A 72089-nucleotide genomic window follows, 5' to 3' on the forward strand; every position below is an offset into this window, starting at 1 on the left:
GTTGCACGTGGCTCGCTGCCCAGCACCAAATATTACATCCAGGAGCAACCTTACTCGTGCCATTATTGATAGGGTGAATCCATGTAGTTAATTGCTCCTGAGGGTAACTCGCAGCTATAGCCTGGGGCAGACTGAGGCTCTTCTGGCTGTGGAAATCATGACCCAAAGCATGGTATGGGGTTTTTTTTTTCCAAGTCTAATCTCCTTCCAGGAACTCAGTAGGGGACTTTAAAGTTTCTTATTGCAGTGTTGACTTCTAGTTGATCCAGAATGATCTTTTTGCCGTGTTCATTCCTCTGGGGCCAAAGATGCTACTGATTTGACTCTTTGGGACGGTTATTCTTTCAGACTGTCTTGGAGAAACACTGAGGAAATTTTTCACTTTGTGAATTGGCACCCGTTTCGACAGGCAGGTTTTCAGAAAAAATGAAGAGAGCAGTTTTCTAGAATTCCTGGCTCCCTCTTTCCTCCCCTGACCTCTCTGTCAGCTTCCAAGAATACAAGCAGGGCTGTTCCCGGATGGTCCAAAAATCTGTCTAGGCCAGCATCGCGCCTCCAATAGTGGCTGAAAGCTGTTCCTTAAGAATAGGATGAAAATAGATAAAACATTTTTTGTTACTTCCCCAGATGACTTTCCAACTTTCTGACAATTTGTTAGGGAGTTCCTGACCTAGGAAAAATATTTTGTTTTTAACAGCACACAATGACTTTCTGTTTCACTAATTTGTCCAGTCGCTCCTTGAGACCATGTAAAATTTAAGCCTCTAATTTTCTGTGGTAAGGAGTTGCACAGCTTGAACACATCTTATGAAAAATACTTTCACATGTCTGTTTTGAATGTACTTACTACCAACCAGCTAGTCCCTGTAACGGATGAAACATTAAGCATTCTTTCCTTAGTCACTCTTCCCGTGCCACGTGTGACTGCACAGACCTCTGTGATATTTCCCCTCATTCAGCTCTTTCCCATGTTAAAGTGTCTTCTGCACCACAAACAGCAGCACCTAATAGGAAACAGGTTTCTGCTTATTCAAGCTCACTCAAGAAGATCAGAGTGTCTCTGCTTTCTGCTGGATGTTCTTTGAGGAAGAGCATGGACTAGAAGAGTCTTGTGAGAAAAGATGCAGTACAGGAGCCCTGCAGTGAGCTCCTGGTTTGCCACCAGCTCCCTGGGTGCCTGACCCGAACGCCCTTGGACATGTCTTAGCTTCTTGCCTGGGGAATGTTGGTGTAAATATTTCCCTGACCTCTCAAGCTCTTCAAAGGTTGGGATCACTAGTGTGCATAAGTCAACTGTGCTGACAGTATTGTAAAATCCCAGTCTTCGCCCAATACACAAAAAATCCTAAATAAAACTCAGCCATACACAAGACTCATAGTTGTTAACCTGTACCCTACAATTAAGATGGAAACGATAATTTGAATAATAGAACAGCCCAGGTTGGAAGACACCTCAAAAGACCATCTGGTCCATCCCCTCACGGGAAGGGCAGCCTAGATGAGATTATCTGTCACCTTGTCCAATTGCATCTTGAAAATCTCCAGCGATGGGGACTCCACCGTGTCCCTGGGGAGGATATTCCAGTGAATAATTGTTCTTACTGTAAAAAATTTCTTTCTTATGTCGGTATGAAACCTCTGCCAGTGCAAACTGTGCCTGTTGCCCCTTGTCCTCTTCATGTGGCTCCTTGTTGAGAGAGAGCCTCTAATCTCTTTGTAGCCACCCTTTAAGTACAGAAATACTGTGATGACGTCTCCCCTGAGCCTTCTCTTCTCCAGGGAGAAAAGACCTCACTCCTTTTGGGCCTTTCTTGTAGATGGGTATGACATTTGCCCTCTTCCAGTCATCAGGGACAGCCCCTGATCTCCACAACTTTTCAAATATTTGCAAGTGGCCTTGCAAAGAGAAATACCTGGTTTTCCTGCCCTGTTTAGCAATTGTCCTACATCTTCTATGTGCTCCTGCTTACTGCTCGTGTATCTGAAGAACCTTTTCTTGTTGTTCTTGACATTTTTGGCCAATTTCAGTTCTAGCCAAGCCTCAGCATTCCTGACTGCATCTCTGCATGCCCTAGCAAGATTCTTGTCATCCTCAACAGCTGTTTGGCTGCCTTTCCATAGCCAGAATCTTCTCTCAAGTCCTGTGACTGTATTTCTATTCCACTTTTAGACCTCACCTCTCAGTATCCACAATGAATTTTCAGAATGGAAGTTGCTTGTTTATATGAGTTTTTTTAACTAATTATTGGATATTAAATAATGATACGATGTATCTGCATCATCAGTAGAATGCGTACAGAATTGCAGTGTTTCCTTTTGTACTGTATAGAAAATAAGTCAAATTTATTGTTGCTTTAAACAAGAATATCCTTCATGTCCAACTTGAATCAGAGAGAAAAGTGAACAAAAAATCCAAAATGGGTCCTATCAAAACCCAGGCAGGACTGCCAAGCTTCTGAGCTGAAGATAGTAAAATTAATATGGGGATATGGCATTCATACAAATCACTGCTCTATGCCAATCAGTGGACTTTTTTACCATCTACCTGTTGGGGGTTTTTTTTGTGATGTCTGGGGGACATTATTTTGAGTCTGTATTATTTCTTAGTGCTGGTGAGAACAAGAACATTGTTATCACATATACTTGACCATATCAAAATGGCAGGCAATTAGCTTCAGTTGTGTAGAATATCTGAGGGATGTTTAATTTATTGAGTTTTTAATTGGTCTCTGTGTGTAATGTACTAGGAAAAAGTAAGAAATAGGTCTGTGTAATTCATTGGGAAAAAAGTCTTGTTTCCTCCCCTCATTCTTTCTTTCTCAACTATTAAGATTTTTTTTTTAATATTTTTTGGTTGTTATTTATAACTTATTTAATTATGTGCTTTGGAATAATTTTTGGTGGATACTTGCCAGTTTACTAATATTCACTGCCCACTACCTGATGGTGTCACAAACACGCCATCTGTTCACTTGTGCCTTCCAAAAGTCTCTGAAGTAGCTAGCTGACTCAAGCTGCAGGTGGTAGGATTGCTCGAAATACATAATCACCAAACTTCTAAATAACAAAACTTTTCTTTCATGCATGCTTTTTTAAAACTACATTTGATTAAGGCTTTCTCAGCTACCCTCCTGTTACACACACTTACCTCCACTACAAAAAAAATCCAGTGCTGTTATGCTGAAGAAGACCAATGCACTGCTTCAAATACTCATTTTTTTTTCTGAATGATTTCTTAGACTTTTTTTTTCCATTATTGGGCCAAAACTGTGTGTCCCAGTCTATGAATACATTTCTCTTGATATCCTACTCACCTTCTCACTGGTAAGCATCATTTGTTTGGTGTATTTAAGAATGTTATGAACACCACTTATCTTTGGCTGTACCCCTGCACCAGCATCTCTGCATCAAAGCCAGACCCCACTGGCCTTTGCATCTCCTTTCCTCTCTTCTCCTCTCACTCCTCCATCCCCTTCCAGGTTCCCTCCTCTATGAAACCATAGAAAATCCTGTGGCATTTGGGTGCGTCCACCTTCTGCATGGGCTTGTGAGGTGTATAGGCAGTGAACTCAACAGAGCTGATACTTAAAAGATGGAGAACAAGAGTTTGGGGAAGGCACTGGATTCATTTATATGTGTAGGTAATTTGGGCCCAGAAAAGAAAATCTAACCTAAAAAAGGAACTGATAACACTAATAATTACTAAGTTTAAGTAAGTATAAGTATACCTAAGTTTACTTTAAGTAAAAGCTTAAGACATTAATACTTCTGCAGGACTGGGTTTATGATCAGCATCTCCTGGTAGAATCACATGAGAGTTTCCCAGTTATCCCTGGGAAACAACAAGCTTCCCAACGGTGTCAGGCAACTAACTCACACTGCAGCACTAAGGCACATTTGTAAAACTCAGTCTTGGTTCATCCTTCTGCCAAATTATGGCTGGGAGAGTGGATCTCAAACCTGGGAACACTGGCTTAGCCTCCTGCGCGCCAGGACACTGATAGCGGCTGGGCTGTTTTGTGGTGGCTGTGCCCTTCCCTTCAGTTACTAATGAATTAATCCTTGTTAAAACATTTTTGAATAAGAAATCTCAGTAGGTTACAAGAATAATAATATAATTCTTTTGAAAGGGAAAATAAAGCAATATTTTTGGTGGGATATTGGATATCTCCACAGGCTTTTACTTAAACTCCGTGAAACAGCCAATGTTATTTCTGCGACTGAAGATTAATTTCTGTGCCATTATCAAATGTAGCCCTTGAGGAATTAATTGCATTTGTATCCCATATCGAAGTCCTATTTATATAATCAAGCAATCTGGAACAGATAAGCCCCTTCTTGGGAAACCTCTGCTGCTCGGCAATATTTGACTTTGCCTCAGACAGGTTGTGGCCCGCTGGGAACTGAGGAGCTCACTAAAACACCATTTGTAATGCAATGTGACAAATCCCGGAGCCAGGGCGATAATCTCTGCAAACGCTGTACAAACAGTCCCTCTGTCTCAGCAAAAGTGATTAATGGCCTCTGCAGAACCAGCGTACGGCCCTCTGTGTTAATTACTTTGGAGGGCCACTACATGGAAGCCCCAAAGCCCGCAAAGGCTCCGGGGGAAGGCTGGGGGATTCGAGGAGCCAGGCTGGAGGTGGGACGCCGTGCTTTGGCCGCCCGGTGGAAGGGTGTGAGGCAGTCTGAGCTCCTGGGGAGCCCCAGGGATGGATGGAGAGGTGGCGTGGGGTCCCCAAGGCGCAGCTCCCCGGGAGCCATGACTCGGCCTGTGCATGGAGCGGGGATTGTGCCGGCTCCTCCGGGCCGGGGACACAGGCACTGAGCTGCTCCTGGCTGCATCTCTGCTCCCTCGGGGACTTCTTGTCCCCAGGTGAGAACCGGGGTGTTGGTGGGTGAGAAAACCTCCGCCCAGCCTGGCTTTATATTGGAGACGGGGAGAGCAGTCAGGTGGGGACCAGGAGCTGGAGGGGATGTGGTCATGCAGAAGGGACCAGGGTTTGCAATATTCCCTCTGTCTCTGCCGTAACTGACATGATTTAAAATGCATAGGCTTTTCGTAAGTTATTGCAGCTCTACTGCAACGAGTGAAACCGTGCCAATTTATCTCCAGGGAAGATCTAAGCCTAAATGTTTTACAGAGAAAGAGAGAAGATGAGAAGTGTGCATTTATCTTTCCAGTATGTTCTCTGGGCCTCATCCAAGGGGAAAACGTCTACATCTTGTCTCAGGACCTTTAAATCCCAGCTGTGGGACTCTGGTTAGAGACCCCCACGGAAAAGTCTTAATGAATTTACCATGGATTTTTTCTAATTCATTAAAAATATGTCAAATCCAGTAAAGCACGCTACTCTGTCTGTATGTTTTTCACTTGTCCCGTAGAAGCCTGTGGCAGGGATATCATTACCTGCCCAGACCTCTAGAGTTACTTGGTGATGGCACAACCCCAACGGCTCTGCCAGACGTGATGTATTTATGCCCAACAGACTGAACTCCCCGTCGTTACACCACAAAAGCGATTTCAGCTGGAAGAAATCATTTAGCCATTCTGACTCTTCGGTGTGATCGGGTGACCACACAGGGCTTCCCTGCACCAGGACAGGAATTATATTGATTATTGATGATACCACATCAGGTGTGTGGCCACCTTGACCAAGGGAGATTTGACTCTCTCTGTCTTGTAATAGCCTCTGCCTGTGACAAAGGACCCAGCAGAGGAGGGGCATGGTTCCCTACCCTGTTATACACAAGGAAGCAAAGGCAGAAATAACTTTTCCAGTTTACACGTAAGGGGTAAAAAATTACAGCATTTTGGCTTCCTTGTCCTGTGCGTACCATAATGCCCTAATTAATTCTTAAAGACATTCATCTGATGGCCACCCCCTTAACTGAAGCAATACACCAGAATGGAAAAACATAGGAAAAGATAAAAGGTAACTACCAGGACACTTTACACAGTAGGGTGCTTAGTACCAGGGGTTTTTTTCAGCACAGGCAAATGAATAGGACAATTTTTCACTTGCTCAAAGCACCCACTCATTAGGCATTACATCTGGTTTCTAAAGGCACTGATCTGAGTGACAGAAACTCAAAAGCTTACAAATCAGCTGTAAAGGCAGTACTAAAAGTCCTACCAGTTGTCTGTCAGGATCTTCAAACATCTTTTAAAATGTGGCTCTCGAAACTTCACCAATGAAGCCTGAACTAAATCTTCACAGGTCACTGTTCCCCTTGCACTACCCTGTCTCGAGAAGAAAATGCATGAAAAGTTTGGAAAATAGCATGGCATTTAGATTTGCAGAGTATGTTCCCCTGAAATTCCCTGGATAAAGGCAGGGCAGCAAGAAAGCCACAGCAAGGAGGCTGAGGTCTCTCTTCTGAGAAGGAAGACAGCTTGAATTTTAAAGGGACTTTAGATAAAACAAGCAAGAAAACAAGATAATGATTCCAAGCTGTTCTGAAGTCTTGCCACTTCTCTGGCTGATGAGTGAGCAGGGAGGGGGTACTTAGTCCAGAAGGTCTGGAGGGAGGATGCCCCATGACATCCACACGAGGGGCTTTTTCTGTGCCACAAACAATTTGATGGAAGTTTTATATTGGAATAACAAATTCAAAGTTGTGGATATATTAAAAATCAACCCTATTCCTCTTAGTGGAACAGTGGAGTAGTCTCTCCCCAAGGCAGAGAGGTCAGAAGAGCAGTGCCTGGTGGTTTGCTGGTGGGAACAAGTGTTTGGGGAGGGGAAAGAGCAGTTGGAGGGGGGGGCAGTGGGCTCCTCTTTGTACCACTTCTTTTGTACCTCATGGAAGGAATCTTTATTCTTCTCTGGGAAGTTTTTAGCTTTTGTGGTATTTGGAGAGAACAGTTAACCCGTAACCGCTGGCAGCAACTGACCACGAAGGGGCTGTGCTAAAGAGGAACCGCTGAGAACTCTCTAAATTGCATTTCCTCCAAACGAAACAGGATGGGATTACAACATTCCCTTGGCGTGAGCCTAAAACCAAAATGATTCTTCACTGACTAAATAATTTAATGCGCTGGTTAGACTACAGCCTGCAGCCTGAGATGGAGAGGAAGCTGGCTTTTCTTTAAATTCTGTCCCTTGCTCTCACAAGAGCTTGAAACAGGGCTAACACAAAGTAATTCCTTCCATTGCCACCCTCGGACTCCAGTTTGATTACTTGCTGCATTAGTTCAGCAATTCTGTAATTTGAACCCATTGGTTTATTGATTTAGGCTTAATTGGAACCCAGATGCAATCACTGTATAGTTCCATTTTTAATTAACTTAGCAAAATTGTAGAAGAGTAACCCTTGCTGCCTTAAGAGTAAACTCTTTTGCTCCATTTTGATAAAATCCATCACACCAGGTTACTCTGTCAGGAGCCCAGGTGCACATATAATTTAGAATAAGGTATTTCCAGGCTACTTGATTCTTCCTTCGGGTTAGTATGAATCCCTCCTATAATACTTGGAGAGTGAGAGCAGCACAGAAGGGAGCATGGAAAACAAAGCCGAACAGAGGGAAAACACCTGTTTTCTCATAATACTTATTTTTCCAGAAAGACGGTATTGAATCACGTAATTATTTCTAACTTAACTACTGACAGGTACAAAAGGTTCAGAAATATGATTTAGGCATGGACAAAATAACTGTTCTTACTGGTAGATGGATTTTCAGGTGTCAGACTATTCACTAGGGTGATCATAGTTCATATTTGTACGGTACCTTACAGTCAGCTCTGCCTTCTGTCACGTTTGATAAGGAAATAGCCCACTTACTGTATTGAAATTTCAACTGCGAGCCTCTGTAGAGAGTAATCATACATTTTGAGGGCATTTTCCATTCTGGCTATCTGGTGCTAGTATTGAATGTTTCAACTAGTTGCCCATGCTTTTTGCAGCAGGATCATACCTTTTATTTCTTTCCCAGCAGGCTGTCCATTAGCTGTTGCTCAGAAATCTCCAACACTGGATGCCCAGGTACAAAATAAGGCTGCACAGTCCAGACCCGTGGACCTCTTTTCTTACTGTCCCCACATCTTCAACAGGGAGCCCGTATGCTGTGCCACAATCCTTCTGGCACTGTCTTTTCCTTCAGTTTCCCTGGCCCTACGAGTATCATATTTACATCTGGTACTCTTCTTTTTATGAACCAGAGCCAAAACAACTCACATACATTTGCAGGTGAAAAACTCTCTGAGTTGGTTCTCAAATTTTATTTCTGAATTGAACAATGCATAGAAAGAAGGAGGATAATGGGTGTATTGTTTGCCTAGAAACTGTAGGATGTCTATAAATGAAAAGATGGCTAAGAAACAACCAGAAATTACCAGAATGTTGATGCAGCTGTATGTCAGTCTCTGAAACTACAAGCAATAAAATGAACTACGTCTCAATGACTTGTAACAGAAACCGAGGGGGCATTGACTACAATGAGCTTGAAGCTGCTCTAATGAAATCATGCCATCAGATGTGTGCACACAGCTGGAAGAGGAAAATGGCTGGTGTAAAGACCCTGGGGTAAATTGCACACCAAAGTAACAGAAACTGCAGAAAAATGTTAAATCCTTTCAAGTTTCTGGGAGAAAAGACAGCTGCTGACCACAGTGGTGCAAAGGAAAAGTGGGCTGCCAAAAAAAATCAAAGATTGTGAGCCATGAAACGTCCACAACGTCAACAGAAGAGATCCTCTCTTCTCAGCGGCTCTCACCAGGACTTTTGCCACTCCCGTAGAATGGAGGAAAACCAGTGGCTGGAGGTTTCACCAAGCTGGTCCTGCACATTCACGCAGCAGGGAGCCTCCACTGATGACAAGCCTGCTCCAAGCAAGCTCCTGCTGGTCCTGTTGTTGCAGCTGGGATGCACTGGAGGCTCCTGTGACCCGCCCTGGGACCCTGCCAGGACAGAGGATGACAGGGAAGGAAGGTGGCTTTGATCAGCCCATGGCACAGTTTGCCAGAAGCTGGCACAGCAGCCCCAAGGCATTTATTTTCCTGTATTTGATGTGCTATTGTAATGCTGTCAATATTTGAGCTAATTTTTGATGCAGAACGAGTCCATCTGTTCACTGCTAATGGAAATATTTCATTTATCGTCATGCTTTTTCTAGTTTTCAAACTTGGGCTGCTGAGAGAGCTCAAAGGTAATCCCGTGCACCTTGTGAGTGGGATAGAGCAAACAGAAAGGGCACAGCACTGCCAGCTCACCCACTCATCCCTTCACAAATCCATGCTTTCCTGATAAAGTGCTTTACAAACTAATATTATACATCAAAAAGATTAAGCTTTTGAAATGAAGGAAGCAGCTGGGTCACAGCTCGGTGTGCAGTGGGTGAACAGTGACTGGAAAAAAGCCCGCTAAATATCAAATACAATGGGAACTTTACAGCATGTTGTAGGAGGCAATTGGTTATTTAAAATCTTATACAGTGGACCACCCTCACGCTATCCCTACACACACAAATTAGACAATACTTAATTTTCTGTATCTCCCGTGGAAGAGTAAGAGGCTGGGTCAACTCAGCCAGAAGAAATGTGATTCCAGAGAGTCCCCACAGCTTCAGTTCAAAGCTCAGATCAATAAGGTATTCCTGTGCCTTAGAATAAAGACTTGTAAATATGTACTCGCCACCTGATTCTCTTTGTAATATAACCAGGAGGTATGTCTCAACAAGTGATAATTGGAAAACAACCACATGTGAGAAATCACCTTCCTTCAGAAAGGAGACAGCCAAAAATAGAACTGAGCAGATCAGAGCCCAGGCCGCTCCAGGATCTTTCCACACGAATGAGAGCGAGTGGAAATGAAATGGCAAAATCAGAGCTGATGACAGCCAGCCTGCCTGCTAGATGTGACCTGCAAATGGATTTTAAACCATCTCCAACTACTATCACAATTCAGTCTGCAGATCCTCGTTACCTGCACACAGAGGGACATTTTAGAGGGAAACGGGGGGCTTTTTTTTTTTTTTTTTCCGGCTGTAGGTGGGGTATCCCCAGACATCTTGGCTTGGTCTGTGATATCTGCTATGCATCCTTCTGTGCCAAGCACTCCCATTTCAAGCTCAGCAAATCATTTTAGGAATAATGAAACTGCCATTCCCATCAGTGGTGAATGCTGTGCCAGCCCTGGCTTCATGCTAGGAGGCAGGGTCCAGCACGGGTGGAGGGTCAGGTGAGGAGGCTCCAGCTCCAATGCCTGCTAAAGCAAGAAAACAGCACGTAAGTCAACTGACCAAATGGGCTAATGGCCTCGTAATGATAACGTTTGAATATTAATTGCGTTCTCTCAGCAGAAGGGATTATTCACCACTTTCCTTAATCCTGACAAATCAGCTTTTCAGTTTCTGACAGTGTCATTTATTAGTCTTGCTTTAAACCATTAGGTTTAAAAATAGGCTTTGAAGGGGGAGCATTGGCTCTCACCTGGGAACGGGTGACAGGGTGAGATTATCAAACCTCCTCTGGCACCAGGAGGAATAAGGAGGGAGTGAGGGGGCAGCTGATGCCAGCCCAGTGCAGCCCCCTGGTGTGAGGGCAGCACATGGTCACACAGGGTCACATCTGCCTGCATCTTCTTCCCAGGGTGTGATGAAGACCATTGTTCTACAGCACCATTTCTGTTCATTACAGCACCTGGTGACAAGCAAGAGAGAGCAGTGACACAGCACTGGCTCCTGTGGGACAGGATCACCAAGGCTATGGTCCCAAACTCCAGGGCCAAAACTCTGACTTCACTGAAATCCATAGGGAAATTTCCACTCTCTTCGACAGCCCTGGCATTTCAGCCCATTTTTGCTTCATGTGACAAGATGCCACACTTTTCCAGAGTGACTGACTTTTGTCCATGTAGCAAAGTTTCCACTAGTATTGGATAAGCTTTCACCTGCCTTTGGCTAGAGCAGGTGAGATCTCCGTACCTGGATGAAGGGAATGAAACATTTATCCTGTAGTTTGAATTTAATAAAAGAAAAGAAAATGGAAAAGAAAATTAAATAAAGGAAGACAGAGCCACAGCTGAGGAGGGTAGGACACTTGAAATGAGAAAGTTCCAAGGAGATGAAGTATTACAAAGACAATAGGTCAAAGCAGCACAATGGATTTATCACCAGACTGTTATTTTTGACATAGCTGTGTCATCCATCACAGGGGAGTTTTTTGCTAAGTCAGTGCAGTACACAGCAAGCTGCCCTTACAGTTACGTGCATATACAAGAGTAAAATACCTTGTCCTAATGTTTGCCAGAAATTTCTGATTATGCTAAGAACACAAGGAGATTTTTTTTTTTCTGATTCCATTTACTGTAGGAACATTCTTTTCCCCTGTTTTATAATAATCCTGCTCCAAAGGTGGGACATCAGTTGGATTCATTGTACTTCATTTATCAAGTTTGCAAAGATACACAGAAGATATCCCTCGAGGGATGAGAAGTTCTGGTACTTAGAGAAATAAAATTTAATATCTACTTTGCTGGTGTAATGGAAAATTTTATTACTTTCAGAAATATATTTCAAGTTGGGAGACAAAGGTTTTAGGCAGATCATTCAGAGAAAATTGTGTTTCATTGAAAATGGATATAAAAGTAGATTAAGTCTCTTCCCAAACATTAATGCAACATATTTTAGTCTGCTTCAAGAAGTCTGACCAGCTTGTGAAAAATGTGGGCTTGAATAACTGATAGTCAGGTTTATCAGGGGACATCTTACAGATAAGCCCAGTGTTTACATGAAGGCATCCTGAGCAGTGGGAAGTGTCTGTAAAACCAGACAAAAGAAAACAGAACTAGACAATTAGAAAATCCATTGTAATTGAAAAAACACATACGACAAACACCTGGGCAAAAATCTCAAAAGCTGTAAAATACTGTAGTAGCAGTAAGTCCAGCAAACAAACTGGAACGGGTGTTTTAGAAACATAAGCACAATTTTGTCTTCTGCTCTTCCGTCAGTGCCTGTATAATCAGCTAAGATTTGACACCGTTGCCAGAAAGTCAGTTCATGTCTCAGAGAAAAACCCCGTTCTCTGGTGTGAACGCCCTTCATACTTGCCAGTAGACTGCCACAGCAGAGAGGACAGGACATGACCACGACCCAACACTCAACTGTGGTGAGTCTCTTACTTAGATGGGACTCTCAGCACCAGGAGAGTCTGAGGTGTCCATCTCAGTGCCACAAAGGGATGTGAAGGTAGGTCCAGTGCAACCCTGTGGTGGGCTACAATTGCCACCATGGCTGAGGAGGCTGGCTGTCCTGGATGCTGCTCTGGGGTGGCAACAAAGTGTATTAGACCTGCCTGAGTCTCCAGTAACAAACTGGTTGAGAAATGACAGCCCCAGAAAAAGAAAATAGTCTCTTTCTGAAGGGCATCAGAGAGCACCACTGTTGTTAAACTGGTCCCTTAAAAAAAAAAAAGTCCTTGACTACAGGAAAATTGTTGTTCTTCCCAAAAATTCTTCTGAACAAATCTGTTTTGCCACGCATTTCCAGTGCTCACCAATACAATCTCCTCCGCACAATTGCCCCCCAGTCCCAGTGTACATCAATGCCATTGTCTTTGTTTCCATCTTTCAGAAGGATAAACATCTTCCTATACTTCATAGCTGGGCAGTGCATGAATGGCTCCTTGCCCAAGAGGTTTCCCAACAGAGCTGTATCCGAGTGAGCCGTCTTCCATCCTGCTTTTTCTCTTAGGACCAAAAGCACCAAGTTCTTCCACGTCCCTACGTTCCAGCCAACCAATAGCGTTTTGTAGCAGGGAACAGGCCACACATGGACCTAGATTCACTGACAACACCCCTGTACACTTTCAACTTGATGGACAATCTGAAAAACTGGCATGTCATTTGAACACTGCTTCCATTGCATCTGCAAGAGAGAACAAGAAATAAAGTGATTCATATGGGGAAAATGCAGGAGGGAACTCTTTTATGCTACTGGAGCTGGATTTGTGAGGCTTCACTAAACTAAGCGTTGATAGCAGATCTGTGCCAGGAATGCCCTGGAATGGGAATTTGTGGGAGAGAAGAGACAGCAAGTGCCAGAAAGGGTGGGAATAATAGTCCTTTAAGGACTTTCTTGTGAAAAACATTCCCTGCTGGGCTGTTTCCTAACTGGATAATTTAAAATGAGCTTCTATATTCTCTGTCCAGGATGTTTAGCTCCTACAGGTTGTTTTTATCAGTAATTTGGGTAATTTCCTTTGCTACCTGTGATTATCTCCAGGGTGGCTGGCTTGTCCTTTCCTGGGATGTTTGTGCTCCAGTGCTGATGTTACAGAATCATCATGGAATCATAGAATAGTTTGAGTTAGAAGCAATCTTAAAGATCACCTAGTTCCAGCCCCCAGTGCCATAGGCAAGGACACCTTCCACTAGATCAGGGTGCTCAAAGCCTCATTCAACCTGGCCTTGAACAATTCCAGGGAGGTAAGTGGTAGTTTTAGCTACCTCAAGCCTCCTAAAACCTTCTCAGACCTCCTCTTGCTCAGGAGGTCTTCCCTGTCTGACCTGGTGGTAAGTACCACCCTGAGAAGCGCAGCTCCTTAAATAGTTGCCACCACTTTCTGAGCACGTGGATGACCTTGGCCTCTGGGATTTCAAATGAAGGCTCCAAAAAAGCTAGTTGACCTAAATCCAAATTAAGTAGGAAGTGGATAATTCCTTTTAAGTTTTGCCACATATCTAAATTACGTGGGAGCAACGTTAAGAAGCGATCTGGTTCTAACTAGCAGGGTGAAATGACCCTAGAAGCCTCTTCTGCCTAGAAGACCATTCAGATTTGAGGAGAGAAGAGGAAGGGGATAGAAAGAGTCCCAAAATCTGTTTTCTATACAACTAGACTTCTCCATAGCAAAGAAAGCATATGGTATGAATGCAGAAACTCATTAGTGCAGACCTTTGGGAGACACCACGATTAAGCAAAACAGAGCCAGATGAACATTTGAGAGAAACAACAAATTGCCAGTGCTGGAGAAAAATAACTGAGAGCCAAGTGACTGTAGTTGCAGATTCATGAAAAGAATATTCAGGAATGTGATTTCTGAGAATGTCTTTTTCCGAGAAAGGTTTATGGCTCTGTGAGACTAATCTGGGCATGGAGGGAGTAGATTAGCTCAGTCCTCAGTGGCTGTGTGGACAGATATTTAGGTTGGTAGGAGATAGGTGATGACATTTTTCTGTGGACTGTTTCCACCTCACAATACTTCAATATTTCAAGAATTTAAGATCCTTACCTGGACTGCTTAGATTCTTGGCCCTTTTTTTACAATGAGGTCCTGTAAAATTAAAATATCAGTGCAGAAATGCCATGAAGACAAGTTTTCTTCCCCTTCTAGAAGGAAATAAGGAGTCACAACAGAAGATAAATAAGTGTGACCTCACACACATCCTTCAGTCAGCAGGAAATTAACTCCTTTAAATCTTCTTTTCTTGGCCTTTTGCCCACTGTTACATGACTTTCATCAAGAACTCATTGTGCTTCTAAACCCTAAGCTTGAAAAAGAAGATCTAATTTAGCTGACTGGAGGAAAAAAATATGGAGAAACTATAGCTTGTAAGAGATTATTTTAAATGCTGGCTACTTCTACTACATTTAATTGGGATAAAATCATAGAATCGTCTAGGTTGGAAGGGGCCTCTCAGATCATCAAGTCCGATCATCATCCTAAAACTGCCAAAACCGCCACTAAACCATGTCCCTCAGCACCACGTCTACCCATCTTTTAAATACTTCCAGGAGTGGCAATTCCACCACTTCCCTGGGTCTCAGGGGCCACAGCAATGGAGAGGGGTTTTGAAGAAAGACCACAGGGACAACATGTTCACGTTTGTACCCGGGGATCTTTTGAGCAGGCGGGTAACTTTGTCATATCCTTGTCCCAGCAGCTGAACTGCAGGCCCTGGCTCTCATCCCTCCACAGCTGGCAGACCTTGTGCCTCCACCTCCTGCGTGATGGAAACCCACAGTTCTCTTGTGTTCCATTCAGCCTGGGGACCTCAGAGCCCCGTGGCTGTGCTGTGTGTATGCCCAGCACATCTGGCTGGATTCGATGCCCGCTGTATCTCCCTTGGGGTGTGCACAATCCGCACATCACACCGAGCCAGAAGGGCCCTTTCCTAATGGAAACGGCGGTGCTGAGTCCTAAGAGCAAAGTCTGCCATAAATGCAGACTAATTAGAGGTAAGGCTATGTGTGTACCTATCTAGCTAAAAGTAACACTGCTCTCTGAGGCAGGCTCAGCCTCCTCCTCCGTGTTGGGAGCGACTGCATCTGCCCCCCAGGGGCCAGGGAACTCCCAGACCAGGATGGGGAGAGTCCGAGCTGCATCGCAGACCCCCCCCCCCCCCGCCGGGCCAGGCCCGGGCCCCTCACTCCGGGGTGCCCCTTGGGAGCGACTGCATCTGCCCCCCAGGGGCCAGGGAACTCCCAGACCAGGATGGGGAGAGTCCGGGCTGCATCGCAGACCCCCCCCCCCCGCAGCTGCCAGAGCCTGAGCCTCTCACTCGGTTGTGCCTCATCCAAAGCAGCCCATTGGGAATCAGCAAAAGCCATGGAACATCTGCAGCGCCCCGATGGTCACGTCACCCCTGCCAAGGGAACAGCACGGGCGAGACAGGGGAATGGTGGTGGCTTTGCTGCTGACGTGAGGGATGGTGTCAGTATTCCTGACACATTCCTCTCACACGCGGCGGGTCTCATCTGCCTGGGCTTGGCTTTCAACCTTTTTTAGTATAGGGGTATCTGCTCGGCTCCAAACAGAGCCTCCCTCTAATTCCACAGGCTCGGTGGCCAAGGCGACAGAGATCCCAGCCCCAATTCACACCGCAGGGAGCAGCCTGGCACAATTAACGAACTGGAACTACTTCTGACAGATGTGAAGATGAAACTTAGCACTGGAAGCACCCGGTGTCTTCCGCACTTATTTCAGTCTTGAGAAACGATCAAGGAAAAACCTGCAGCTTGTGTTGCTAAGTGCCTGCCACCATAACAAACCCTTTTCATGGCTTTCCTGGCTCATTGCTGCCTCCCTCAGCATCACCAAGACTAGCTACAAGTTTGCATTCATGTAATTACAAAACACAAAATGGTACATTTATTTTATTTTCAGCTATTCGACCAATCAGAGGAACATTCCTAAGTTAAGCATCAAATCTGGCTTTTGAATCCAAATGCTAAGCTGCTTCTCCTTCTATTTTTTCTCACAATATTGACTGCGGTTTCTTATTCCTTAAATGTCAGCATTTCTTTTGTTTTGGAGATTAGTCCCGTAGTCAAGGAATATGAGAAGCTGTTCAATTTGTACAGAAACAAATTTAGCTGAGCTTTTCTGCAAAAATGCTCAGTGGTGGACGGGTTTATGGTATCCCCATCCCTTCGTTTTGGAGTTAAAATCCACTGCACTGTGTGGTACACGCTGCCTGCGAAGCGCACGTTGACGCCAATTCTGGCTTGGTCTCAAGTAACACGAGGACTTGGAGATATTACCTTTCACAAAACGAGCAGAAAGCTAGTGCAGACACATCCACTGGCACGGGCTGGACTCCAGCTCTGACACAGAAATACCCCATTTGAAGGAGAACATTCTACCTTGGAAAAGCAGAATATCAACGCTGTTGGGCCAGTTGATGATAAACATGCCAACGCACCAGTTTTAGCCGATGCTGAGCTCAAACAGCATTATTGTGAATCATTTTCTTAGACTGATTTAACACACATGCAAAGCTGGCGCAGCCGTCCGAAAAAGCAATCCTCACCCTTTCCCTTCTCTCTTCTCCTGCCTGGTGCTTCTTGTGTTGTGCTGGCACAAGTTTCTGTACGGCTGCCCAGTGCGCAGGATACGGGAATCGATCCAGCAGGAGGGGAAAAAAAACCCAACCAAACCATATTTCTTTTGGTGGGTTTTACCTTGAATCAGTTCCCACCATCCCCAAACCTAGAGAACTAAATTGTACAGATAATTGGCAGTGCTGCCTGGGCACCGCGAGGCAGGGAAGGGGGACGTGTTCTAAGAGAGCAGCAGTTTAATTTAGAGAGGAGTCCTTGCATGGAGAGTGCTACTGGCTTTACACCCCCATCTGCTCTAGGAGGATGCTCAGTGTCAGGAGCAAACCTGTGTTTCTCATCACACATATTCCTGATCCATGTCAAATGGCATCTATAAACACCCAGGATTAAAGGTCAACCACGCAGTCCTCAATTATCTAGTGTTAGTTTCAGGCTATGTTATAATGTTTTTATTGAAAACAAAAGTTGGGCAAATGAGAAAAGCTGGGGGAATCGGGGAGGGGAGAACATGTAGAGGCCAAGCTCATGACAGCCAAACTACTTCTTGTATCCTTCCTGGCTGCTGGAGAATAGCTGGGGCCAAGTGGGACGGGAGGGTGTGTTCTCCCAGAAAGTTTCTGGCACTTTATTCTGCTTCTAACACAACATTAACATTAGTGTTTGGCCAATAGGAATAGTTTCTCCTAGCTGAGCTTTGGGATTTTTTTTGGACTCTGCATGGAAATGTTTTGAAATAAGACAAATGTAAAAACTGCTCCTATGCGAATAATGAGGGAAAAACTTTCCCTTTTCCTACCTCCTCCTTTGGTCTCTCCCGTGGCTTTACTGGACGTTCAGAGAGAAATGTCCTTTCTTCATTGTGTGTTGGGACAACCCATTTCCTGGTCCTTCAGCTTTTCTACATCTTGCAGAAGTTCCCAGTATAGAGCCAGCACATTCTTGTAGGTACAACAAAAGAAAAATGTTTGAAAAAGCACAAGCAGGAACATGACAACCACTTGAGGAATTATGTTCCACGAGTAGTGGACACTGGAGAGCTTTGGAAACAGAAAAATTTACCAGAACCCTACTCCTCTCCAAAAAGGTCATCTGTTACCTACATGTGTGGCCACGGCATGTAAACAGGGAGTGGAGAATAACCCTTTGAAGTTCGTCCTCCATTATTTGCAGGTGGAAAGACCAGTGCAGAAAAGGCAATCTACAAAAGCCCAGCTCACCATCCCTAACACCATCTACTTGACCCTCCAACAAAGCCCTTGTAGCAACGTTGCACAAGAGCTGCCAGTTAGGGTGTTGACCAAGCTGGTTTAAAATCCTCAAGTATGAGTTCCAGCGACAGCTAAAAGTATTGGCTGAAGATAAGTTAGAACCTGTCTTAGAAAACATCTTGTGAATTATGAAGAGTCCTCTATTCATACCCTTCCCAGAAGCAGAGCACCATTTTGCCTACAGACATAGATAACGTTACCCACCTGACTTCCTCCCTTCTGCCCCAGGTGCAATGAGAGCAGAGCTCTGTCAGGGAAGAATGGCAACCACGTGTCTTCAAGGTGGTCACACACGCAGGGCAGGTATTCATTCAACAACTGAATCTCCTTGCAGGAACATTTCCTCAGGTTCATGAACTGCCTTCCTCTTCATCCACCAGAAAGGAGTAATTTGGAAAGCAGTGATTGATGTAAGTATTTAAGATGTGCAAACCAGGAACAAACCTGCTGCCAGTAGGGAAGATGGAGCACAGAGACATTCGCAGCAGCTCCTCCCTCGCTGGTGCAGTGCAACGCCGCAGCCAAACAGGGGGTCCCAGCCTGCACCATAAAGCACCAAGGAACACATTTCACAGCAATGTTACCCATCACATCTAAATCCCTCACAAGAAGATTGGTTTCCAAAAAGTAAACTCAGTGTTACTCACTGAACTGCTAAGAAAATGGCTTCTTATCTAGTAAAAACTAACTGAATGTTTATGGTTAATTCCATTTAAACCGTTTAGACATTATTTGAAGAGAAATTATAATAAAATGCAGATGCTGTACTTTTTTTTTTTTAAGTACTCCAATATCTTTGTAAAGAACAGCAGTCATGGGGTAAACAGAATAAACGCTGTGAGACAGACAGCCTTTCTGCATCTCATCATCTGTCTGCACAGTAACACAGCAGGGAAATAGACACAGGAGATACAGGAGAAATACAGAGCAAATGGCTTTTTCGTCAACGTTCCTTGGCCCTTACTCAACAGCTGATGGGTGTGTGGCTGGGGAGCCTGCTTTCCAAGAAACCCAAGCCTGTTGGTAATACTCACAGGCCGCGTTACAAACGCCTGCACCTTATAATCAAAATCCTGCACATTATAAAGCAGAGCTTGCATTCATCAACTAGGGTTATATTTAGTATCATCACAAGAATACATTTGTGCAAAATCTTGTTGTGTATCCCAACCACAGCAGTGTAAGAGCAGAACTGATGAGAAAAGTGTCCTAGATGACTGATAGAAGAAAAAGGCAGAAGTGTTGTCTTCCATTCTAGCATGAGTACCTGAGTTCCCACACTGCTCTCCCTTACAGAGCTTTAACCAAGTGAAAGGAATGAAGAAATCCTCCTCCTAGCATACACAGACACCAGGTAGCCCAACACTGGCCACCCTGCCCGCCACCAGACTCACAGCACAAACAGAATCGGCCCGACTGCTTCTCCAGGTAGGTCAAGAGCAGTGCAGTCACTCGTGTGGAGCCCAGACAAAGGCAGCTTATTAGATCAGGCTGGTTCTTCAGCTTCCAGAGACAGCCCCATCACCCCCGTGCAGCTAACCCGAGTGACTCCACGGGAGACACAGCCCTTCCACAGGCTTGGATCCAAGTGTCTGCATCCACCAGGAGCATCACATCACTTCAGCAGCTCTGACGTACCCACAGGCAGAGGCAACCCTAGAAGCAAGGGAACAGCAGAGCTACAAGAACCCAAGCTGGACACGTTCTGGCGTTCAGAGGGACTGGCCTGGGGACAAATCACATTTTAGAGACTCTCTCCTGATTTTCCGCACAGACGTTCCTCGCAGAGAGTGTTTGAACAAAGCCACAGTAACACAATTCTTCCTTCCTAATGGCAAGAAATCTACATACATATTACAGCTTTAAATCTTGCACCTCCACTCCTAATACTGAAACAAGCAACCTGTAAATGCCATGCCCTGCTACAGAAACGAAAGGTGTTCAAACAAGATAGAGAGCTAATACGTAACAGCTTATAACACAACTTTTATTAGAAAAGTTATACATAACAGCATCAACTATTTTCAAGAATATTAACCTTGAAAAGCAACAAAAACAGACTAAAAATGTGTAACAAGAAACTAATGACCTTTTCTATAATTAAACATTCAAGTTATCTACAATGTCTCTTTTTACAAAGGGGAAAATCATGGTTTTACAGGCACATCATGTTGAAAATAAAGCTGCGGTAACTTTATACAATTAACTTTTTCAAGGATTATTAAAACATGGTCATCATGTAGTCTCAGATTTTTTTAAACATTCACATAATTTTACAGTTGAGTATACACTAAAATTTCGGAGTCCCAAAATTATTTCACAAAAGTGCCAACATTAAAACCAGAACCTTCAGTGTGAATAATTTTGCCCTAAAAAAAAGTTAAGACAGGTTTCCATAATCAACATATTCACATAATTTCTGGTGCTACCTGGTCTAACAGTAAAGCTTCATTCTTTATAAGTAAAATCAAATGGGACTTCTTTTGCAAAACTAGTAGAATTTTTTGAACACGGGAGTGTGCATTATTGGAAAAATTGATACTAAAACCATAAATATATCCAAAGAGCCATTAATACACTACACAATTAACTGGAACTGTGCCTGTTTGTACTGTATATTCAAGTTTGTTGCCCTTTCATTACAGGTGGTATCTAAATTTAGCATCTTTACAAAGGCAATCTGCTCAGCTTCTCTTATTCTTATCTTCATCTGCCTGCTTAATAAAAATCAGATAATTTACAATCTAGAAGTCTGCTTTAAAAAGTCTGGAGTTTATATACAGCTCTAACAAACCTAAAGCATTTTGATATCTTAAAAGATTTAAATGAAATGACTAGTTTTGATTTGACGCTTATTAACAGTAATTAGCCATTATCAGTAGTGGACCGTAATGAGGTGCTAAGTGAAAAGGAATGTTTCGTCTAAAATGCTTAACACGTGTTCTGTCCTTTCATGTAGGAATAGTATGACAGAGGAAGTGCTTTCCACAGACACCCGTTTCCCCTTAGCATCAAGGGCTACAAAAATCCGACTGCCAAAACGCAGTGACCAAACACGCTGACGGATCAGGCACCACCTTCCACATGGGCAGCTGTAAGAGACCCACAGTACGCACACACATCTAGGGAAGGGCAGAAAAACCACTACTATGAGAAGCAGACCAAACATTTTAGACGAGTTTGGCAAAAGTTTTTAATCAGACGATAGGTTGGCCATTCAGGTTTACTCGTAGAGGTTAAAAATGTCACTATTGAATCAACTAGTCAAATGATCGTAAGACATTTTCATCGATACTCAACATTACATGCACCAATATTGCACACATCTGCTCCGAGTTGTTAAAACAATCTTCATCTGGGTCCTTGAGCTGTCTGGTTTCTGCAGTTGGAACTCAAGCCACCCACCCCAGCAGTTTCGCTAAAAATTTAAGTGGTAAATTTAAAATACAAAAAACAAAATAACCCAAAAAGAAAAACCAAGGACTTTATACAGACAATAAAATCTAAGTTTTCTGCAATGGTCTCGTGGGCCCTACAGATGGGGCAATACGTGTACGCACTAGTGAAACCAACACTAGCTCTGTGTATCTAACCATTCAAATAATGTGAAATCTGGGACCAGGGGTTGCAATGATGTCGCTGTAAGGCTCCTCCTGTGTCAGCTCGATGGCTTGCTGCTTTTTAAGTACCAGGAAACTGTAGAATTTTGCGGCTGCTTGTTTTCTATTCGTATTTCTGCACAGCTCAAGCAAACTGATGGATTCCGCTCCAGTCTTAGCAAGAGCTCTCTGAAAAACACAAACATTGTTATCACAAATTAAATAGAGAACTACACACAAACAAGAAAGTCCTGTGGCAAAATTCTGTTTGTTGTCACATCTAGGACACTGTGAGGGATTGGGAAGGACTCGATGTTGGAGGGGGACATTACAACATTGCTACATGGATCTAATTTATATGAAACCAAGTAGGCTTCCCAGAGATGTGTGAAATAAAAAAAAAACCCCAGTCTTGAATCTGTGCAACTTAGAGTCACATATTCCAGAAACACTGTAGTGTACCACAACACTTTCTTTCCGCGCCAACAGTCTCTTTTGACTACAAGACAGATATTTTTAAATAGGAACAAAAAAACCTGATTTATTTCTCAAGATAAAAATAGCTCCAAAAAAAATAATCATAATTTATTGTTTAAAACAAATTTTCAAGAGCTAAGGTTCTTTAAAGACGCGTAATTTTTCCAGGGTGAAAACCTTTTTATTTCTAAAACTCCTCTTTTTGTCTGAAACCAAGTACCCACAATCGCTTATATTTTTTTCAAAGTCTTGGCCAGAATATAAAAAAATTCAGGAAAATACATCTGTTTGCTGGCTAGAATAACAACTGACGTCTTCAATTTAAAACAGAACCGTCTGCTCTGGAATATCTACTAGATGAAAAGATATTAAGCTGGCCAAACTGAATTACTTTATATTAAACAGATCTTAACTTTGAATCTCATTACAGACTTAATGTTTCAGCCATTCAGTGTGATGCTCTTCTGGCCACATGGAAGAAAGAATTGGGGGGTGTGGGGCAAGAGGTAGACACAGTCCAAAGAGAATTCTGAAACTATTCAGAAACTGTGATGAAACATTCAGAGCAAAAAAATATCACCAACTAAACATCAGTACACTTTAAAAATTATTTTTAAGCAGTTTTACTGGATTGGGCTGGGACAGAGTTAATTTTGCTTGCATAGAGTGCTATGGTTTGGATTGGAACAAATGTTTTCATTTTGGAGGAAGGAGGCTGGGGCTACACTAGAAGCTGGGAGGGGACACAGCCAGGACAGCTGACCTCAACTGACCAAAGGGATAGTCCACACCCCATACATCATGCTCCGTAATAAAAGCTGGGGGAAAGAAGAGGGATGTGTGTGCATTTGGGGTTACGGCACTTCTCTTCCCGAGTTACCATTGTGTATGATGATGCCCTACTTTCCTGGAAATGGCTAAATGCCTTCCTGGCAATGGGAAGTGGTGAATGAATTCCTTATGTTGCTTTGCTTGTTCACGCAGCTTTTGCTTCACCTAAAAGGTCATTATCTCAACCCAAAGGTTTCTTGCTTATACCCTTCCAATTTTCCTCCTCATCCTACCAGGGGTAGTGAGTGAGCAGCTGTGTGGGGTTTCACTAATTACCAGGGTTAAACCACAACAACAGTTTAAAACAATGTTACTAGTGGAATTCTTGCAGGTGTGCAAAGAAACCTTAAAACACATTAGTACACAATGCAATCTAAACTAAATTTAAGCATCATAAAGACTCTTTAGGAGTTTAAAATTAAGATTTAATTGTTTAGAGGCGTAAGCAGGAAATCCTTATAACTTGTAACATTTTCCAGAAATAAAGCTTTTGCTTGATTATATCATTTTTGAGAAATTTAATATAATACAAAATGCTACTAAAATTTCAGTTTACTGAAAACTCAACAGCATTACCCCTTCCTCCCAAAACCACTACATTGGAAGTTCAGATACAGTAATAACAATAAGCTTTTATCAGTAGAGATGGAACCCATGAATTTCACAAAAAAGTGAGGATGACTTTGGAAAACAAAAACAGCTTAGAGAGATGGCACTGACAGACTTCAGCAACAGAAGTATCTCAGCAGCTGGCAAAATGTTTAAGGGAACAAAGGGGTAGGAAAGGCAAACTAGACTGAAAGGTAAATCCAAGGATATATGAAGTAAACGTAGAGAGACCTATATGCAAACAGACAGCAGCTTGCACTTAAGTTCAAGCATGTACTAGGGGTGTTCAATTATCTTCTAAGAAAAAAGCCTTTGAGCTCTGGCAAGCAATAATCCATCCCACAAAGATTATCTGGCTGTGCAGACTGAAGCCACACGCTGAAGAGTAATGTTGCACCTCAGCCAAGGTCAGATTCCCACAGTTGTTGCAGATTTAGCTTATCAGAGCTTGGAAGTTTTCAAACTAGCCTAGCTGGGAGTAAGCACCCCGTAAAATGGTTTTATCCCTAGGCCTCAATTGGGTTTGCCTAGGGTCAGACAACATAAAATCAGAGATACTAAGGTTTCATTAAAGAGAAAAAAAACCAATCATACCCCATTATTTTTAAATTTTAATCGGAGTCTTACTTGCATACCAAAATGGGAACGTAAAGGTTGAAAAAGAGTTAAATGAAAAATTTAACATCAAATGTTCTTTTGAATAAAGTGTCAATTCTATTATAATTTTATCCATTACAAGCATTTTTCCCCCCCACTAATACAGAACTGGTATTTCAAGTCTGTAACATCTACTGCAAGGAAAGCTTTTAACTCAGGTTAAAAGTGTCAGTAGGCACACTCAAAAGCTACTTGAAGAGAAAGCAAATTATCACACGTACCTGAAGTCCATGAAGCATTTGTTGAGTCCTCTTGTTCCATCTTCTTTCTTCTTGATCCTGATCACCCCCTGTGCCGTCTTCCTCCTGCAAGCAGCCAAAATTCATGCATTTACAAAACAATCTTTTCATCCACTGAGTTATGAAATGAAAGAGATATTTCTAGGTATCACTGCAGCTTCTTCTTTCCATCAAGCCAGAAGGTTTAGACAACTTTAGTCACAGGATACATCTAGCAGAGGCAGGATGTGGGATGGAGGAAGGCACACAGATAAGCTGATGCACCAAAGTAAGGTTGCCTGACACTTTAATTATACCTCAAAATGTTACGCTGACAATTAGTAAAAATAAAGGTCAGCCACGACAGCTGAATGAGAAAAGACACTTCAATCTAACCTAGGAATGCTAGTACTGAACATGGTATTAACAATGCCTTTATTTTGTAAACATTAATTAACACAGACATGTTTTTATTTCACTGGGGAAACGGAACCACTGAAAAGGAAAACAGGTTGCTGCTAAAAGCTGCAAAGGCAGCTGTAAGAACCCCACTCCCCATGTCCTATGGAGCACTCACCTACACAGAACAGTACTTGTTTGTAGAAGACATATTATATATGGCTTTTTAAGTAACAGTAACAGTGATATCCCTGTCTTTATCTTGACCCACAAGCCTTTCATTATTATATTTTCTCTCCCCTGTCCAGCTGAGGAGGGGAGCGATAGAGCAGCTTTGGTGGGCATCTGGCTCGGTCAAACCACCACAACAGTTTTCTTACAAAAATCTACTTTCATCAAATGGCATGAACTGTATAAAATAGAATCATAAAATTAACTTCAAAACTTCTTGTATAAGGCATCATAAATACATAGATTGGTTTAATCCAACCATATGTGCGAACAGGAGGAGCATCCTCTCATTCAAAGCAGAATGTATGTACAATTTATAAAACGGTCATGGAATAGTTTTAAAACCTACATTTCCAAAGGTTATCATATTCCAAGTAAGGACCAAAGATTTTTTACACCATTTAACGAACCTAAAGTCAAGCAGTGTTTGGGAACATACAAATCCTTTCTTCACAGCTTACTTATAACAGCTTAGTTCTTACCTCCTCTTCTTCCTCCTCCTCTTTCTCCTTTTCCTTCTCCTTCTCTTTTTCTGGCAGAAGTTCTAGCTCTGGTATTAGCTGACAGATGTTTTGAGGCTCCTCTGGAGGCATCTCTACAGGTGGTATTTCCAGCTGTTGTGATGGCGGATGCTTTAAAAGTACACAAGACAGTTAAACAGGTAACATCATTTTATCAGTGCTTTCTACAATAGAATTCTGAAGCTACAAACCAGGTTGACAAATTCCAAGTCTCTAAATCTTAGCCATTTGTCAGAATTTTTTATTTTTGAAAAATGAAGAGCCTTCTTGTTTTGCTGTCCATACATGCATTTTTAATCCTTTAGAGTCTACTCAAACTAGAAATTATGATACCACTTATAAGGAAAAGGCTTTCCAATAACTTCACTTAGTCTACCATCCAAACAACTGACCTCATTTCTTGGATCAGAACATGCAACTTTAAAATCCCACATAACCAGATGCAGTGCTACATGAACACGCTTCAACTCACTGAACAAGACATCTTCAAAATATCAAAATGTTGTTCTTTGCAATATAAGCATGAAGGAATTACAACATAAGTACTTTGATACCTGAGTACCAAAGTCACCCATACATCTCAGATGTTTGTATCATGAGGAAAATCCAGAAAACCCTTTTAGGAAGATTTACGCAGCCACTTTTAATATAATTATTATACAGTATTGGCCCCCTGAATCTATACACAGTTAAGTGTCTGCCAATAAAGTTACCTTAACACCCAAAACTGTTTCTACACATACCCCAAAATAGCTCAAAATAACTTCTGTTTCAGTCATACAGCAGGTTATGGCTACAGGTGTGTTGCTAGATGCCTGATCTGGTTGCCACGATAGCATTGACTTCAGCACAAACAGTGGATGCCACTTTAACCCAATAACATGGCCAAGAGAAGCAGCAGCTGCCACCCTTCTTAATAAGATAACGTACCATCTAAACAGTCTCATCCTACAGCAAACAACCCATTATCTGAGAAACATGTGAAAAGTGGGGTTAAAAAATGCACAAATATGAGAAAGACAGCATAAACCAGGGCTGTTCTCACCAGGTAAGTGTTCAGAAAGAGAACACCCTTTTCATTTTGCCTGTTTCCTCTCCCCTTCACAAATACAGTTTCCTATCACACTGCATCACAGCTTTTACAAAAGAGGTAGATACCTCTATTTTCTAGCTTCCAAGTCTACTCATAACTAGGAAAGCTTTCCAGAAGATCAAAGTTTTTCTTTGAACTCTTAACTCTGGAACACAAGGACTATCTTAAACAGGAAGTTTGTGCAGCTAGCACAATCCTTTCCTCGTCAAAGCTGTTCATACACACTTGCCAAGCAAAGGAACTTGATAGCTTTGTAAGTAATACACTTCACTCCTCAAAGACTTTTTTCTGGAGGAAACAGTACCATTTCTTTATCCTACCTGCATTTTAAATGTTTCAGTAAGCTTCCCATTTAAGAAAAACACCGAAAAGACTACCCAGGGCCAAAGACTTTGATACCGCTCCAGCATCTCTCACACCATCACAGAAAGCTGGTGCCTCAAATCTGCTCAAAGACATCACCAACTTCTCATTCTCAAAAAAAAAAACCCAACACCCAAAAAAAGAAAATCTTACTCACGGGTAACACCGGCTCTGGTTCTACTTGCTGCAGTTTGCGTTTAACACCTGTCTGAGGTGGTGGGGGTGGCATAACAGATTCCTCTAAGTTGGTTCTGCTGCCTTCCATCATTGATTCTTGTACACGACTTTGTTCTTCTGGAATAGGTTCATCTAATTCCACAACAAATGCAGTTTTAGATACTGTGGTACTGTTTGAAATCACATTACTAAATCAAATCTGCTATTAATTTAGAATTGAGCACTCTTAACAGTCTGCATAGCCTTTGCTGTGACTTAAATAGAATGGTACATATGACTATAGAATCCAATCCAATACCCATTTAATCCAGTGGAGCAAACTGAATCTCTAAGTGTCTTCTATTTCTAGGAAAAAAAATGCTATTTTAAGTCACGGACTGTGTATCAAGCTAAACAACAATTACAAGCTGTTTGCTTCACTCACAATCTTTGGTGACTTAACATAAAGCACAAAGAAGAAAAATAAACTCCAAAGGAAAGCAGAGCATCTTAACAGAACACAAACCAATGACATCTCGTTGCTGCTGTTGCTGTTGTTGCTGCTCCTCTCTAGGAACCTCTGGGTTTTCAAAGTCTTTAAGGAACTCATCAAGGTTGTCAGCCTCTCCACCTTTCCTTCTCTTTCTAAGATCTTCTGGTACCAGGGGTGTAAGACAACGAGTAAAGAGCTACAGGGAGAAGGGTTACATTACCCATTATTGTAGTTCTCAACATCCTTAATTTCAGATTTCAGACCAAGTAATTATGGACCATCTTCCTTTCCCATTTTCAAGCTCCTCTCCAACAGTAGCAACATTTTAAGAAAATTTATTTCTGTAACTGATAAATAGTTTAAGCACTGGTGTTATTTTAGTTGTTTCAATGAGGGTTTTTTAAAAATGATGAATACTGCTATTGCTATACTGCTATTCATATGCTGATGTTTACCATATGAGGCACAATCCTGAATATAGTCCATTTAGAAATGAACTGGCACAAAAACATTACCTTCAGTAGCCTGTTATTCCACAAAGGCTGTGCAGGCAGAGAGAAAAGCTTTTCAACTCCACCAGTCTCCTTCCACATCATCAGTTTCTTAGTAGGAGGTGCCAAGTCCAAAGTAGTAACAATATCAGAGTAGTCACTTAATTGGGCTCGAATAGTCTTGCTATCCAGTTCTTTCACACTGTCCACAATCAGCTTTCTCTTCCTCTTTGCTTTGGTTTCCTTGACTGTTGAGATTTTTAGTAAATAATGAAGGTTAGCTTAAACAGATACCACACTGTAGAAGAATCTTGCAGATTCTCTATAGGTCTTATTTGCCCATGTATAAAGCTGCCTGAAGAATCTAAGGCAATATTAGCTTTGGGAGAAGGAATGAAAAGCTATAAGCACTATGAAAGGTCAGACACTGTGAATACTGTCCCATAACTTACAAATTCTTCTGCGTATACTCGCAGTTCTACTGAATCTACCGAAGCCTCAATGTCTTCAGCTGCACATGCCTCCCTCCCTCATGGCTTCCTTGTCAGGCTGGTGTTCTTCAGGAGCAAACCCCTGAGATGCAAGGTTCCTCTGACAAGGAGTCAAAATATCACACCAATTTTTTCCCTAAGCCCTATCTGAGCTTTGGTAGCGTTAATGTGGGTGATTATCTTACCTGTACCTCTCATCCTGCTCTAGAATGACTTTACTGTAAATTGCTTACAGCCTGGCACTCTGCAGCAGACCCTGAAGCTCTGGCAAACCCTGCCTTTGCTGGCCCCAGCTCAGCAGGTAGGACCTCTGTTGATAGCTTGCCACCAGAGGGCAGTGCTAGGGCTTTTTAATTGGCCAAGCAGCAAATCAGGGCCTGAAGTTCAGTCTGAAAGCACTACGTTTTCTCCAGATCTTAATTTTTTTAATAAAGCAGGGATCTGTTTATAATGAGCCAAATCCAGTACCAGTTAAAATAAAAAAGTGTCTTACATTAGAGAAAAAGACAAGGAGTTTCACTATTTAGAAGAACTTCAAATACAAAGATGCATCTCCTGAATTCAGCAATCCATTAAAGCTATGAATCACTAGAAGATGAGCCTCAGTGTAAACAGTCACTTCTGGCCATCAAACGTAGTATACTGAGAACTGTGCTACACTGCAGATGCTGTATTAAAGACATGATGAGGTCTACTCCAACTCACTGGATTTTAACTAGCATGTTTACAAAAGCTACAGTACCATGCTGCTATACATACTGACTGCAGAAACCACAAACTACTATCCTCCAACATCACCAGTCTAAGCTACCGACCTGGAACATACTCTTCCAACTGAGAAGCAGAGCCAGCAGCAGTGTCAGATGTTCATTTCCACTCCATCGAGCTAAGGTTGTCTCTGATGACCCAAGTAAAAATAGTCCCAAATAGCTCACTCACCAGTTATGTCAATAGGCTCCAAAGCAAAAGCTTCCTCTTCGTTGGGAACGAGTGTTGTCTGATCAGTCATGGTTGGTAACGGTTCAACTGGATCTACCGAGTCCGGGCTGTCTGGGCCACCCACTGCCGATTACAACAAGTATCTTACATTATGGCAAAACATTAAGAAACAGTGCTACCCTTCCCAACCCCTCCTCCACATCTTAAAGTGGCTTACCACATTTCATGCTTTTGAGCTCAACATACTTTTAAGGAATGAAAACTCCAATGAAATTAGTTGAAACTAACTAATTCTAGATCTAGCCCTAGATCATACTCACTTGATACATTATCATCATCATCCATATCATCGTGAGGAGGTTGCTCTGGTATCATTACTCCACTTTCTGAGAGTGCAGGTGGGTCATCAAAAATACCACCATCATTATTACTGAGAAGTTTGTCATCTGAAACAACCACATGAAAGAATCAGTTCTGCATCCACCCATTCTTGAAACAAGTACAGAAAAATTTATGACAATACAGATAAAAATAGTGCAAAGGTTAGAGAAACCTATACTTTCAATGCTGACACAAGAGCAATTAGTGCTTTTTCAAGGTGCATTTCAGATCAATTTTTGAGCCTAAGGATAACCTTTATTACAATACAATTGTCACATATTTACATTTTAGTAGGTTCCTTAGTACTTCACGGAGAAGCACTCAATCCAATTCTCAACATACTAAATAAACCCTTGGAAGGAGTCAATGAAGAGTTGCATATTGACTTTTCTCTAAAGAACATTACATATAGAATGGAAAAAACTCTGGATGATTTAATTTTACTTCATTTGAAATATACCAACACTTAACATGCTACATATACATCATCTATATTGCTGTAGCACTCACAAACTAGAATTCTACTGCTGAAGGCATAACTTAGAGAGGGACCTTGGCAACAAAGGAAACAACCTCCCCCCCATTCCTTCAAGAACTAATTATTGAGGCAGAAGGTAGGGCAGAGGAAAAACAAATTTCTCATACTTACCCAATATTCCACCATCATTTCCTTCTCCAAAATTATCATCTTTGTATTGGTCTTCATATTCCAGGTGATTGGATTTCTCATTGAGGTGACTGGTGCTCTGTTCAGGTTCCAGTAGCAGATTGGAAGCACTAGTGCTCACTAGCATGTCATCCTCAAACGCACTACCTTCTCTCATCATCTCACGATCATCCATCCCAAAGTCACCTGCAAGAATATGATTTCAGTGCTATAAATGCTAACTAACAAAGACACAAGACACCTACCTAATCAATCAGCAAAGGCCCAAGTGTAAGACCAAACTTCATTTTAAATTATCTTAATTGCAAAGTTAATGACAAGATGTATTTATGCCCAGCAATACCATGATGAAATACCGTTCCAACAATTATAAAAATAACCATTGCCTTTCCAAAGCATTTTATTATACTCAAATTGAATTTAGCAGGATTCTAATAAATTTTAGCTGCACTGAAACGGAAGAATTCCAAGGAATTAAAAAAAACTTGTATCTTATGCCTTGAGGCTGGGCTTCATGTACAGAGAGCAAACCAATACCAAATCAACACCACCGCTGATACCCAGATTATACTTTCAAAAAGATATTAAATTAGGATCACATTATTGTACTCTGGAAACTAGATACTCAAATACAACTGTCTTCAGGCTTTGATTCGTATCTTGGAACACTGTCCTTGAAAAGATACTGGAAGCAAAACTAGTCACCACTGAGTGCTTCAGCTTTGGAAATCTCGTGTAACAGTTTGACTGCAAATACGCCTGATTAAAATGACAGCTGACTTCATATTCACACCACATTTTGAAGACTATAATTGACATAGTACTTCACTAATTAACCTGACTGAATATTCTTCAGCTTTATATAGGCAGCTAGAAGCTTGCTGAATATTACAGAACAGGCTTTTTGGAAAAATGGACATGTACAAACTACAAACTAAGTGTATGGAAACACAGCATGTTTGATATAATTTGTTTTGTACTTAGTAGTGGGAATTGTGTAGTAATTGCAAAACCATAACTTTACAGTTACCAAAACTAGCTTAGTAACACATAATAATATATGAGATTTTTACCAAAGTCATTATCCTGGAGGATACTGATGTTGCCTACTTCTTCTCTCATTGTAATTTCTTCCACTCTACTCTGGTTCAAACTGAACTGCTGGGCCACATCAATATCACTTAAACAAACAGAAGGTAATTATTAAAAATCTCCATTAAAAAAAAAAATTAACAACAGATAAAGCCTGCTTAGATAAATGTGAAATTAGTTCCCCAAAAGTACACGATACACTTAAGTCAATTAAAGGAAAAGCTGATGGTAAATACAAAATAGAAAACACTACTTAAAACAGTAAGACCATTCACAGTTCAAACCCAAATTGCATTAGCTTCTGGGAGACATGTCAGCAGCGTTACTCCTTGCTATGTTGTAGTCACTGATTTTAAATGTCAAATTAGTAACTAAGAACAGATTTATAACCCCTTCAACTTCAAAAGCTATTAATATAATTTATCAGAAAGTCTATCTAGTAAAGGTACCAAGTCTACCAAGTCAACACTTTGTGGTGTGTTAAGGTATGTTTCTTAGAAGAACAGTTTTTTTATGCAGCTTCAAATTAGTATATACTCTAATTTGAATATAAACCAAATAGAACACTGAGTAAAGCAAACTGTGTCCCAAAAATTCCATTATGGATAATCTAAAAAGGCAACATCAATTTTTAAAAGGTCAAGAACTATGCAAGTTGTATACTTGTTACGTTTAAAAGTCACCCCATTAGTATAAAAAAGTTTTAATTCTTAAAAGTTCCACTATAGAAGGTCAACAAGGATATTTCTGTAAAACTCATCTTGTCTAACCTTAGAATGTGTGTGATGTAGAGAGCCTTGCATAGCACAAAAAAGAAAATGACAATACATATCTGGGTTTTTCAAAAGCTTCTGTAAGGACAGCTTTAACTTTGTTTAAAATTACATGCTACTATGAACTTAAAATCAATACAAAGATGATTGCATACTTGCTTTGCATAGTAAAAGTCTTAAGAATACAAATTACCTACAGGCTTTTATTTTAATTCTGCAATGTTTGCTGTTTAAAACCAGGTTCTCCTCAATTAAAACCAAATATAATTTGCATGGAAATAAAAAAAAACCAAACAAACAAACCAGGCTTACTCTAGATCAGGAAGTGGTTGGTCAAAATCATGAAATTCCTCAGGTAAGGTAATAGCATTGTAAGCAGCCTCTCTGTTTTCCTCAGGCAAATCGACAACCCCTGCAGAGAAGAACAGTCAGACACGAGCTCCCACTCCTTACAAGGACAGCATTTTTCCCTGTGCCTTCAGCATTGTTCTCTCTGCGTAACCTTCTTATCTTTAAATAGCTGAATTGAACCAATGCTAGACACCTATGAAGAAACCTTAAATAAGGTTGGTATCAAGATTCAGTCTAAATTCAAAACATACCCTCAAGCCCTTTTACTGTTTCTATAAACCTGGAAGCCTCATATCACTTGATGTTTGTATAGCACAACGCAGAGCTGTGCAGCTAACACAGGCTTTGTATGTCACTGTAACACTATGTGGGTACCTGCTAAAAATCATTTTATCACAATGCTCTAGATGAGCTAGTTAGTCCTATATTTTGGTTTGGGTAAAGCAGTGGCTATACAGTACGACTACTTTGCTACTGGTCATTTAGTCAGTCCAATTAGCTAAGTCTCAGTTCAGTACTGACTGTACTTGGGCCACACAAACTCAGGCTTCTGCATTTAGAAGAGCTGGATTACCTAAACCACATACAGATCTTCTCTTACCCTCGCGAGATGCTTCATCTGCCATGGCCAGAGCATGACTACCAGATTAGGCACCACACAAAACAGTGCCAGTAGTTTATTCAAAGGCCTCTCTTTATTCAAAGGCTTAGAGGTCAGGACACTTGAAAGTGCATGGGAAACACAGGTTCAATTCCTTCTGTAATTTGCAGAACATTTGAGCTCTATGCTTTGCCTTCTGACCCACACAACACAGGAAATTATGAGGTACAGATACTTCAAAAACACTCTGCCTGCTGTGTTCCCCTCTGCAATGAATGATCAAAGAACCAGAGAGACCAGGAACAAGCAGGAGTCTGCAGTTTACTGTACTTGGCTAGGAATGAAGAAACCTAGTCCATCCTTTCGGGACTATGATCAAGACATGATCAAGACACTGCCTATGCCACAAAGCTGATAAACCGAGAACAAAGACAAGTGCCACAACTTGTTTCAGGCCAAAGTTTTTTGTAAATCTTGTTATAAGGCACTTCACCTTCTACATAAGCTCTGTTGGGAATGGGAAAATTGGGAAAACAGTTTGCCTTGTAAAGTTATCATCACCTAGGGAAGTTAAATGCAATCAGTAAACAAAAGACTGGCAATAGTCAACAAACTGCCACTGAAAGCAACATGAAGTTCATTGCCTGATCTTCACATTGTGAAGGCACTGAACACAAAGGCATTATATACCCTAATTTTTCTCATACACTGCTGCACTGGCTTAAAAAAAAAAAAAGTTCTTCATTAAGTTCAGATTTTAAATCTACTATATTCACAAACTTAAAAAGGTAGAATATGATTCAGCATCTGAGTATCAAGCACCACCACTGCCACAGCTACACTCCAGCTGGAAAAAAGTTTCCCAGGCCAAAATTAATGAAAACTATCAACCATATGCAAGCCAATTAATTAATTGCTGGAAAGTCATTTCATGTATTAATGTTGCTCCCCGTCTTCATGGAAAATCTTACCGAGTAAGCAACAATAGTTGTATCACACATAAGGGAAACTATCTTTGTTGCACGCATTACAGTTCACATCATTTCCAGAAACTAAAATGTCAAAGTGGTAAAAAAACCAGCTCACGTCTATGTTTCTTTTGTAACTCGTAGCAATGCAATTTTTCAATGGAAACAAGCTCCCTTCTGTGCTTCTGTTTAGTACATGCAATTGGCCTTTTTCGTATTTCCATTTAACATAAAACACCAACAGCAGCCAAAATCATAATTGAGATTTTACTGAATCAACATTACTAGGAAATGTTTTTGTTCAAAATTCAGCTCTAAGATGTTTTCAGCACACAACTCAGTCACACAGCCAGCCTGAAGCTGCACTAAAGAAAATAACTTCTCCTATGATCCTGTATAACTTCATGTAATGATTCTACAGAGACAGGAAGGTAGAATTGCATATTTTCTAAATAAGTATCATTATATAAAACATAACTTTTCAGAGAACGCTTAGATAAAGAGAGATACCTGGACGAAAAGCCATCTTAATCTTAATGAAAGCCTCATTACAGTCTGCAAGAAGATATTTTGCTTTCCTGTGGTAGATTCTAACAACGCCTAGTAAAAGATGTCCTGAGGTCCGAAGTGCCATCTTCACCTGAAAACATATTGCACAATCAGTGAATTAGATGTAGCCTTACTTTTTTTCCTGTAATGAAATTTCATTCAGCTTTGCATGAGTTTTCCGATAACATCAAATATCCAAAACGTATAAAAATCAGCAGGAAAATAAATAAATAAATAGAGAATGCAAAGTCTACAGTTCAAGATCATACTCTACATATTACTTGTGGATGACCTGGCAATTATCAGTAACTAAACAGCAGCTCACTCCAGAAATTCTCAAACACTGCTCTGTTTAGTTAAAAAAGCATGTATATATGACAAGACAAAAACCCATTTACCATACCTTTTTTTTATGTCTTTCTTACTTTAATTGTGAAAAAGTGAAAAATACAGAAACTTGGACAGCCATAAATTATGATTAGGTTAAGTAAAGTTTGGTTAAAAACTGTTACTTTTTACCCCTCCATCTTCCATCCTGCAGTTGAAGATAAAATCAGAGAGGAATGGTGGAAGATACAAGGTGTCCATAAACAAGCACTGCCACTTAAAACAGGTTTAAATTTCTTTCCTCTTTAACCTCACTCCTTTACTATGTAACCAAGTATCTGCTGTGGGAACAGAAAACTGACAAAAAAATTTCACAAAGGGATTCTTCTGAAGTACTGTAGTCTGAAAGAGCATGAGACTTGTGTTGAAGGGTGCATGGAATAATTGTCTCCCAGAAAGATTAAGCCATACAGGGTTTAACCTCAACCTCTAAGAATTGAAAAGTTTTATTGCATACAATGCCTTTCAAACATTCCAGCTGATGGAAGCGTTACCCAAAGTTACATATATGAAAAAATGCCTATCAATTTCTTCCTTTTCTAAAAGAACACTGCAGCTCACTGTCCATGAACATTATCATCCTCTTTCTAAATCCTTCCAGAGCTGACAGTGAAGCAAACCGCTGAAAGAGGGTCATCATAAGGCCTTTAAAAGTTACTTCTTAGAAAGTCTGGGGGTTCCTCTCTTCCAAACATTTGCTTCGAAATGATATATGGCACATCAAGATGCAAGTCCTCCGTTTATGTAAAGCAAAACATTTTGTAACTAAATTGCACAATACTTTAGTATTAAAAAATTCACAAGAAAAGAGTCTTCAGAATCAGAGTCAATTGAGTATTTCACATCTGAAAAGACCTTTCCACCCTTTAAAATAGCAACATTAAAAATTTCATTTGTTTCAGTGACCCAAATAGTAACTACCACCTGTACACACCATTTCTTTTCATTACAAGATAACATTACATAAAATAAATAGATACCTTTGGTGAAATGATACTCTCCACGCTGCTCTCCAGATTACATTCAAAAACATGGGCTTTGGTTAGCTTCTTATCCCAGTGGGCCGCCAGCCAGATTTTGGCCAGCGGCCCACGTTTGCTCAGGACAAAGTGAGCATAGAACATGGTCCCAGATGTCTAAAACAAAGTGCAAACCTGTAAAGAGAAAGGCAAATTGTTCTGGTTTCTGGAAAATTTTTTATGAGGAATATCCTTGTAAACACACTCTTCATCTGCAGTGAGCAAAGCACATGTTTGCTTTTCAAACATTATGTCAGATTATTTGTATAAAATATTTAAGAAGGCAACACTTAGAAGTGTTGGCCATGTATATAGTATATGTATTTATTGCAGAGGAAAACAAAGCAGGAAGAACAGCAACCAATGACCATTTACATAATTTAAAAATGTTTACTATCCCGCGAGGAAAAAAAAGTCTTGAATATATTAAACTTTATGGTAATGATACCAAACTCATAGAAAGCAAACACACACCTCTCAGTTTTCAGTTCACAGTAGTTTTCCACCACATCCATTTCTTTCTGCTCTTAATTCAGTAGCTACCACTATACTATACCAGTTCTATTCTACATCATTTCAGTTAACCATTCAGCATTACAGAAATACACAGCCCTAGACTTTTGGGACTTCACCATGTTTTCTTAAAGAGAAAGTACAACTATGTCTTCATTTCTGAACACACTGCTCTCCATTTCATAATCCTCTTAGTAACGCTTCATATTTTTTATTCAAGCATTGATAAAAATGCATTATTCCAAATTTCCTGAACATATCATTTTCTTTCTCCTTCACCAGAAAAACTGATTTCCTTTTATCTGCTTATCTAGTAACTACTTTCCTACGCCTGATAAGATGCCAACATATCAAACCATGGGGAAGCAGAATAGCATGATGTCTTCTGATCTAAACATGCCAATTTCATGCATGAGGTAGGTAAGCATATGATTCAGTTCAGCTACAAATTGAGAAAGCAGTTTGAGAAAAGTTTGCTTCAAAGATGTAGAAGACTCTCCACAAACAGCTTTCTATCCAGCAATATCCATAACTAGGGAAACAGAAATGAAAAAGGAGAACAGGTGAGATGCATCAAGCGCATTTCAGATTTTACCTCCTCCATTCCTACAGAAAAACTGCCAGGGGAAAGACAGCAACCTAACAGTAAAAGCAGGGCAGTTTAATCGGGTCACACACAGCCAGTGTGAAGAGCATCCGTTTCTAGCCACAAAAAAGCCCCCGGTGTTTCCCAAATGAAGGCCAACACAACTTATAAGCAAATAGGTGCTAGGCTAGTTACTATCTTTGTTAAAAACTGGATTGTTAGTTTTGGTTTTGTAATTGTGTTATTTATATTGCCATGTTTTGTGTCTCTGCTGCAAAGGGCCCTGCAGCAGATGGCACAGGTAATTTTTGTAGCACAAATACAAAAAGGGGGAATTGTGGGAAACCTTGGCTCATCCGTGGGAGCCTTAGCATCAGCCTTGTGCAGACACCTGTGTATCCTCAAAGAGGCCTGAAAGTCCAGAGAAGAAGGGAGTAAATAAGATTAAGGACCTGTCAGATAGCCAGCAAAGTTACTGAAGTTACCACAGAGAACAAAGGAGGAGGAAGTTATCCAATCATGAACTGTTGGACTTTAAGTGAACCAATTATACATGGACACATGTTTGTAAGAAAGATATAAAAGAGTTTGTTAAAACAATAAAGTGGGCTTCAGCATGATCAAATTGGTCTGTGTCTGAGTCTCACCGCAAATAGGGAACATGGGGAAACACAAAGCATTGGTAAACATGACAGCCAAAGGTTCTCAGGAAGCCCATTCCTTAACCAATACCAATTAACTTGAAGGCAGAAGAAACAAGTTTCAAAGCAGCTAGGGCAGAGCTGTTGATATTTATAGAGCACACTTCACCAAAAAAACAGGGGGGGGGGGGTCGAAGGAGAGGAGGAGCACAATGGTAACTGCTAGAAAAATGAGTATAGGAGCAAGAAAAGCACTGGCACTACTGGGTCAGTGGAAACAAAGCCAACCGCTAGGTATCTGGGTAAAAATTGAAAAATTATAGAACCCTGAAAGTCAAGGAAAAAAAAAATACATTATTTGCCTTTTTTTTTTTTTGGGCATTTGGTGGTGGTGGGGAGGGTTGTTTTAATAAATGGGAGTTGAAGGATAGAGCAAGTTATCTTTGCAGTGGTATCACACTCTGTACTTGTACACACTTATAGGTGTTGTTCAACATGCAAGATGATGGAAGCTTTGCAGTTCAGCTGCATTAAACAGAACAGAGCTGTTTGGACAACTGAACAGATTAACAAGCTTATCCATGTTAATGGCAGACGGGCCACTGATTCTGTTCATAACCAAGAACGGACACAGTGGAGAGGATTTAAAGAAAATGAAGGCTATGTTCAGCTTCAGTTCAAGTTAACACAGTAGAGAGAAAGGATCAAAACTATTCTTGGGAGTGAAGTTAATAGCTTTGAGGCATGACAAAACTGCAGATTAATAAAAAGTCAAAATGTCATTTTTATTTGTTGAGATTGTGTGTGGGCTAAGGATAGCACTGTAAGAAGATGAACATGAGCAAGGTTTTCTAGGAAGCACAACTAAACAGTTCTGGAAATCTCCTTGATCAATAAAAGTTATCTGAAGGAAGGTATTCTACTTCCTCCCCTGCAGTGTTTTTTGAAAGACATCACATTGTCTCAAATGCCAGAAGACAATTCAATCCTTTGTGCATTTTCAAAGGCCTCATAGTATTTTTATATATGCAGAGACATAATTTTGCAGCACAACATTTTGATATCTTGAGTTGCTACTATAACCATGCACTGTTCTGGTAACAGCACACCTATAAATTACCCCTAAATATGAGGAACAGGGGAAAACACAAACATACAGTTAAAAAAAACACTTGTATTACTCTGTTATAAACTTCCAACAACAGTTGCAAGAGAATGTACTTTGAATCATGGAGTTTGGCACAACTATTCACCAATGTTTACAACCATTAAAATATGTAACATGGGCTTCACAAAACTTCAACATGCAGTTAACTGTAACCCTGAAGTATACTGAAGATTTCCAGGTAAATGTGAAATATACTATTTGGACAAGTCAGACAGAAAAAACTTACCACTTTAAATCCCAGACAGCAAGGGTAATGCAAGCATAAGACAAAAAAACCCCTAAGATATCTAAAAGAACACAAGGTTCCCCCCAAAAACCTGAAGTGTCCGGATCACACCAAGGCTAATGATTTCACCACTTTTTTAAAGACATATCGTTAACTTCTTTCTGTCTTTTAGAAGACCGACAATCCAAGTCAATGTACTCCCCATAGGGGGGCTTAAGATATGTGAATGGGTTTCAAAATATATGCTTCATTAGCAATTAAATCAAAGAATAGAGCCTGAAAACCACCGCACCAAGGGAAGGTGCAGAAACAGTAAGTGGTCACCTGTGTTTGTTGTGTTCCCTAGGTGTGACTACCACTCAGTACTGGAGTTATGGATCAAACCTAAAACTTGCTTATAAGACTAATGAGAAGATTACACTACGTGTACAGGGTACTTCAACTTTTGGTGTACATAAGAACCAAAAATAACTAGCTTCTGACAAAGGTCACCTGTTTCTCTTCAGCCATTAATGAAGCCTTGCCACAGCAAAACACATGAAGAGAAATAATGACAATCAGACTACAGAGAGTTTCACAGTCTGCAGCAATTCAGCTACTGTTGGCTAGAGCATCAGCACAACTGCCTAAAGCAGGCCCCGATGGTTGCTCCAATCTTCTCCAGATTTTTTTTTTTTTCTTTTCAGATAATCCTTTTCCTTATTTCAGGCTTTTTGTCTGATCTTTAATTCATAGGGCAGTATGCTGATGCAGTGGCATAAAAGAAGAACGAAGACATTCTGGCATAACTCAAGACTGGGATGAATGTTAACAAGAGTTTCCTGGAGTGGCAGAGTACTCACATAGACACATACAACATATGTCATTGGCTGCAAAAGCAATTTGTAAGAATCCTCAAAAGAAAAAAGGTAGCTGATGGTTCTCAAAAAACTTGAAAGGGAAAATATAGAATCATATTGTTTGGGTTGGAAGGGATCTTTAAAGGTCATCTCGTCCAACCCCCCTGCAATGAGCATGGACACCTTCAACTGCATCAGCACTGCTAATTAATGTAACTGTTAATTTTTGAAATTGGCTGGATATGAACCAGGATCTTAAAACTTGTTCTAAGAACTTACTCATTTTTTTCTGTCTTGCTTGCACTGCTCTGAGGCAAAAATAATAGGTTTTCACAAAAGACCAGGTGGGACCAAATCCCAATCCTGCCAAAATGAGCTTTTAAAAGACTTTAAACTGGATTTTAATTAACTTTGAATTTGCTTCAATGTGCCACCATTGTCTTCAGGTTCTCTGGCTAAATTGGTCCTCAACAATTGCATAATCTTATTAATATTTTTCTTTCTGTAGAAACATAAAATAAGGCTATAATTCTATACACTAAGTAATTGAACATGTGAAGTGAAACTAATACAATACAGATAGCGCACAGGGTCTGATCCAGAATCTGCCTGTTCCATTCCCCTATCTGAGTTTCTGGTAATTGACCTTCCCAAACAAGCAACAAGACAATTGGGTAGATGCTACCTATGAACTTAATCTTAACCACCAATTCACAAATATAAAGTCCTAAAATCCTTCCAGATGTTAGAATGGCTAAGTATTTAAATTCTGAAAAGCAGTCCTGCACAGCTTGAGTCCCATCCTTCAAGACATTCAGAGATAAAATTAATGAATTTAGAGTTTACAATATATTGCAGACCACAGATACAGTATTCACAATATTTTGACCATGGTTCACTCCATTCCATTAAATCCACTTCTCTGTTACTCTACTAGGTCACGTTACATATACACACACCAGTACATAAGTTAAGTTCAGTCTTCTATTTGTTTTATTGTCACCTACTTTTGTTCCTGTTGTAAGGCTACTCCAGAACCACATTCACCCCGTGATCAGCAGAAAACCTCCATACTACAGTTTAAAAAGCAGCCAGTCATTTTAATTCATTTGTTCTTATGCTACCCTTCAATCCCTCCGCTGGTTCCCCCTAACACACACACACACTTTCTTCCTATGCTGTCAGTTTTGCCAAGCCAGCCCTGGATGATCTGGGAATGAGTGAGCTCACCCTGTGCACCCGCAGCACTCCGAGTTGGTCCTGCCAGACTTCAGAAGTCTGCAAGGTTTAGCCTGACCCTGCAACTGTACTTTGAGTTCTTTAGTTTACCTCATAATCCTTCACCATACAGTCCTTCTTAAACATCTAAAACTTCCCTGCTACAGGCACTTGCTAATGTTGTCTCACTAGCAGGTTTCATTAGCACATTGAACACCTGGTCCCACTAAAAAAAAATAAAAATTCATCACAGTACCAGTCTATAAACTTCACTAATAACTCCTTACTCCAATGCTTTTTTTCACTTTCAATTTCAGCACTACCTTATTTAATCTCCTTTTTTCACCCACCTTCATAATTCTCTGGTTAATCCACATTTTTCAGAATCTTAATACATTTCTTTGTAACACCTGCTGCTTTACTGAAGTTCACTGACAAGTCATCTCAATCTCTTATGTCCACAAAATCCATTATTGAAAAGATGAAATTGAACTAGTCCCACTCGACATACCTTTGATAAATACATAGAGCATTTTCCATTTGTCTCCAGGTCTTGTTTTTTCCATCAACACTTTTTCTGAAATCCTATGGCTGAGGCTGCACTACCAGGTCTGTAATTCCTCAAAACACACCTCTCCTTTAAAGGAGCTGCATTCACTGTTCTCCAGTTACAATATACTATGCACCTACATAATCAAGTTGCTAGAACCAGCACCCTACTGAAGTTACTAATTCAAAAGGCAGATCACTCAAAACTGCTGTACAGAGTTTAACATTATTGAACCCTATGAACACTGCCCCTCCCAACTCTATTTTCACATCTAAACCTCAGCAGCTACAGCTATCCTGCCCTTGCCCCTATGTCCCATCACACAGTGGAAAAGAATCTTTTTAATTTTAGGCCCTACCTTGATTATCCCAACTTGCTTTGCACAATTCCAGTTTGAAGTCAAACTAATAAACTTGTAGAAACTATGCATTAACACACTCCTTAAACGTACATATGTTGGACAAGAGAACAGAATTCCTTATGCTACTGTTTTTTGCATCAGTTATTACTCTGCACTGTTCATCCAAAGAAAAAACATAACTTTCTAACATTTTGCCTCAAAGAAGATAAACTCATATTAACTGAGGCAACTATTCTCATTTCTGTAGAAAATCCCCTGACATCAGCAACCCTGAGAGCGAGACAAGACTAATTAAATTGTTTAGTAATTTAAGTTTATTGTAGGTCTCACTAACTTTTTGCTCTTCCTTTTAATCCCGATCACACTTACTTCCTCTCAAGTTAAAGTGTTAGATCAGCATGTCTTGTGTTTCCCAGTTTCACAAAAGTTAAAATATTTACAAATTAATCTTCCCAAAATAAAATGCAAGCCTGGCCCTACTAATGCTTTGATGTTTCTCCACTTTTCATGTATCGAGTTTTACTAAGGAAGAGATTAATGAAAGCACATGCTTATTGCACAAATACACACAATATACGCTTAAATGATAACTTCTCCAGATCTACAGTATTTTTTTCCATGTGCCTAAATTTAACAAAAAGCTATTTTCATTGAAACAGTGCCATGCCAACATGTCACAGGGACCCCAAACTTCCTTTGTTATTGATAAAAATACCAACACCTTGGTTTTTTTATTGAACAGAAGCCTTTCATTCAGGATCAGAAAGAAATCTTAAAAACTACAGGAAGATTTATGCTAGTGTCCACAGGAGCTGCTAGAGTAAGATATTAATTATTCAAGAGGTAGGTATTTTTAAAGGGGCCTTTTATTTGTAGATCAACAGTCACAGCGCCCACATGCTACTGGAGAGGCTTGTGAGAACATGCAATAGTCTGTTTTGTCCAAGTGAAACTTTAAATTACATTAGAAAATAACAGATGTGCAGATGAAACTTTGCTCCCCTCCCCAGACTGCAGCAGCCCCGCAGCTACCCCGGCCCTTTTTGCCAACCCCTGTTGGGGTCTGTTATATTATTCCGGCCACCAAACTCCCCCACATCGCTCTCTCGGCTCCCCCCTGGAAGCGGGGAGGTCACTGCCCTCCTGCTCCACACTTACAGACCATCTCCCCCACGGAGCGCACCCCCCTCCGCCCCGGGGTTCTGTCCGTGCCGCCACCAGGCCGCAGACGAGGCCCCGCCGCAGCTCACGCCAAGCCCCGGGACCCCGGCCCGGGCGGCAGGGCCCCAGGGCGGCCCCGCTGCCCTGCCCTTGCCCGCGCCGCGCACCGAGGCGCCAGGCGGGCCCTCTCCTCCCGCTGCCGCTCGCCCGCTCCCGTTGGCTCAGCCCAAGAGCCGGCGCGACCGTGCCCAGCCGCAGAGGGCCGTCAGCCGAGCCCGAGTAGGCCGGCAGCGCCCCGAGAGCAAGGCTGCGGCCGGGCCCACCCGCCATGCCCCTGCGGAGGGCGGCAATGAGCCGGGGTCACGGAGGGCGGTCGCAGCCGCTCCTTACCCTGGTCCGGTGCAGGGGGAGGCTGGCGCGGCGGCTGGTGAGGCCGGGCTCGGTAACCGCTCCGCTCCTCCTCCTCCGAGCCGAGCCGCTCACTCAAACAAACAAGATGGCGGCCGCGGCCCTTCCTGCCGCCCAAACCGGCCGTTCAAACCGGCCGGATGTTTACTGTTAAACTGCCTCCTCTTCCCCCGCCCCGCCCGCCGCCGCCGCCCACTGCGCCTGCGCAAGAGGCGGGGGCCCCGCGGGAGCCGGGAAACTGCGCGTGCGCCCGCCGCCGGCAGGCCAAGGGGCGGGGCGCCGGGAATGACGCCGGGTCGGGTGAGTGACGCCGAGACGCGCGCGTCACCGAGGGGCGGGGCCACGGCGGGGCGCGGGGGTAACTGCGCCTGCGCGGTTGGCAGGGCCTGGCGGCGCCGTTCCGGGGGAGCGGCGAGAGGCGGAAGTGGCCGTTGGGCGGGCGCGCGCGGTTGCTATGGTGGCGCGGTCGCCCTGAGGCGGCGGTGCGGCCTGTGACGGAGCCGTAGGGCACCGGAACGGGGCCTTGTCCGGGGCCCTGTCCGCCGTGGGGGCAGACTGTCGGCGGTGTGCCAGCGCGCCTGAGCGGGGCCCGGGGTGCGGGCGCCGTTCGGTCGGGGATCGGCAGCCTACCCTTAGAGTCCAGCCCGGGCTGCACCTGGGGAGCAGCCTGGTTGCGTGTTGGGGTTAGCTCTCTGCTTACCCAGCAGACAAAAAAGCACTGCCTTGAATGTGGCTGAATTTCTACTTCACGTGTTTTAAAACAAAAATAGCGCTCTCCTTTGAAACAAACACCCTTTTTTACAGCCTGCTTCCTTGAGGAGGTCACCACACCGGGTCTTTCTGAGCTTTGAGGCTTCCTCCTGCTATCTGGGACACTGCAGGTGTCTCTTTTATGCTGGGGGGGGTGTTTGCTTACTACGGTGGGAACAACTGCACGCACCGTGCGTTTTCTTTCTTTGGAGTAACTTGATTTCAACGGGACTTAAAAAGGTTTTCTTGTTTCTAATTTGCTAATCTATGATAGCCGCCTGTGCTGTAACATAGGAAAGACTGGCTACAACTGGACTTACACACAAGGAGTAAATGACTAGGTAAAAGGAAAGGAAAGGGAAAACGAGGCTAGTTTTGGGTATAGGATTTTTTTGGTTTTCTCTCTGAAGCATGAAGTCTGAAGCTACAAGTAAATAAAATAACATTCTGGATCAACAACAAGCAGTCGTTAGCCCAAAAAGACACAAAATACAAAAACCCTATTAACATAACCTCTCAGAAATAATATTTTTGTGTAATGGGGCATCAGTTTACAAAAATAATGTTAGAATAACAAGAAAATCTGCCTACCAAGGGTTTAAGAAGTATTACTGCTATTTGTCACACTCAGATAATATATCTTTATGGATGATAACATAAATAATACAGAAAAACATCTAGGCTCAGTCTTCCCATTCCTCAGATTCAGCTTTGCAGATCGCAGCATTCGTTTTTGTCCATAATGTCTCACTACAGCCTTTATTCAGAACAAGCATTGGTTCTCCAGATGCCCTACATGCAGTTCTGCTAGGTATAGTAACGTTTTCAGGGGTCGGGGTTTTTTTCTGCAAGAAAACATCTGCTGTATCACCACAATTTGTTCCCTGCTCGATGCCTGTACGAAATGAGTTAGTGGTCTGGGCGCTGAACCGGGGAGCGTGTAGGCTATGGGCCATTGGCCCACTCATTAGAAACTTCAATTAGTTTAACAGTGCTGGTACACTGGATTGCATCAAATCCACCAGAAGTGTGGACCAGCAAAGCCGCATCGTTTGGTGCTATAGGAAAACACAGGGGAAAAAAAAAAAAAGCCACACCAGTAAAGTAATAGCACAGCTGTGTGAGCCAAAAATCTAAACTTTTAATACCCTGACCCACATTATTACTGAAAAGTCTATAACATAGCGTTGCCTTGGTTCTCGCCAAAGTACTTATCTTAGTTGCATGCATTTTAATAAGAAATACTTCTTTCCCTATTTCAGCAGACAGAGTATTAGTAGCTTTTGGCCAAAATTGCTTTTCTAGCTAGTATTGGCCAGTGTCCGCTGGTTGTCTGTCTAGAATCGCTACATCAGATTGCCTTTGACTGATAGTAGAAATTAATGATGGGAGACAATTAAGATAATTTTTTTAATTGTCACTACCATTTCTTAATTATTGCCCCATTTTCACCAAATAATAAAAAATGGGTCTCTTTTTTTTTTTTCTTGTGCTCTATACTGATTGAGCAAGCAATTCTGTCTATAAAATACATCCTTTTTGAAACCAAAACTAGGGTGCTTAATGTTAAGTTTTTGGTAATACCTACCATCTAATTAAAAGCACAAAGCTAGTACGTAGGTTCAGTCCTTTCCAGATGACTCTCTGTAGTCAGATTTTGCAATTCTTCCAAAGTTTTGTTTCCAGTCTTTCCATACTTAGTTATTCTGGGGCTTTAAAAGTACATAATTCAAAGAAGCAAGTATATGCAAATCCCAGAGAGTTTATAGTCTAAATTTGGCTCAATTTAAATCTAAAGGATTTGAATTGTTATCACATCTGTTTCTCATGGCAGTGTGTGACTACTGTGAAGATCAGTCTGTAATCTTGTCCTCTAATTTATTCTAGAATGTATTCTAAAATGATGCCAGTCTAATTTAATATGGCTTATTTTTTCCAGGGTCTTTTAGTTTGATACTTTTCTGCTTCATCTAACAAGAATGCTTCCTTCCATCAAAATTAAAATCAGGACAGTTCTTTTGCATGGTCCAAAACTCAGGTTAATTGCCCGATATAAAAATGTTTAATTTTTACTGTGGAGATAAATGCACTTCCTGAGCAAGCTGATATTTAAACTTTGGCATAATTTTCACATATTCTGTTAAAAATTGAAACAATTATAGTACAGTAAACAAGACCAAAATACAGTGTATTTGAGCTCATGTCCATTGAGTTCCAACCATTGACCTATCAGTTTTAAAGAACATAAATGAGCTCTCTTCATTATTAATCATATATTAAATTGCCGCATGACTCCTTCAAATGTTTATGATTAAGTCAAATATTTGTCAACAGTAGCCTTTTGCACTTTGGTTCTCATGAAGATCAATTCTTTAAAAAAAAATATATTCTCTATTACTAATGTTTATTTGCAGTTTCTTTTTCACTAAGATGGGAAGGTGCCCTGAATGTCCTGGCGTGAGACAGACAGTGTAACTCATCTTCCTGCCCCAATTTTTCTTTTTTCTAAAGAACTACCACAAGAAAAGCAGCAAACTGTTTGATTTGTATGCGGCACTCAGTACTTTGCTGAATTTCTCCTCTGGCTCTGCTCAGACACATGCATTCCAGATGGTACTTAAAAAAGCAAGTTTGTGACTATTATGTACAGGCTTGCTGGCATATAGCAGATCACATTATGCAGTGACATTTAGAAAGTAAAGCAAAAAAGTGTATTTTCATTTCCAGCTTCGGTCAAGTGTATCTATCAGGCAGCACACCCATGATTTTCAAGTGCAGAACTTAGTTCATATATAAATAACTTCCTCTTAGAAGAAAGGACAATGTGTTGTAATTCGTTTTGAATAACTAATCATTTTTCCCAGCTAAACATTTTCCCTTGAAATTCGAGATCCAGATCCTCTCTTAAGTCACGCACCCATCTTCCAGTTCCTTCCAATCTAAGCTACTTTGCCCATTTGCTTCAAAGTACTAGCAACATGGTTTCCCGATAAGTTGCTTTTTTGAGCCATCAAAGAAGAAATTCGGGACAGTCAGAGTCATGCTTCTATCGTGTGAAGTAGAAGTGTACTCTAAAAACTTCAGCACTTCAAGGCAGATAATCCAAAGTTTGTCCAATATGTTGGACCTTCTCTGAGAAAGAATTTCAGGCTCTGTTTTACAGAAAGTCAGCTCTGCTGGGGCTTTATAGAAGAGCGGGAGGTGCTGGAAAGGGGCCTCCTCCTGCAAGTGCACATGGACAGAAGTTGGCAACTATAAGCCACCACTGCCTTTAGGTGGTCCATATGTGTGATGGTTTATGAACCGGGCATTCAGCTGCCGCCACCAGATCAGCACAGGGCCCTCTTCTAAGTGTTAGAAGACAAACATTTGGACTCTAGCTGGTACTTAGACTTCCTATTTTCAGTAAGGGCCACCTGGCACAGATCCCACATGAAGTACTTGAAAGATGGGAATAACTGAAAACATCACATTCCTGCCAGTTCAACTTCTTCACAATACATCCTTTTGCCAGTAGCTCCAGGCAGAAAGGTTTTATATTTGCTGGAAATTCTTTGCATGGCAAGTCAAAGACATTTCCTACCACTTTATTTAGTTTGAGGAACAAAAAGAGGTATAACTGAGGCAAAAAAAAAAAAGTCTAGATTTGTGAAACTGCAATGGAAATTGGGCTCTTGACATTTGCTAATACTGGGTAGGTGGAATGTTGTTAAGATCTGACACAGCAAATCATACACCACATAATCAGTACAAATAAACTTGTTTGTATTGAGGTTTTCAAGGTCTCCATAATTTTGTTTCTTAGAATGAAAAGGATTTTTTCCCAGCTCAGGAGAAATAGTATAAGAATTTCAAATTACTTATAGACTCAGCATTCTTGTACTCGCCTTTTTGAAGCCCACTTCTGCTGAACAATTTTTAAAAGACTTAAGTTTGTTATTATTCAAGAAGAAAACTTTGCAAGCATCCTCCCTTTCTCTTACTAACACATTTTGTTTCCAGTAAACTGAAATATGCATTTAGCCATTTATAAACTTAATTTTCTGGAGAGGATTTTTTTTAATTGCAGCTTATCAGGTGAAGTTTTTCTTGCATACTGGAGCTTAGCACATTTCAAATATTATCAATAAACAACAGTAATGCTTCCTTGGACCAGAAGGTTTCAACTTGCTGCTCGGTTGCAGTCTATTTTCTCTCCTGTCTTCTGTTACACTCTTCCCACGCTTTTCTGCGTTTTTCCTCCCAACCTGCTAGCTGCAATTTGTGGTCATTTTAACTGCTAAATTTGTTCGGAAGGGTGAAACTGTTGAGGAAGCTGGCTGGTAATGGATGGTCCAGGGAAAAGAACACAGGGATGGCTCTGCAGGGAAGGGAGAGGCTGAAGACAAGCATCAGAAATACAAAATAAACATTGATTTTTAAATGTATTTTCAGTCAAAACCACCAACTTATATATACCTTGAGTGCTGATGCTCTACAGCATTTTAAGTGAGAACAGTCTTACATTAATGTAAACTTTGTAGAAATGGAAGTACACATCGGGTCTCTATCAGGCTGGTCATATTCATGTAATACTTGCCCTGGGAGTAGTTCAATACTAAAATGCTGTTAGGATCATTTTATCTGATTCATAGAACCAGAAAGGTGTATAATGCTAATGTATATGAAAATTATCTGGTATTGATAATGTCTGAAAGCATTCCCAAAATACAATGCACAGGGAGTTACGTCATTTCTTACCCATTATAACCCACCACACATTTCCCTAAGTAGAGAACTTTAGAACTTTTTAAAAAGAGTACATAATTAAAATCACTAAGGAATCATGAAACCTTCTTTACCTGTGGCTCTGAGGCTAGTACATCTCTGAAAGATAAAGTACAGATTAACTAGATGTTGGCACACTGTAGTAATTAAATGGATTAAAAGAATTTAGAATTCATAATGAGAGTGTTAAGCATATCTTTTTGGTCCAGTTGTTGTTCAGCAATTTGATTTTACCTCCCTCCCTTTTATCTGACTTCTCAGGCTCCTGTGATGTCAATTGACGTAATTATTATTTTCCATGTGCTGATCTAAAAGGTGTGTTTATATCAAAACGATTATTTTACTTATCTACTCTACTTATAGCATAGTTGTACCATGTTGGTAGGCATAAGTCTTTTGAGTTAAAATTGTCAAAGAAGACAAATCTGATGCTTTGGCAAGTGTATCCCTGTAGTCTTTCCAAGTTATGCTTTCCTGCATTCCACCATTTGCTCAAACCGATAGCCATGGTGCAGGCAATGACCGTACAGTGACACCAAGATGCAGCAAAACCATTAACAGTCTTCTGGCAAGCCCTAAAACATGTGCGTATCTATTAAACAAGGGCACTTGTCTCCGTCACAAGATTTCTTGCTCTCTGTTCCTCATTGTAACTTCCCAGTAGCAATGCAGGGCGCTGAGCTGTCGGAGGAAAACAACCACACGTTTTACTGCTCCCGAGGCAGGCTCTGCAGAGATCACCAGGGAAGTACAGCAGCCATCCCCACTGTTGTCCATCTCTCTCACTGCGGGAATAAGATGTAGCTCCCGTTTTGAAAACTACAGTCAGTGGCTGTGCCTGGCCCCCAAAGGTACAGTCATCCAGTGATGACTTATCAAAGACAGAAGGTACAAGGTGTACCCTGCTCCCAAGCACCGTGCTTGCAGCACGGAAGACTCTTTAGAAGGAGTATGGAAAATTATATCAGGATTATACTTCATAAAATTATATTATCAGTGATGTCTGGGAACAAATCCTACCACTTTAAAAATTCGATTCCATACTCAGAATTACATTGTCTTCCAAACTAAGTGGCTTTTGTTAAGTATCCTCCAGGCCTTCATAGAAGCTGTCCTTCAAAGCACAGTGTTTGAAAGATGAATGAAGAGAGCAGCATGGTAAAGTAAATGTCAGAACCCTGAACATGGATGAAGCATCCCCATTAGTATGGCATGACTGTAATGAATTTTCTAACTCCAAGGTAACCTTCTTATAGGCAAGGCTGAAGTCTTGGGAAAAAAATGTGGAATAGAGATTTTGAGTCAAACTATGTAACATTCAGAGATGTTGAGCAAGGTTGCCTAGTAGCATAAATCAGTCTGCCATTAAGTACTGAAGTCAGTAAAAACACAGTATTTCATATAAGTATCAGGTCTTAAAATCTCTTACTTTTAGGAATGAAAAGGCATTTTTCTCACTGAATGAGGTTTTTCTTTAGTTATGCACTTTTCCTTTTTGAGTTCTTGTATTTCACAATTCCTGTTTGCGATTGCTTTGCACTTCAAAGCGGTCATTTAAATATTTTTCATTACAAACTGTCTTGGAATATCTGTCTGTTGGAATTTTCTTCTGGATATTTTACTGTTTTATATAGGTACAGCTATATTTGTTTCTTTGAGCAACTAGAACAATTAATTAAACCATTGAAGTGGACTACATGATCTATAGAGATTTATGATAGAAGTTAGAGCAACGTGATGGATCAAAATAGCTATTAAACAAAGAATGAAGCCAAATGCTGTTCAGCAATAAAAAAAATATATTATATATACAGTATAATAGATATGCTATCCAATTTCTAGTACTATTAAACATGTCAGTATAGTTGCTCTGTCTTTATAATCATGAATTATTTTTACAGGATACTGTAATTTCATTCCGTTAATAATAAAGATCTGTTTTATATAATATAACCCCCCAAACAATAAATTTATGTAGATGTATGAATCATACTTTATATGAAGGGTACGTTTATAAATACTTCATGTGGAATTAATAGATAATCAATAAATGTTACAAGTAAGTTACAGCTACATATAGATTAAGCTAAAGGTACTGGAAGCATGTAACCGGAAAACGTTAGAGATTTTCATATACCAAGGTCATAACCAAGCTATAGACATATTGGCTGTTACAGCGGTCTTGAAGAGTAACCAACATGTAGTTTGATGTACATTTGTAGACTGATGAACCAGAAAAGTCTCCTCTGGTTGTCACTCTTCTGTGGACAAATGACATGACCTAGAGCAGATGTGGGATGATTATGGCAAGGGAGTGATGCTCAGAAAGTGGAGCACCTCTTTCCATTTGTCCTCTGTGCATTTAGCCTTCATTTATCTTCTCCATTTACCTTCTGCTTAGCACTGGTGAGGTCGCATCTCAAACACTTTATACAGGCTGGGCCCTGCCCCATGCAAGGAGTTGTCAGCAGACTGCAACAAGGGAACATACTTTGGCAGGGGCAATGGACTAGATGATCTCCAAAGGCCCATTCCAGCCCCTACCATTCTGTGATTGCTAAACTGTTTCGTGAGGGAGTTGGAGTTTATGGTGTACAAGGATAGGCAAAGCAAAGTGGACTTCAGCCTACAGACGAGTGGGCTCTAAGAGCAGTCTTCCACTATGTAAAGGGGGCTTTGGAAAAGACAAGGCTAGCATAGTGAAAGAACAAGAACCAGCGGTTTCAGGCTACAGTGAGGGAAGTTATGATTTACACATAATAAAAAAAAGCTTTTCCATGAACATCGTTTAGCTGTGGAACAGGTTGCCCAAAGGTCTGTGAATCTTTGACCTTGAGATTTTTAAAAATCAACTGGATGAGTAGGAAATAATGTTGCAACATAGCTATCAAAACTGTGTGAAAGACCCTGTGGATGTCAGGGCCCTGAGCAGCCAATAAGCCTTAATTGTCCTGATGAGTCTCACTTGGGACCCCCACCCTCTTCCCAGGGGCCCAGATTCCCATTTCTGTTCAGTCCTGCCTGAGCTATGCTGTGAGTGTTTGCCCAGCCCTGTCCCTTGCTGACTTGCTAATGGGACTTCCTGGGCTGACCTTGGACATCTTGGACGTGACCCATCACTTTGCATTCATCTGATGGTCACTGGGCTGTCACCTGAACCTGTTCCTGTCAGCCTGGCCCTGCTCACCTTGCTCAGGGGCAGTGGGAGGGTGCCCAGTTGGTGAGGGCACTGCCTTCGCCTGTGCGTGAACAACCTCGGCTCCTAGCTCAGCTCCCTTCATGAAGCAACTGAGTTTTTGCTGTCCCCGTGAAGGGGGGGACTGGAAGATGATTTACTTTAAAAATACTGATTTCACTCATGCTCTTTCACAATTCTACAGACAAGCACCAGGACACGTGGTTCCAGGTAGTCTGTCCAGTATGCAGGCATCCGGATGCTTGAATCCAGGTGGCCTGTCCAGGAGTCCTGTTGAAGGACAAGGATGCTGGCTATTGAGACCTCATCTTGTCTCCTGATCTCTTCTTCGGTTGGGAGCTATGTGCTGATTTCTGCACGTGCTTTTTTGTACCCTTCAGGGCATCTCAGTGATGAGTTGTTCCATCCTATCTCACCTCTATGAGTTGTCAGCATTTACTTATTGTTCTTTGTCTCTGATCTGGGTGTCCTGAGAAGCTGATATCTATGTGCTAGGATCGTGATGAACTGTTAATCTCTAGGTGCCTTCAATAGGAAGCAATGCCAATTGCTCTTCTCCTGCCTTTGATCCTCCCTGCTGCTGCTTCCACACCCCATGATTTATCCCTGAAACTAGCCCTGTCTTGAGCAGCAAGGCTGGACTTGGTGATCTGCAGTGGCTCCTGCAGTTTGCCTTTCTTATAATTCTGTGATATAGTCATAATAATATAACGCAGCCAAGGTTTGTCTCTGTGAAAAAGAAAAATATTTTAGAATAACCAGCTCCTAGAAAACAGTTATGATAACAGTACTGAGCACCAGGGAGACTGCCTCTTGGGAGTCTGTTATGTGAGTGAAGAAGTGAGAGGAATTATGAAGAGTGGAAGAGACATCTGGTTTTAGCACAAAGAAAACAAGATCTGATTAAAAAGTACACAAACAAACAAAAAAAAGAATAGGTCAAAGAGCAGGAAAACACTGCTTGCTAGAAGAAAGTATTCATGTTAATGAAAAAAGATATAAAAAGGTCTGTGTCGCATCTATCTGGGAAATTGGATATAATCAGTAAAAAGCAGTTGAAGTATCTATACAGTAATTATAAGAGGCTTACGCAAAAGAAAGGAAATAAATTAGAACAACCAACACAGAATATGAAACTAGGTGTTATACAAACAACAGGGACATAGTGAATAGCAATCATCTTTGTAAAGCATAAAATGTTCAGAAATAAGTAATCGCATCTTCAGAAAAAATGTTAAAGGCAGTTTGGTGTGGAACAGATTGCTAAATGCTAGGGCCTGTAAATGAGTATCCTCTATAAAAGGGGATACAAAGAAAAAATATAGTTTTACTATCCCTTTTGATGATTGATTGTTAAAAAAAGAAAGACAGTTTCCTAAAGGGAGTGAATGAAGTTTGCCAGAGATTTCCCCTCAGGTTTCAGTTTAGACATAGATGCAATTCACTTAAGTGTTAGTCTGTCATTCTGGTATAGATTGGAGAACAAATGGTAAAATTGAGATATTTCTGAGTCTGGCTCCAAACAGCCACAGAACCAATCAGAAATGGTACTGTATTAGACTGGCTTTGTGATGTGATGTTATTGAAAAGGTTGTCATCAAAAAATACTTCAAAATGAGTGATCAGAGATCAGTTCAACTATAATTAAATGACAGTGTAAATAAAAGCAGCTTCTAAAGTCCTCAACTGCAAAAGGTCAGCTGATGTGATGTCATCCATCTAATGTCATGTCCATTAATTCTGCATCCATGAAAACAGAAAATGCAATCATCAACTGTATCAAAGTGTCTCCGGTGGAGGTACTGACAGCATGTAAATGAAGTGTCATTAATGTCTGAAATTCTGTGGCTGTATCTGTATTAGCAAATAAATAGCTCAGGACCTGAAATTGCATTCCTCCTTCCCAACTGCCAGGCATAAAAAAGAAATCCAGGATTCATCTCAAAGCTTCTACTGGGAATGGCCACGACTTGCTCTGTCCCTTGAACCATGCATTGTCCAGAGGGAGGCTGGACAGCGTGGGTTGTGCCAGGGAACAGGCTAGTGTTTTGATAGTATGGGTGATCCTGTACTTGTGTCCTCATGCCCTGGTATTTCATAAATTGTTATCGGTATAGATATTGTCTTTACAGTCTTCCATTCCTAGAAACACAGACTTGACTTGCAGCACTGGGAGGTGGGAGTACTGAGAAAATCAGGAGAACAAGGACCCTGTTTATGTCAAGAGAATAAAAAGGATTGGTGTATTTAAGTCAACAAAACAAAAGCAGAGAGGGATATGATGGGGTTTTTTGGCAAGAGAGGTAAATGCCAGAGAAGGTGAAGATTCAGTTCCGCCAATTGCAGTAATGTCTCAAGGACAAACATATATAACTTGTTCACAGGAAAACTGAGGCTAGAAATTAAAATTTCCAAACATCAGAAAACTATGGCTCTAAGATAGGAAATGCAGGACTCAAAAGAACTCCCCAACTGTTTTTAATAAAAGATTAGTTACTTTGCAAAGGGGGTAAAATAACATGACTGGCAGATTGTTTCCTATTCAACATTCCTAAAACCTATGATTTTATTTTCTAAATCTTTACAGATAATCTCTCTTCAAGAAGCGCATTTCTATTTCAAATAGAGATAGCTAAAATGTGTTTAAGCTATTTTGTTATCTTTTTAGTACAAAAAAAGCATTAGTAATTTTTCTGAGATGTAACCTTTTCTAAACTCTTATACTGTAGTGGGCCTGATTATATTTGTTCCTAAATTATGGAACTATGATGGGCTTGGTTCTGAACTGCTTTCTCAATCACAGCTCCCCCTAAGCTGTGGGAATCTAGTCAGCAAAGGAGCAAAGCAATCAAACTGAGATCAAAAGACAGGAGGGGCTGGGTCTGAGTGGGAGTTAGGCAAGGCATACTATAAGACAAGTGATAAAAGAGGAAAATACACACAATTAGCCTACTGGAGACCCAGGGTGCCAGGAAGCAGGTTTTTAATGCTTCCAGCCACTATCCAGAAAGATCAATGGAAAAAGTCTTATTTACATCTTTGGGATTTGAAGTTTCCAGTGGAGTTTATTTTGCTTAAGTTGTCCTTGTCTAAGTTAGTAGACTAGGCCTTCTAGCCTTAAAGAAGGTAAATAAATGGGCGAGACTGAGAAGGAGATGAGAATGTAGCCTGCTCCTAGTTTGTAATAGGCTGCAACGTTTAGCAACTAGCAGAAGCTTACAGTGGAACCCACAATGCAATTAGAAGGCAATATTTATAAAATTAATAAAAGAAAACATGAGGCATCTAATGTAAGACTGACCCATGGCACTCATGGTTCAGACTCAGGTCAAGGGCTTAAGAGAGGTACGTTAAAAACTTCATATTTATGTAGATAATATACTCACATTTAGACTAAATTATCTCCAGTAGTATAAACCCTGTATGTCATTGCATAAAACCTCTACAGTTGTGTTATGAAAACAAGGGAACATTTTTTCCTCTCTGCAGGTTATTTCCAAAATGTCTGCCCCGTAATTGTTAACTACAAGGCTTCTAGCGTTTTCTATTGACATCTATTACTGGTCAATGCTTTTTTTCAGTGATACTACAACACATTTTGATATAGAATATACATTGTCTAGTAAAAATAGTAAAGTAGTAGGAGAAATTAAGATACAGTTCGCAATAATAAAAGATGCAGTAACATAAATTGGCATTGTACTGGTTTTCCCTCTTTATAGGTCTGCAAACTTATCTGTTACTTTACAGAACATTTTTCAGGCTCACCTTCTATTGAGGTGGTGCAAAAGATAAAGGAATTATTGACTCTGATAATATTGTAGGTATTTTAGAATCAGTTTTAATTTGCTGGAAGAGCTTTCATGCTCACCATAATAGGTATATCAAAAAAGCCTGAAGTATTTCATATCTAAATAGTGCACACAAAAATTTCATCTTACAGTTAGGAAAGAAAAAGAGAATTTTAACTTTTTATTGTTGTTCTTCCCTTTACCTGAAGTGCCCTTCTTGTTGCCACTAGAAATATCTTTATGTACCTGAGGTTCAGATAAAGGGAGTTAATCAGATCTAAATACATAGATATGTATATGTATATATTCATATCACATTTTTTGTGACCTTCTTGGCAAAGGTCAGTTCAGCAAAAAGGCTTATGTGTGATACCACAATGATTATGTTTAATAAGCAGGAAGCCACTTGAGCAGCAGAACTATTTAAATCTCATTTCCTATCAATTTGTGTCTGTTACTACATATTCCCTCTACCCTCACCTGGGAGAGCAGTGGCCTCCCTCACAGCCCCTAACACTTTGCCTTTTTCCTCTTCGTGTCCCTTAAGTCTTTTTTTCCCCACTTTGTCCTCAGTTTCCTCCTGTGGGCAAGGCAAGAGAAAGCGTGTGCTGTGGCTGGTCCTGAACTCCTGGGATGCTAATTCCCTGGATGTTCCAGGATACTTATTCCCTGTCTGTACCACTGCTCAGGAGCTGCCTGGCAGACCAAGCACAACAGGTAACTTGAGCTCACTTGCCTTCTCCTCTGGGTATGCAATATTTGGTTCTTCCTTCTTTTTGTATTTGCTTCTTTTCTGAAAGCTTTCAGAAATTTCAGACTGCAGACACTTCAGTCCCCTTATTATTATTTTTTTCTTTTCAAACTGGCCATCTGGTTCAAAAGTTATTAGGGAAGGATTGACAGAGACCTTAATTGAATAAGCCTCATTTCCTTTCAAATTCAGGCTAACAGCTTGCTCTGCTGCAGGCAGCATTTCACAGAGAAAGCCAAAGACAGATCAGTAGGATCATGCTTGCATTATGCCAGGCTCCAAATTCGTACTTCAAGGCGTTGGAAACCTAAAGCTACTAAACCCATCTAAATTGTTTAACATGGAATAAATAACTGATTTTCCTATCTTGTTTCTCCCTCTGTTCCAAGAAAGAGATTAATTGCCCTTGGTTGAAATTTGGAAACAATACTAGTAGATAATCACGTATCCACTTACTTACCTATGTACGAGTTTCAATCTGACAAATCCTGCTGATCTCTAACTCCAATATATAACAATCTCCACATCAAGAGCTGTTTTTTCAGTTAGTAACTATATCTATTAGTGTGAACACTTAGCAGGCTAACTGGGGCACAACAATCCCAGTTTTTTGTTGCCTTTATCAGTATAGTGTTTTGAGGACGAAAGCCATATATGTACACACACCCCCTCACATCCTATTCTGAGGTCTTTATGTAGCTTCAGAATAAGGTTTTGCATAAACCTTATACAATCTTTCGGCACAGCAGAGAAGTTCACCCAGTCAGCACATTATTTTTTATAAAAATGAAGTTTTTCTCTTGTAGGAACAAGCCAGTACTATTTGCCTGCAGCATGATAATATTCATTTCAGGATAAAAGTGATATCACTGAAGCCAACCTGAGTTCTGATTCAAAATCTAAATATTCCCAGAGGTGTCATAACTAATATGCAGAAATCCCTTAGCTCTGAGCTTTCCAGTAAACTTCCTGGATATAATATCCTCAACTCCCAGCAGTTAAATACCGCATGCTGTTATAAATTTGGTTTTAATGCTCCTTCAAAGTAAGGTAAGTTTACATTCATATTGTTACCTTAGCACGGAAAAAAATAAGACTGTTGGAAAAACTGAAAATCACCGGTGATGGGAAAATGTCCACAGTAACCCAGGGAGAGCCCCAAAGTCAATTTATATGCATTTGTAAGGATATTATTTAGAAGCATAGAAATCTTGTTCCGTGTATAGGAAGAAAAGCAGCTTTTAGTCTGATTCATTTGTATGAATTATACTACTTCATAATTTTTATTTATGTATTATTTGCTTATGTTTTCCTCAGATGTCAGTGGAATCCTGTTTTTACCTTAGTGATGAAAGGGGACAAATGAACAGGAAGTACCTTGCAGTGAGCAAGGAGATACAGTCAAAGGAGAAGGAGGTATTTGATTTTAACTAATGAGGTTTGTAGAGTTAAGCTGGAGGACTGGACTAATCTGGCCTTGGGTCTTCGCATGGTGGAGACCAGCCTAGTTTAGCAGCAGCATCTGCTTTCCTGTGCCGTGATCCAACAGGACTGAGCTAACAGCAGTGAAACTAGCAATAGCAGAAATAACCAGGGAGCTGTACTTCAGAGTAGGACCTAAACTAGGGGAGATTGGTAAAAGAAAGGTATTTCTGCTGTCAGCTGAGTCTGCTTACCAATGAGAGTAGTGCTACTGTGGGGTGGACAGGAGCCGTAACATGAAGTGATGGGGTGAGCCAGACTCCTGGTGTGCTGATTTGGATGCTTCGCTTGGATGCTTGACTTTGATACTTTCCAGGACAAGTGTTGGGCCAGAAACACTTCAGCAGCTCTTGTCTGACCCACAAGCTCCGTGCACATCTCCACGCACCGCACTACTGCAGGCAGAAGCACTGGGCAATATGGTGCACAGACCTCTGAATGGCAAAAAACAAAGCTAAAATGGCTCTGCATTGAAATGAATAAACATAGCAGGGGACCACTTGGCTGCAATACTTCATGCTGGGTGATGTTTTTAAGCTGCCACTTAAAAATGAGCAGAAGTGTAGCCATTAAGGACAAGTTCTCTCCTTGGACATATATAGATTACTTAGCAGAATCTGTGCTAACAGCTGAAATCCTATCATACGCTTTTTAAAACAGTTTATCACATCCATAAAGTCAACATCTGGTTTGCTCTGCTATAAAAAACTGTCTAAGAGCTCCTATTTCTGACAACTATGGATTTGCCTTATTATTGGCTACTGTTTATCTTAGAGCAAAGTATGACATTGCAGTTAACTGCTTGTACAGTAAATGTTCACCCATGTTAACTGCTTGTCCAGGTTGCCTGAAATGGAAAATGCTCACTCTTGGCTCCTGCTAGAGTCTCTCTCAGATATTAGGTGGCCTGAATAGACTTTGAGAGTGCCTTTGTCATGCTCTTCTGTGCAGCTCACTCTTGGAATGTGCCTCTCATTCTCCAGTCTCTACAGAAGGTCCCTCAGGCAAGTGACTCCTCCCCTAGATGCTTTGGAAATGTATCTGAAGGAAGGTGGAGTGAATCTGAGCCTTACAGCAGCCCCACTGCAACAGTACCTTTGTGGTGAGCTTCCTCTCACTGATCTCCATTCATGTAACAAGTCAAGATTGTCTAAGTTACCTGTCTTCACATTTAGTGGGCTGACACGGGTATATCCAGAGGGCAGTTCCTCATATTGGTGGCAAACCAATGAGAGATTCTACCTCTCACAAAAAGAGATATACACAAAAAGAGACGTGTATCTTTGCCCATTTAAGATCTCCCTCCATTGACTGAAGAGGTTTCCTGGATAACTGGTTTGAACCTGAGGTCCAACTTTTCTAAAAGTTCTATAACAAGTGTGAAAATAAATGCAGCCCAGATGACCAGATAAAGGTACTTTTGGAATGTTTGGGGAGACATTACTACTGATAGCACTGGGTATAGACTTACAATTTAGGAAGAGATCTGCATGACAGACAGTCAAAATGTTGTAACTGCAAAAGATTGTCCAATGTTGAAAGGGACTTTTCTTATAGCAGCTTTATTTTCTTCAGCTCAATCTTGATTGGAACACTTACCATAAAAGGCATGTAAGTACAGAAGCAAACTTTCACATTTTGGGTCCTCTAACATATTTTTTAAGTATAGCTTTATGAAAAAGTATCTCTCTACAGTTTTTTTACTGTGGCTTTTTTTTTTTTTTGGTATCTTAAATTTTATTTTTTCCTAGTCTTCCTAGGACAATGTAACACAACTTTTAAGATCATCATTGAAAATAAACTAATAACTGACTCCAGATGATTCCTAAAACTTTACTGTGATAGTATGTCACATCATCTAAGAATTTCTCCCCGCCATGATATTATATAGCTAAGGCATATTTCACATATAGCAGAAACAGAGCACTGAAAAGACATGAGACAGAAAGGATTTAATGGAAGAAAATGCAGCAGAATCCTTTTACAGAAAATTTAAGGTTTTTGAAGGTGACTGGCAGAGAATTTTTTAAATATTGTTTGTATCCTGTTTGTGTTTCCTTACAATGTGCAAAGAAAACTTGAAATATGTTATTTTCCTCAAAGCCAGTAACAATTTCAAAAAGGAAGTGTCTTTTCAAAGAGTAAATTTTGTGCCTGCAACAGAAAACGTAACAGCTGTGAGAAACACATACCTGGCTCCAAAACCCTCTTTATACCAGCAGTATGTACTTCCAACTCACTCATCAGTTTAACCACAACCATTCAGGCATCAGTGTATGTTTGTTCAGAGAGAGGGGCCTTTATAGTTGTGTGTGTGTGTATAAAATAGGCTACTATTCTGCAGCATGAATAAGAATAAAGAGAAATAATGCTTTCACTAAGCATCTACCTGTTTTTCATAGAACTTAGCTTTAGGAAACAATTAATATCCAAGGTTATACCTGCATATCCTTTTAGAAACCAGGAGAAAATGGTAAAGTCTGGGGCTGGAGGGAGGCATGAAGGCAGTTTAAAAGGTCTGTTTTGTGCAAAGAGAAGCAGAGGATGGGAGAGAAGAGGGAAGAGCAACACATAATACACATCTTGGGTGTGCTGCTGAGGACAGCACATGTACAGTGGGCACATCACCTGCTCACTGGCCTTGCTTCCTGGGAATCGTGGACCACTGCTGTAGACTTATTGATAGGGCCTTTGCTAGTGATTGAGTTCAAGTCCTGACAGAGAGGTTCAATGCATTTTCTTCAGTAGTGCTGCTCCCAGTCACGAGTCAAATCACCTTAAGAATAAGATTACATCCAAATTAACCTCTCCATCATGTCCTATTTCTTTTCAAAGTCTTCACTGAGGAGGCTTTTCTTCACACAGCTAAAATTTTGGAGGGTAGTTTATTTGGAGTTCATTTTATTGTTGAGATTACTCTGTAATCTTCTGATCAAAGAAGCAACAAATATCACAAAAGATGAACACATACAGTCTTTTCTGCTCCCTAGGGCACCTATCCAAAATGAATTTGCCTCTGGAGATAAGAGAGACAAAAAATAAGTAACAGATTCACTGATTTATTTTCTTCTGTGCTAAAGCTAAGGTCTGGCGATTCAAACACAGAGGTTGGAGGCTTGGTTCTCTCTTGTATTAGTTTTACACTGGAGTAAAACTGATATAGTGGAGTAAAGGAGCAGGCCCAGTATATATCACACATGCCAGACTGGTGCCAAGGGTATCAAGAATGTTTATCCATTCCTGATGAAAGAAGTTCTAGGGCATCTCTGTAGAGTTGAAATGGAATGGTAACTATTTAATGTTGAAGATTATGAGATTAATGTCAGGGTTTATGCTTTAAATCCTTGCATAGTGGGACAAGGTTGTTTTTAAAACTTCTTTGGTCAGTGGGTGGCTGTACAGCACTACAGTGAGATGGCCTCCATCCACACAGTATCTTCACATTCCAACTCGCCGGGCTGCTGAAAGCTCAGCAAAGCTCACCCATCTCTGGTCATAATACCCTGTGCATGCACCCATGGAGTGCACATTGCATACTACTAGCTCTACCCTGTCTCTTCTTGGGAATAAGTGACCTTGGTCCCAGCTCTCTGATGCTGATACCCAAGTGCAGCTGTTCTTCGTGATGAACATCAGCTTCATGACCCTCCAGATCCCAAGTTTGGCTAGTCCATAGTGTTTCTGTGTTTGCTGTCCTGTACCAGCTAGGGATGGGAGAGAAAAAACCCCACATCACCTATGTCCACTGAGCAGTCACAACTCCGAAGGAGAGTTTTGTGTGAAACCATTTCAACTATCCTTGCAGAAGGTGTTTGTCTGGCATCTGCTGTCCTCCCGCTAGAGGCCTCTGTTAGCATAACTAAACCGACACAAGCCTTTCAGTTGTGACGGGCCACAAATGTGCAGTGGGAGGGGTCATTCTGAATTTTTCCACTAAGCAACAGCTTCAGGATTATTAGATATCTGTACTTGTATGCTGTCCTCACTCCTGCTTTTTTTGCCCAGCGCTGCACTGCTCTGCCTAGTCCTTCCTCCTGTCGTCAAGGCCTGCTAGGGGTATTGCAGTGTGTGTCTGAGGCTCTGGGGCTACCCTCTCCTTCTCCTCCCTCCTCAGTGAGGCTCTGGTGAGAATTGCTCTGGGGTAATGTCTCCAGTACTCAGGTGAAGTGGGGCAGGGCGAGGAAGGGGAGCTCCAGTGCCACCTTACAGGCTGAAATACCCCTGGGACAGCTCCTAAACCCATCCATGTCAGGACAGTTTGAAGAAAGGGTTAGTAACAGGAAAGAAATTATAAGCGTGAAGTACGAATTTGTAGATCCCACAAAAATTACGGTGCTAAAAATAAATATATCTTTTTTGTTGTTGTTGTTTAAATGTGTATAATTAGACTTAAATAGAATTCTAACAGTTTTAAAATAAATGAAATGTAAATCCCCAAATCCTGAGTTCCATTTGTTCTCCCTGGGTTTATTTCTTCTCATTTATAAAATTATCATTTGCATAGTTTTGTCACTTAGCTGCTACTTAAAGGTGCCAGCAGAAGAATGTTGAACAGTGAAATCCTATGGTGATTCACAGAACAAATACAATGAAAGTTTCAAAATTGCAAGTTACCATGCACCATCAGTGCAGGTGCCCTAGTAATAATTTAAGTAAGAAAATGTTTCAGCCCTGTAGCCGTGTGATTTTTAGCTCCTGAAGAGCCATCATCACACAACGTTGAGTACATGGTCAAATGTTGTGCTGGCTTTTTCAGGCAAGAATAAACACACAAGGACTTGCAACTGGACCACAGCTGATTTTCTACCAAACAACCAACCATTATTAATCAACACCAGTCACTAAAACACAACCTGGAGTTGTCCTGGACTTCTGGTGCCTAGAATATCTTTCAGCTGTGATGACTGGTTTCTGAATCATGGGAAAAACTACGAGTTTGTGAGCTGTTGCATGCAATGCACCTTCTCTCTACATTTCTGATATGTCTAAGGGTGCCATGTCTTTTCATCAATCATGTAAGTTTTGGGTTTTCAAGCATTTTGTGCCAAATCTCATCTGCCAGATTTTACCATCCTCTCATACTTCCTTTAACTTTTCTCAGAGTGAAGATTTCAAAAGCAAGTTAGAATCGTAGAATCATAGAATTGTTCAGGTTGGAAGAGACCCTTGGGATCAAGAGAAACAAAATTAGAGAAATTACATCTTTATTTCTCCCTAGGATCGACTAGTGAAAATTAGGTAAATATTTTGTGGAAAGAGATTCCAGATCTCTTTCTGACAAGAAGTTTTACCAGAATTCTTGCTTCTTATTGGATATAAGTGGATCTGAGTTGCGAGAAATTCACATGCTATTAATCATCAGATGTATTAAAATATAGATTTTCATAGATTCTCTGAAATTATTGTCAACCCAGCTTCCCAATAAGGCTAGGCAACCTCTGTACTTAAACCATAAAGATTACGTAATCTTTGAAAAAAAGACAACCCGAAAGCGTCCTCCTACCATGCCATTTTTAAATAGAAAGCTGACTACTGTGTTGCTGATTTTGTGTGACATAAAAAGTTCATTTTCAAAGCAGATGAAATTCAGTCTTTTTGTTTGTGTGATTTGAAGGGTGATCACTTTTAAAAATGTATTGCTTGTTTAACATCTTTACCAAGACCAGCCTGCAAGAGGTCCTGTAGAAGAGATAAATCATTGCCCTACTAAATGAACTTAATTATGCTAAGGCAGGCAATGGTAGGTGGCCTTCTTTAGGAACATTTTTATTCTTAAATAATTTATTATTTGGTACTCTTCTGCACAAGGAAGAGGGAACAATATATTTAGAAACCTCTTTTTACAATTTCTTTGTCTTATCCTGTTTCAGGAAAGTTAGGTGTCATCTGCAAGGATATATTTCATGTTGGTTGTAGGGACAGTGCTGTAGTGTTTTCAATGTCGGATACATAAAGTCACTTTTATATTTCAGATTAAGACATGAGCCGGCCTGACAGCCTTACTCAGTGGTTTACTGTAGGTCAACAACTTATTCTATACTCAACTAAGGCAACGCTGTTAGCACAGCTAACGCTTCACCACATATGATGAGGATGTGACAAAGAGCAGCTACATACTGTGCTGGCACTGAAGTGATGGATATTTTAGTGTCTGAGGCAAACTAATTGAATTTGTTAGGGGTCTGTAGCCTTCACAAGAAACAAAATTAGAGAAATTACATCTTTATTTCTCCCTAGGATCGACTAGTGAAAATTAGGTAAATATTTTGTGGAAAGAGATTCCAGATCTCTTTCTGACAAGAAGTTTTACCAGAATTCTTGCTTCTTATTGGATATAAGTGGATCTGAGTTGCGAGAAATTCACATGCTATTAATCATCAGATGTATTAAAATATAGATTTTCATAGATTCTCTGAAATTATTGTCAACCCAGCTTCCCAATAAGGCTAGGCAACCTCTGTACTTAAACCATAAAGATTACGTAATCTTTGAAAAAAAGACAACCCGAAAGCGTCCTCCTACCATGCCATTTTTAAATAGAAAGCTGACTACTGTGTTGCTGATTTTGTGTGACATAAAAAGTTCATTTTCAAAGCAGATGAAATTCAGTCTTTTTGTTTGTGTGATTTGAAGGGTGATCACTTTTAAAAATGTATTGCTTGTTTAACATCTTTACCAAGACCAGCCTGCAAGAGGTCCTGTAGAAGAGATAAATCATTGCCCTACTAAATGAACTTAATTATGCTAAGGCAGGCAATGGTAGGTGGCCTTCTTTAGGAACATTTTTATTCTTAAATAATTTATTATTTGGTACTCTTCTGCACAAGGAAGAGGGAACAATATATTTAGAAACCTCTTTTTACAATTTCTTTGTCTTATCCTGTTTCAGGAAAGTTAGGTGTCATCTGCAAGGATATATTTCATGTTGGTTGTAGGGACAGTGCTGTAGTGTTTTCAATGTCGGATACATAAAGTCACTTTTATATTTCAGATTAAGACATGAGCCGGCCTGACAGCCTTACTCAGTGGTTTACTGTAGGTCAACAACTTATTCTATACTCAACTAAGGCAACGCTGTTAGCACAGCTAACGCTTCACCACATATGATGAGGATGTGACAAAGAGCAGCTACATACTGTGCTGGCACTGAAGTGATGGATATTTTAGTGTCTGAGGCAAACTAATTGAATTTGTTAGGGGTCTGTAGCCTTCACAGCAGTAGGGGTGTAGTACCAGAGTACCAGTACAGCACACTACATCATTGCTGCACCTCACCTTGGAACCAGGGCATAAATAGTTGGTGCCAAGGTGCAAGTAGAGCCTGTATCATCATCAGCCCTTCTGAACAACATAAATCGTTCCTTAAGCCACGAGTAGCTTGGAAACTGGAAGTTGGCCTCCTTTGCCACAACTATTTAATGACTGTAAAACTATGACAGATCCATGCTGACTTCCTAAATTAATCATCTAGGCACAAGTTCTCCTCTCAGACTGTCCCTGGTAAGCCAATCTTATAGTTGCTGAGAGAAACCAAAAGCAGCCTAGCTTTATACTTCAGCCTCAAGGCCGATGTGGCCTCAGTAGTCCCTGTAGTCTCATCAGAAAGACTGAAAATAGGGATCCCCACAGATTTTTATTCTGTAATTCAGGGCCCATAACTCTATTAATCAACCCTAATGATTCTCCAAAATATTTTCACCTCAGTGCTAATGGCTCGATTGCCCCGTAACTGAGACAGATTTTATGATATTTTTTCTAGTTCTATTGTACTTTCAGTGACTGGAAAGCTTCCATATAAGTTAATCTCTTGTCTCTCCTTCAGGAAACGAGGTCAACTATGACATCAGTTTAAAATATGGCACTACATCTGAGACTTCTGGATCTTGCAGTTGCAGGGGACAGTTTCAAAGTGTGCAATGCTTTGCTAATATTAAATGGCAAAATCCGCTTAAACACAATTAAAACTACTTTGATTTTTCTACCTCTTCTGTTTGTCTCTCAATTAAATGCAACTTCCTCTTGCTTTCTGTGCCCTGGAGGGTAAGATTTCTGTGGCGTTTCCTCTCTATTTGCTGTGTGACACAGTCCTACTGCCCCTTGTCCTCTATTCCTCAGCCGTTTCTCTGCTGCCCTGCCTCAGTTCTCTGACTTCTTTCAGTCAGCCTGGAAACACGGTTGCACTTTCAGCCCTGAGCTTTTCCCCCACCCAATTAGACTTCCAAACATTCATTCCAGCTAGCATTTATGAGACTTTCTTTATTATCTGGTTTTAGTATGTGCTGAGACCCCCTTCACTGATGTTCTTTCCTAGCCAAACCAAAGGGCTTCTTCCCATTCAGATCCTCCTTAATGTGGCTTTTAGGACCACTGGCACTTGTCCATCCACATCTTCTTTTCCACCTTATCCTCTAGGGAGCCTGTGCTCTCTGCTTTCTACTTTTACCTCAAACACTGTTCTCTTAGCACCTCCTCTGCTAGGTCCTCCCACTCCCTCTATACTGTCTGTTGGCACCCTTCAGATTTTCACCCTCAGTCCTCCTCCTTTTATCTTTATAGTCTCTATTTTGACTAACTCATCCTCCCCTACAATTTCTGTTACTTACAACTTCTTTTTCTTGTTGTGAATTTTTGTCCCCGTCATACTTTCTTCGATGTTACCATGCCATCTCAAACTCCCTTCTGATAAGACTTTCTTAGCTATCCCAAGGATGCTCTTTTCTCCCTTTGTTTGTTTATTCAGAATTTTACTGTCCTCCTTCTCTTGTAGCCTTAATGTCACCTTTGATTTCTCATTCTCCCTTTACCTCTCCATCTACCCACTTATTAAATCAAATAATTTTATTCCACGTGACATTAGCAAGCCTATCTATGGCAATTTAGCTTCATTGCTAAGGTACTCGTCCATTTCTGCCCTCATTTCCAAACATCCTTTAGTTGTTCTCTAAAACTAATTTGCTAAACTCATCTTCATCTTCTCTTTTCTAACCACATTTTCCTCCAATCAGCATAATTTCAGCTGCTTCTTGAGTTTTAATTTGTAATCCTTTTGAATGCCTTGGATAATCTATCCCTCCAAGAATCTCTCTGAGTTTACCTATAAGCTCCCCTGCTTTTTTGACTCCCAGGGTCTTCATTTCATCATTGCCCTTTCTTTCCAAGCTCCTTGCCATTTGGAGAGAGGTAAATATTCTGAGTCCTGTTTCTTCATCCTACCTCTGACATTACCAGGTAGATTAATGCCTTTAATGCTGTCATGATGCTCACAGCTGACACCAGCACATACATACTCTAGGGACTACATATATATATCCTATGGGGTGAGGCTTCTGAATTGAACTATGTCACCGATTCGAATATTTATTTAGATTGCTTTCCAAAAAATCTCATATCAGTGCTAGTGATCTTCAATTAACATGCTTTTTTCTCACCAGCCCAGGGAAATGGGGAGCAAAAAGGTAACAGGGAGACAGTTTTTCTGTGCTTCCTACATGAGTCATGTTGGATGAAGCAATAGTCACATTCCTTGGTGAGAAAAAGTGTTTTTCTGTGTTTCCTATATGAATTATGTTAGATGAAGCGATAGTCACATTCCTTTGTGAGGAAAAGTAAGCGCTCCCCTGCAGAAACCAGCTGGGAACATTAAAATAGTGCAATGGGAACATGTAGCCAGAATTTTAGCCCTGAAATAAGCAGTGTGACAAGTAATGTCTTTGTCTTTTTATGTACTGTTTTATAGGATTGTCCTTTGCTTTATCTTATAGCAATAATGTTCATGGCATTCCATCAAAAATGGCTTTTGCAGTTATTAAAATGCTGAGGTGTTTACTCTCAAATTCTATGTTGCAGCTTTTTTTTTCTCTTGGGCACCAATGATCCATCAACAAAATTCAGTGGTAGTGACTTAATTCTGTGTCTTTTCAATTCTAATTGCTCAAGTTGGTGCAATATCCTGCAGACAAAGCTTCAACTGCATTTTTAAGGACCTTGTGAACTAGCATCTTTGGTAGGTATCACCCTGGCAGCCTTGGAGGATGAAGTTGAGGTTATTATGGTGGAATATACACAGTACAGATTTCCTGCAAATGCTGCCACCAGAGGTAATGCAATAGTCATTGGATTTGCTGCTGATTGCCAACCAGGCTGACAACTGATAAATTTTGTGATATAAATACCACTATGCTTTAAATTAAACAACACTAAAACCATTGGACTCACTTCTTGTTGGACATCAAGTAACCAGCAGATGATAATTTCCATTAACAGTCTGTTCTGGAATTTAATTGGGGAACTTTGATGGAGGAACGCTGTCATGTGAGCTCTCTGGCTGTATAATGTCTCCATCCTCAACTGCATTAAATGCTTCCAAAATCATATTTGCTTTGGTTATGGGACTGTGTTTTGCACAGCAAGTCAACACAGCCTAAGTGGATTATTGATACATTTTCGTAACTTGTAACTAAACGATTTTATAAACTGACAGTGAAAGAAAAACCGAATAATGTAATATTAGCAAAATGCCTCCCACCTACCAGCCTGCAATAATTGAAATCCTTTTCTTTCACCTTTGGGGGGAAAACAGCTTCCATTTCCCTGGATTTACATTGAAAATTTAAATGGCTTTTTCCTGTTCTATGTCTGTAAAATGCCTAGTACGACCCAGCAGGATTACAGCCCAGCAAAAATCCCTACAGTAAAAATAGCCAGCGATTGAAATTTACTGGAGAACAGACAATGGAAATTGTTAACATTCGAGTGTGAAAAGTTCACCCAATTTTTAAATTTATCATATGCACAAATGTTAATCACATTTTTAAACGCCTGAAGTCTGCAGATTTTAAGAGCACAAAAGAAACTATAGTAACCTGTTAGACACTTGTCCTTTACTTAGACTTTTCTTTGGCACCCTCGATAAGTGGGTGCTACTAGAAAGGCTGACAACACAAGTGCATTTCTGATGCAAAACACCAAGGACAGGATGAACGGTCAAACCTTTAAGAAAAGAATGGGGCCTTTTTGTTGTGGAAATGAAGCTGCGATAATGTTCCCAGACTATAAACTGGCAGTCTGGAATGGCAAAAACCATAGGAGCTTTTTCAAATTCTTTATCAATGTCAGCAGATTTTTTTTTCTTCCTGTTGGGGTTTTAGCTAAGAAAAATGTGAAAATTTATGTGAACAGTTTGTTACTGTATATAGCTCTTAGCAACAGGGCTGGAGACCATAAAGGCAAACATTTTATTGTCCATTCAGGAGCCAATTAACACTATTAATGACAGAAAAATTCTGTGGACTGAGGTGTTCTGTTTCCAGGAACTAAACTGCATTCAAAAATGAGTTAGTCTCTGCAAAAAGTCATCTGTGGACAGAAATACTTAGTAATCTTTACATTACTAACCACTTACATCTGCTTTACTTGCTGAATGAGAAGCGGAACAGCCTGTAGCACTGTCCATCTAAGGATCTTGGAAATTTAATGACGCCGTTGTTGTTAATACATGTATCCTATTTCTATCTGTACCTAGATGTCATGAGGGACCTCAGTTAGCCCAGGATACCTGGGGTGTTGCTGGCCTCTCTTTCCCAGCCCTCGTAGCAGCCTGCCTCTCTCCTGTCTCCCGCCATAGAGCATCATCCCTTCCTCCCCGTCTCCTACAGGGACAGTGTGGCATCTTCTTTTCGTTTCCTCCTTGTCTATAACTATGGGGGAGAAGGAGGTAGATTTTCCAGAGAGGGGAACCAGTCAGGGACCGATACAGACTACCACCAATATTTATTGGAACACATTATATGAATTAAGCTGTTATTAATAATAGAATCAAGCTGTTACTACTAATAGCAAGTAGCTATTGGTACTGTCCATTCAGTTATCACCCTCAGACCTTCATTTTACCCAGGTAGAGCTACAGCAGGGAGGCCAACCCTGGGTGTTTACTGAGAAGGAGAGGGCCATACAATGTTTTTTAGGAAAGTGTTCAGAAGTCCCTTCTTTCCCCAGGCCTATATAAACTCTGTAGCCTGTGGTCTGTGTCTGCATATAGCAGCCACCACCTCCGTGTCTGTGGTCTGAGTTATAAAACCTGGTGTTGATGCTCTTGTGTGCTGGTGGCCTTGGATAAAGTCCACAGATTCTTGCTGTTCTGAGTTTATCAGCTATCTTGGATTCAACAGGGCCACAAGTCTCCTTCAGAGCATATCAGCTTTTGGGAGACTTTCATAGAATCATAGAATGGTTTGGGGTGGAAGGGACCTTAAAGATCATCTTATTTCAACCCCCCTGCTGACCTGCTGGCCACGCTTCTTTTGATGCACAGGATGCAGTTGGCTTTCTGGGCTGCAAGTGCACATTGACGGCTCACGTTGAGCTTTTCATCAGCCAACACCCTTAAGTCCTTCTCTTCAGGGTTGCTTTCAATCCATTCTACACCCAGTCTGTACTTGTGCCTGGGGTTGTCCCAACCCACATACAGGACCTCGCACTTGGCCTTGTTGAACTTCATGAGGGATGATGCACGGGCCCACCTCTCAAGCCTGCCCAGGTACCTCTGGATGGCATCCCTCCCCTCTAGTGTGTCAACCGCCCCACGCAGCATGGTGTCATCAACAAACTTGCTGAGGGTGCACTCAATCCCACTGTCCATGTCACTGATGCTTCCTCTTCATGAGTGCCTTATATCTTGCTGTTTTCTGGTACTTCTTTCTGTATGCACACAGGTATGTGTCTATAGAGCCCATTCACACAAATTTACCAAGAAGAGGGGCTTGTGACAAAGATCAATAAAGAATAAGGAGCCCCTCCCATGCCCCCTGCAGCATGAGATGGATGCTCTGTTTGTACCATCCCTGTAGAAAATTCCTCTATGTGGATAAATCTATGCTGCATATTGCGTCATGGCTTGGAGGTAGCTCAACCATCAAAAGCATCTTCACCAGGTCAGCAGGGACCTTCGTGCATCTCAGAGAAGCTTAGTGACTGCCCATACAAATGTCCTCTTTAATGAGGCATATCATTTAAAGCTAACACAGATATCTCTGTCCTGCACTGCTGCTTTCACTGTGCACATACAGTCAGATAGAGCATTTGCCCTGAAGACTGCAGGATTATAGCCAGTACATAAAAAAGACAAATGGCAAAATGCATATAAAGAAAGATGAAATACACTGGAGGTCTCCTAACCCAGCCTGCAACATGACCCTACAGATCATGCTGCAGTGAATCAAACCTCCCCGTTTTCTTAACACTTTGATTATTGCAGATTTTTTTGCTTGAAAAAA

General features: G+C 40.9%; 1 protein-coding gene across 1 annotated transcript; it reads right to left on the reverse strand.

Annotated features, from left to right (window-relative positions):
• Nucleotides 1–20023: 20023 nt before the first annotated feature.
• On the reverse strand, nucleotides 20024–44220 carry RAD21 (RAD21 cohesin complex component). The gene is made up of 14 exons (XM_014965444.1): nucleotides 44064–44220; nucleotides 36372–36545; nucleotides 34966–35095; nucleotides 32848–32947; nucleotides 31744–31850; nucleotides 30653–30856; nucleotides 29943–30068; nucleotides 29623–29745; nucleotides 28217–28440; nucleotides 27735–27897; nucleotides 27210–27361; nucleotides 25558–25707; nucleotides 24449–24532; nucleotides 20024–21842 (listed from the first exon to the last, which is right to left on the reverse strand). The coding sequence occupies exons 2-14, from the start codon at nucleotides 36513–36515 to the stop codon at nucleotides 21651–21653; spliced, it is 1899 nt and encodes a 632-aa protein (XP_014820930.1). The 5' UTR covers nucleotides 36516–36545; nucleotides 44064–44220; the 3' UTR covers nucleotides 20024–21650.
• Nucleotides 44221–72089: the final 27869 nt, after the last annotated feature.

The sequence above is a fragment of the Calidris pugnax genome, unplaced genomic scaffold, assembly GCF_001431845.1.
Source record: "Calidris pugnax isolate Ruff unplaced genomic scaffold, ASM143184v1 scaffold41, whole genome shotgun sequence".
Taxonomy (NCBI): Eukaryota; Metazoa; Chordata; class Aves; order Charadriiformes; family Scolopacidae; genus Calidris; species Calidris pugnax.

Bases quoted from the DNA above. Each gene is read 5' to 3' on its own strand.
- RAD21 (XM_014965444.1), bottom strand. From the start codon at position 36,515: ATGTTCTATGCTCACTTTGTCCTGAGCAAACGTGGGCCGCTGGCCAAA. The intron at 31,851-32,847 runs GTAAGCCTGGTT...TGTTTGTTTAAG, and splicing joins CAACCACTTCCTGATCTAGA to TGATATTGATGTGGCCCAGC. The intron at 21,843-24,448 runs GTACGTGTGATA...TGTGTTTTTCAG, and splicing joins AAATGCTTCATGGACTTCAG to AGAGCTCTTGCTAAGACTGG.